The following is a 69081-nucleotide window of genomic DNA, read 5'->3' as shown; positions in this document are numbered from 1 at the left end:
AGGGATAGTAAAGTTAATTAGCTGTGTTTAATATGCTCTATATTTCTTTTTTTTTTAATATTTATTTATTTGGCTGCCCCAGGTCTTAGTTGCAGCACGCGGGATCTTTGTTGCAGTATGTAGGATCTAGTCCCTTGGCCAGGGATCAAACCCAGGCCCCCTGCATTGGGAGCGTGTAGTCTTAACAACTGGACCACCAGGGAAGTCTCGGTATGCTCCATATTTCTTAATTGGCTTAATCCTGTTGTAGGATATGCATTAAATATTAAGCCCACAAACTGGGACAAGCTGTCCCATCAAAAAAATAATTTCTATCTTCCCTATGTTCATCTTTTAAAGTAGATTTGTCAGTATCCCCACGTCCACGGTATATTCTTGCCTTTGAGGAAACACTGACAAAGTCCACAACCTAATAGGATTTTACTCTCCTCTATTCTGATGTAGTTGTTTTCTCTAATAAATTGATAAAGACTTCAGTCTAATCAAGATCAAGTGACTTTTGCTTTCCTTGCATGTTTACCTCAAGTCTTCTGCTGCATGTAAGGTCTTCAACATAGGACAGTCCAAATGACTTGGTGGGAAAGATTGCACCAGGTACTCTTAACTGGAATAGACTTATAGTGCTAGGCTTCTCCACATAAGCTGACATTGCAACCACAAGTAGATATCTATATCTATATCAGGATTTCTAGGACTCTTGTTAGTCCAGAAGTGAAAACTTCATGGAAGTACACTTCTGGTCCAAGATTTGTGAGTCAAGAATAAATCACATAAGCCTAATAAGTTGATGAGGGGAACATAATTGTAGATTGTGGTTATGCATTGTAGAATATTGTTGCTGGACTATTTTTAATGTTTTGTATTTGATATACCTATGAGGATGTCCTTTTTTTCTCTGTTGCTTCTTTGCTTTCTTCCTGATCTATCTCTAACCCTCAGTTTAGCAAGGTAGGCTTATACAAACTAAAAGGAAATATTTTTAAATGATATTTTGTTCCCACTGATCCCTCGAAGTTCAAAAGTGAATACTTTCTCTGAGCCCCTAGTAATGTAATTATTTGCAAAGAATAACCACCAAGATTCAAAGAAGCTGCCCTTAATCTTTATCAGGCTGCAATTGGACAAATCTATTATAAAAACAAAGCCATCCAAAGAGTTTTATATTTGAGAAAATATGATTGTGTAACCATTAAGGAACAAGAGTTGTACCTCCTTGTGGAAGCAAGACTATGAAGTCCTCCCAGGAGACTGGCCTGATAAACCTATTTTATGGCTTACAGAGCCCAGCATTATGCTAGAAAGATAGTAAGAATTTCACTTTCTGTCAGGTCAGGAACTTTAGCAAATATTGAGGACCTCGAGAAAAGATGAATTCACTTATTTTTAGGGACTTCAAGTAAAGCCTGATAGAGGTTAATTTCTTAGCTTTGGTTTTCTCATACTGGAATAGATGAGCAAAGAAGAGCAATTTTTAAACATCAATCATTAAATGATTGAAATATTAACACTAGAAAATATTACTTGATACAAAAGAAAACAGTAAAGGAGGAATAAAAGAACAAAAATACATATGAGATATTTAAAAAATGAAATGGTAGTTGTAAATCCAATTATATTAAAAGAGCCACATTTTATAATGGGTCAATCCGTCAGGAAATTTTAAACATATATGCGCCTAGCAACAAGGCCACACACACACAAAAACACCATGACCAAGCGGGACTTATTCCAGGAATGCAAGGTTGTTTAACGTCCAAAAATCAATGTAATATGCCACATCAAGAGACTAAAGGACAAAAATAGCATGATCATCTCAATAGACACAGATCTGATGCAATTTTATGAACACCCCAAGTGTATTTTTTGTAGAAATGGACAAGCTTATAAATTAAATTCATATGAAAATGCAAGGTACCCCAAGTAGCCAAAACAGTGTTAAAAAAAGAATAAAGTTGGAGGATTCCCACTTTCCAGTTTCAAAACTTACAAGGCTACAGTAATTAAAACAGTGTAGTACTGGAATAATGATAAGCATATAGATCAATGGAATAAAAGTGAGAGTCCAGAAATAAACCCTCACATTTACAGTCAATTGATTACAAGGGTGCCAAAACAATTAAGTGGGAAAAGAAGAGTCTCTTCAAAAAAAGTGCTGGGACAACTGGATATCCAAGTGCCAAAGAATAAAATTGGATTCCTACGGATCACAGGCATAAATGAAAGAGTTAAAACTGTAAAACTCTAAGAAGAAAACATAGAATAAATCTTCATGACGATACAACGGAATATTACTCAGCAACAACAAAAAAAAGAAGTACCGGTGCAGACTTCAACATGAACCTTGAAAATGTTATGCTAAATGGAAGATGCCAGCCACAAGGACCACATATTATATGATTCTATTTACATAAAATATCAAAAACAGGTAAGTCAATAGAGATGAAAAGATTAATGGTTTCCTAGGGCTGGGGGTAGTGAGGAGGTGGGGAGCAGCATATAAAGAATGTGGGATTTCTTTCTGGGATAATGAAAATCTTCTGAATTGATTGTTATGATAATTGCACAGCTCTGTGAACATACTAAAAGCTGATGGATTGTATACTTTAAATGAATGAATTGTATGATATGTGAATTATATCTCAATCAAGTTAAAAATATGTGTGGAATGATAGTGGGTAATGAACATTCAATCCTAGTTCTTTACGAAATCTCCAAACAGTAGTCAATCCTCTGGCTGTAGTAGTTGTTCAGTACCCATGCTCTAGATTTGCTGACCATACAACAATGAGGCGTCTATGCAAATGAGTCAGGTCAAATATCCCCAACATATAATGAAATCAGCCATTTTTGTGATCATAAATAACTTTTGAAGTTTGTAGTCATAGAGGTGGACTGATAAGAAAACTTATCCAGAACTCATATATAAACCAAAAGGATAACCAGATGTCTTGTCAACATCATACAAGAACATGGCCTAACAAGCCTGCTTAAAGAGCATCTGACTCTCTAGAAATATGTACGTTTGTTTGATTTACTATTTACTGTTCTTTATGGGGGGTTTTTGTTTGTTTTTTTGAAGATGTTTTTGATGTGGACCATTTTTAAAGTCTTTATTGAATTTGTTACAGTATTGCTTCTGTTTTATGTTTTGGGTTTTTTGGTCGCAAGGCATGTGGGATCTTAGCTCCCTCACCAGGGATCGAAACTGTACCCCCTGCATTGGAAGGCGAGGTCTTAAACACTGGACCCCCAGAGTCCCCACTGGTCCCTTACTGTTAATTAGGGTCCAGACATTTTACAGCTCTGTAAAGTTAGATGCTAACTTGTAGAAAATTTGATAAGGTACAGTTCGTTTGTTTGGTTGATTGGTTGTTTGGTCGTTTGGTTGGTTGGTTTGTCTAGTAGAGATGCAAATTATTTCTATCTGATAGAAAAGATAACCCCAAAAGTTGTGTTTTTATTGCCCTATATGGTATTAACCAATTTTGTACCTAACATCAATATTTTGTCAGCATTCTTTGTCATCCTACTATTTCCTCCGTTAAACATCTAAATAAAACTTTGATACACACTCACTATATGTATGAATATTTTTAACATTTTCAAAATTATACTTGGACAAACTATTTGGAGAGAACACAGCATTAGAAACAGATCCTGGTTCTGGCACTTACTAACTGTGTGACTTGGGCAAAGTATTTAATGTCTATGAGTCTCAGTTTTCTCTTCTACAAACTGTGAATGCAGTGCCTACCTCCAGGGGTTTTAGTGAACATGAAATAGGATCAACTCATGAACGTGAAAGAGCTTATGACTGATAACACTGCTTATTTGTATACATAGTAAATATGAATTTTATATTCATGTATAGGTTTTTCTCCTGGGCCCTAAAGTAGATGTTTTTCTTGCCTTATAGAGCATCAACCCATTTTGCATCTAATTTATCAATCTTATTTCAGCATCCTTTGTCATCCTATTGGTTGACTGATACTATTTACAGTTCTTCAATTCCTGAATTTTTGATAAATTAGGACACTGCTTGTACAAAATTAAAGGGAAAACTAAAGATCATCTAATCTAATCCCCTCATAAAGATGGGGAGAATAAACTGAGGCTCAGGGAGGGTGAGTGACTTCCCAAGGTCACTGGCAATTGTCAAAGCCAGACATGAACCCAAGACTGTCTGACTACAGAGCCTAAATTCTCTGTCACTCTGTGCTATGATTTTGGCCAGGGTCTGATTTTATCAAGGCCCTAAGTTCATAACTCTTATTGCAATATTTTCTTTTCTATCACCAGCACTTGGTACAGAATAATGTTCCCTCTGTTGAATGAATGAATGATGGATGCTGAGAGATCAACCAAGGCTTCTCTTTCCAGGTCTGATGTTCTGCCTAAAGGCAAAGTTCAATGCTTGAAAACATCGTATTAGTCAGGATTCTCCAAAGAAACAGAACCAATTGTGTGTGCGTGTGTGTATTGTAAAGAGATATGGGGGGAAAGAGATTGATTTATTTTAAGGAATTGGCTCACATGAATGTGGAGGCTGACAACTTCAAAATCTGTAGGGTAGGACAGCAGGCTGGAGGCCCAGGGAAGTGTTGATGCTTCAGCTCAAGTCCAAAGGCCATCTGCTGGCAGAATTCCCTCTTCCTCAGAGGTGGACAGTCTTTTTCTTAAGGCCTTCAACTGATTGGATGGGGCCCACCCACATTATGGAGAGTAATCTGCTTTACTCAAAGTCTACTTATTAAAATGTCAATCTCATCTAAAAAGATACCTTCATAGCAGGACATGCCTGGGGGTCCAGTGGGTAAGACTCTGCACTCCCAATGCAGGGGGCCCGGGTTCGATCCCTGGTTGGGGAACTAGACCCTGCATGCATGCCACAACTAAAAGATCCCACATGCCGCAACGAAGATCTCACGTGCCACAACTAAGATCCAGCGCAGCCTAAATAAATAAATAAAGCTTCCTCCCTGGAGGCTGTAAGTACCTTGAGAACCTGATTTCATTTGTCTCTGCCTCTCTTGTGCCTGGCATGGTTCTTGCCACAAAGTAGATGCTTAATAAATGTTTGCTGACTTGAGATGAAAAAAAAAAAACCTTCATAGCAATACCAAGAAGTGTTTGACCAAGTATCAAGGTACCATTTCCCAGTTAGGCTGATACATAAAATTAGTCATCACATTCCCACAGTCCGAAGGAAACCTTAACTAGGTAATTGCGTGTGTGTAGAATATAAGATTCCTCTCAGCTTCTAAAGCAGACCAGAAAAATACAGAATTGCAAGAAACCAGGATCTAGAGATGGGGGGTTCATGGAGGCCATGCAGACTCTGAGCAAAGCTCCACGACACACTGGGACAGGGCAAGCCATCTTGAGGGCCAACCTAGAACCAAAGGGTGTCAGCCAAGGAGAGGTAACTCTGAGTTCACTCTAAGAAACAATCTTTTTAGAGCTGTCTGAAAATGGAACAGAATAAGCTTTCTTGGGGTGTTCATGAGCTCCCTACACTGGAGGCACACAAGCAGAGGATTCCACTGGAATGGTGGAGGGCCAGGGAGACAGAGGGAAGTGAGTGCAGCATGGGCACAAGGTAATGGGCACGAAACTGGCACTAAATCATACTACATCATGGCTTCTTCTACTGGCTCTATCACTAGTTTGCTATGTGATCTTCAATGAGTCCCTACCCCTCTCTAGGTCTTTTGACCCCAAAAGTGAAAAAAAAGGAGTTAAATTAGATATTCTTTGAAGTCACTTACACTTCCAAAATCCCTTTAAAGCTAAGACTCACAGATCATAAAATGACTACCATTTTGAGTTAAAAGCATGTGAATGTGAGGTGATCCATCTTGTTCCACATATGGTTATGTCCTGGCTCAGACATAAGCTCCCTCTTCCCAGGCCCCTGAACAGCTCAGTTCTTTCCAGGAAATCCGGAACTGGGCACCAGGACTCCTGAGATCACTGTGCTCCCTCCCTTCCCCTTCTTCCCTGAAAAAATTCCCAAGGTCTTTTTGCTCTACACATCCTTGGGCAAAATGCCTTCTTACTTTTTGGGGAAGCCCCACTTGCTTGCTAATTCTCTAAAGAAATATGCTTTTAGCCTGAAAACTAGATGCAGGAATTTTTTAAATTACAACTTTTTTTTTTTTTTTTTTTTTTTTACTGTAGCTGAAAGAACTAATTGAACTAATGATTAGGCAAGAAGGTAAAATGATGGAACTCTCCAAACACGTGGAATTTGAGATTAAACAAGTTTCTGAGCAGACAGGAAGAAAGAAAAGGAAATGAAAGTTTCTGTTTTATAGTTTTCAAGCAGAGTGATGGTCACATGGTCTCGTTAATGTGGTTATAATTATTTGAATCAATTCTCATGGCTTAATTCAAAAGTGTTCAATTATCACACAGTCATGTAGCTGAGAGAAAAGAGAATGCCTATTACTGGAAGATATCTCAGTCCAGTTGGACTAATTTTTGATGTAAACTGTGAGCTCAAGAAAAATATATGTAATAAAAGCCTTTGCCTTTTTTTTCCCCAAAAAAGATTACTTACTTAAAAGACATTGCTTTAAGAGCACGTACCGTGTAGCTAGGATTTTACATGCATCATACCACTTATTCCTTGTAACAATTCTATGGTGAAAATGTTATTAACTTAACCTCCCAAAGAGGATAAGTTAACTTGTCTGAGATAACCCAGCCATTAAGTGGCAGAACTGACTCTAAATGTCCTGCACCTAACTGACTCTTACTGAGTTAAGTCCTCTCTATGCCTCTGTTTTCTAATCCATGAACTGGAGTAATTCCTGTTGTAGTTAGTGCACAGTCAGACCATTAGAGGCATGACAGTGATAGAGGGTAGAGGACAGTAATTGTGAGAATCAAAATGAAAAATTGTTTTGAAATCCAAATGGTGCTTCTAAATTTTACAGAGTATTGGTAAATATTACTTAGCTACTTTAGATATGCATGTAAGTTTTATTTGTCCCTCCAGATTCACCCTCCACACACTTCTCCATTCTGCATTGTACACAGGGAGGTGCATCTGTATCACATCTATCCCACATCAATGGGCCCTGTAGGAGACACTGTCAATACCTTACTCAAATCCTTTGGACCTCACCCACTTCTGTTCTCCACAGACTTCCAACTGCTACTATCTGCACCTTTGTGTCTGAGGGCTTTTCCCAGAACCACAAAAGGCCAGTCTGCCAGCCTGGCATTCCATACATACCCAGGAATTAACACCCATCCCCAGGAGCAGCTCCCGACCAAAGACTGTAGAGGTATAAATACCCCAACTCCCTCACCCTTTGATGGAATTATTTTTTTAGCAGCAAAATTGTTGGAACCATTTTGAGGCATGTGTTTACATTGTTTTCCTGAGTTTCTCTATGGGACTCAGCTCCAGTCACCCACTCTGATAACTGGTTTAATAACACAATCTTATTGGCTACCTTCTCTTCCCTGTATCACTTCCTCACTCCTCTAATAGTTTACCCTGAACCTCTCAAATAAATGACTTTTACTTAAACCCTTATTGCATAGTCTGCTTCTAAGGGAACCCAAACTAACATAGGTTTCCTTGATGTCTGACTTTCTGCTGGGTTTAGCTAAGAGGGAAGAACCAGCAGGAACTGAGGTGTTTTGCATTCTACGCTCTACCCCCAGGATGTCAATGCCTGGCTCTGTCCTGTACCCAAAGGTCCAACTCCTGTCAGGGGCCTTCTTCACACAGTTCTCTCTGTCTCCAGATCCCAGCAAGTGCTCCCTCCCCTTACCCTGTCAGGCTTCAGGCTACAAACAGAAGCCCACCTCCACTAGCCCTGGGGTACGGCAGTATTCCTTGTGATTACCCTCCACCCCACTCACACTTTTTGCAAATAGTCCCTTCATTAAATGTTCCTCAAATTCCAAGTTTAGTCCATGATCTGTTCCTGTTTGTACCACAAGCGGTTCAGCAAGTTTGATGTTCTGGGTTTGGCTACAGATATTTGGGTGAGGTGAAGTACACAAGGTGATGCAAGGATGGTAGAGGGGGCAGAGATGAAAGGACAAGTGTACAGTGCAACAAAGGTTAACTGTTGTGGTGGGAAGGGAAACTGGTTATATTAGTTATCTTATTGCTGTGTAACAAAGTATTTCAAAATTTAGCAGCTTATCAGAAGAAAAAGAAAACACTAACTTGAAAAGATATCTGCACCTCTGTGTTCATTGCAACATTACTTACAATAACCAAGACATGGAAAAAGTTGTTTCCATGGGTGAATGGATGAAGAAAATGTGAAAGATATGTATGTATGTGTGTGTGTGTGTGTGTCTGTGTGTGTGTGTATATATATATATATATATAATATATATAATATATATAATGGATTTCATGTAATCTTGGCCAAGTTACATAACATTTTTTTTAAAACTGAAGTATAGTTTATTTATAATATTGTGTTAGTTTCAGGTTTATAGCAAAGTGATTCAGTTATATTTTTTCAGATTGTTTTCCATCATAGGTTATTACAAGATATTGAATATTGTTCCCTATATTATACAGTTAATCCTTGTTGCTTATCTATTTTATATATAGTAGTTTGTACCTGCTAATACCATACTCCTAATTTATCCCTCCCTCCCTCCCTTTCCCCTTTGGTAATCATAAGTGTTTTCTTTTCTTTTTTTTTTTTTTAACATCTTTATTGGAGTATAATTGCTTTACAATGGTGTGTTAGTTTCTGCTTTATAACAAAGTGAATCAATTATACATATACATATGTCTCCATATCTCTTCCCTCTTGCATCTCCCTCCCTCCCACCCTCCCTATCCCATCCCTCTAGGTGGTCACAAAGCACCGAGCTGATCTCCCTGTGCTATGTGGCTGCTTCCCACTAGCTATCTATTTTACATTTGGTAGTGTATATATGTTCATGCCACTGTCTCACTTTGTCCCAGCTTACCCTTCCCCCTCCCCATATCCTCAAGTCCATTCTCTAGTAGGTCTGCATCTTTATTCCCATCTTGCCCCTAGGTTCTTCTGATCATTTTTTTTCTTTCTTTTTTAGATTCCATACATATGTGTTAGCATACGGTATTTGTTTCTCTCTTTCTGACTTACTTCACCCTGTATGACAGACTCTAGGTGTATCCACCTCACTATAAATAACTCAGTTTCGTTCCTTTTTATGGCTGAGTAATATTCCATTGTATATATGTGCCACATCTTCTTTATCCATTCATCTGTTGATGGACACTTAGGTTGCTCCATGTCCTGGCTATTGTAATTAGAGCTGCAATGAACATTTTGGTACATGACTCTTTTGGAATTATGGTTTTCTCAGGGTATATGCCCAGTAGTGGGATTGCTAAGTCGTATGGTTGTCCTATTTTTAGTTTTTTGAGGAACCTCCATACTGTTCTCCATAGTGGCTGTATCAATTTACATTCCCACCAACAGTGCAAGAGGGTTCCCTTTTCTCCACACCCACTCCAGCATGTATTGTTTGTAGACTTTTTGATGATGGCCATTCCGACCGGTGTGAGATGATATCTCATTGTAGTTTTGATTTGCATTTCTCTAATGATTAATGATGTTGAACACTCTTTCATGTGTTTGTTGGCAATCTGTATATCTTCTACAGAGAAATGTCTAATTAGGTCTTCTGCCCATTTTTGGATTGGGTTGTTTGTTTTTTGATATTGAGCTGCATGTGTTGCTTGTATGTTTTGGAGATTAATCCTTGTCAGTTGCTTCATTTGCAAATATTTTCTCCCATTCTGAGGGTTGTCTTTTCGTCTTGTTTATGGTTTCCTTTGCTGTGCACAAGCTTTTAAGTTTCATTAGGTCCCATTTGTTTATTTTTGTTTTTATTTCCATTTCTCTAGGAGGTGGGTCAAAAAGGATCTTGCTGTGATTTATGTCATAGAGTGTTCTGCCTGTGTTTTCCTCTAAGAGTTTGATGGTGTCTGGCCTTACATTTAGGTCTTTAATCCATTTTGAGTTTATTTTTGTGTATGGTGTTAAGGAGTGTTCTAATTTCATTCTTTTACAGGTAACTGTCCAGTTTGCCCAGCACCACTTATTGAAGAGGCTGTCTTTTCTCCACTGTATATTCTTGCCTCCTTTATCAAAGATAAGGTGACCATATGTGCGTGGGTTTATCTCTGGGCTTTCTATCCTGTTCCATTGATCTATATTTCTATTTTTGTGCCAGTACCATACTGTCTTGATTACTGTAGGTTTGTAGTATAGTCTGAAGTCAGGGAGCCTGATTCCTCCAGCTCCGTTTTTCTTTCTCAAGATTGCTTTGGCTGTTCGGGGTCTTTTGTGTTTCTATACAAATTGTGAAATTATTTGTTCTAGTTCTGTGAAAAATGCCAGTGGTAGTTTGATAGGGATTGCATTGAATCTGTAGATTGCTTTGGGTAGTAGAGTCATTTTCACAATGTTGAATCTTCCAATCCAAGAACATGGTATATCTCTCCATCTATTTGTATCATCTTTAATTTCTTTCATCAGTGTCTTATAATTTTCTGCATACAGGTCTTTTGTCTCATAGGTAGGTTTATTCCTAGATATTTTATTCTTTTGGTTGCAGTGGTAAATGGGAGTGTTTTCTTAATTTCACTTCCAGATTTTTCATCATTAGTGTATAGGAATGCAAGAGATTTCTGTGCATTAATTTTGTATCCTGCTACTTTACCAAATTCATTGATTAGCTCTAGGAGTTTTCTGGTAGCATCTTTAGGATTCTCTATGTATAGTATCATGTCATCTGCAAACAGTGACAGATTACTTCTTCTTTTCTGATTTGGATTCCTTTTATTTCTTTTTCTTCTCTGATTGCTGTGGCTAAAACTTCCAAAACTATGTTGAATAATAGTGGTGAGAGTGGGCAACCTTGTCTTGTTCCTGATCTTAGTGGAAATCATTTCAGTTTTTCACCATTGAGGACGATGTTGGCTGTGGGTTTGTCATATATGGCCTTTATTATGTTGAGGAAAGTTCCCTCTGTGCCTACTTTCTGCAGGGTTTTTATCATAAATGGGTGTTGAATTTTGTCAAAAGCTTTCTCTGCATCTATTGAGATGATCATATGGTTTTTCTCCTTCAATTTGTTAATATGGTGTATCACATTGATTGATTTGCATATATAGAAGAATCCTTGCATTCCTGGGATAAACCCCACTTGATCATAGTGTATGATCCTTTTAATGTGCTGTTGGATTCTGTTTGCTAATATTTTGTTGAGGATTTTTGCATCTATGTTCATCAGTGATATTGGCCTGTAGTTTTCTTTCTTTGTGACATCTTTGTCTGGTTTTGGTATCAGCGTGATGGTGGCCTCGTAGAATGAGTTTGGGAGTGTTTCTCCCTCTGCTATATTTTGGAAGAGTTTGAGAAGGATAGGTGTTAGCTCTTCTCTAAATGTTTGATAGAATTTGCCTGTGAAGCCATCTGGTCCTGGGCTTTTGTTTGTTGGAAGATTTTTAATCACAGTTTCAATTTCAGTGCTTGTGATTGGTCTGTTCATATTTTCTATTTCTTCCTGGTTCAGTCTCGGAAGGTTGTGCATTTCTAAGACTTTGTCCATTTCTTCAGGTTGTCCATTTTATTGGCATATAGCTGCTTGTAGTAATCTCGCATGATCCTTTTTATTTCTGCAGTGTCAGTTGTTACTTCTCCTTTTTCATTTCTAATCATAAGTGTGTTTTCTATGTCTGTTTTGTATATAGATCCATTTGTATTTTTTTAGATTCCACATGTAAGTGATATCAGCTGATATTTGTCCTTCTCTGTCTGACTTACTTCACTTAGTATTATCCATGTCGCTGCAAATGGCAATATTTCATTTTTTATGGCTAACATTCTATTGTATATTTTATAAAATATGTATACATACCACATCATCTTAAACCAATCATCTGTTGATGGACATTTGTGTTGTTTCCACATCTTGTCTACTGTAAATAGTTCTGCAATGAACATTGGGATACATGTATCTTTTCAAATTAGAGTTTTCCTCTTTTCCAGATATATGCCTAGGAGTGGGATTGCTGGATCATATGGTCGCTCTATTTTTAGTTTTTGAAGGAACCTCCATAATGGCTGCACCAATTTACATTCCCACCAACAATGTAGGTGTGTTCCCTTTTCTCCACACCCTCTCCAACATTTATTATTTGTAGACCTCTTGATGATGGCCATTCTGACCAGTATGAGGTGATACCTCATTGTGGTTCTGATTTGCATTTCTCTAATAATTAGCAATGTTGAGCATCTTTTCATGTGCCCATTGGCCATCTATATGTCTTCTTTGGAGAAATGTCTGTTTAGGTCTTCTGCCCAATTTTTGATTGAGTAGTTTGTTTTTTTTATATTGACTTCTATGAATTGTTTGTATATTTTGGAAATTAAGCCCTTGTTGGTCATATCATTTGCAAATATTTTCTCCCATTCTGTAGCTAGTCTTTTTGTTTTGTTAATGGTTTCCTTTGCTGTGCAAAAGCTTTTAAGTTTGATTAGGTCCCAGCCTAACCTTATTTATTTATTTATTTATTTGGCCACGCTGTGCAGCTTGTGGGATTTTAGTTCCCCTACCAGCAATTGAACCCGGGCCCTCAGCAGTGAGAGTGTGGAGTCCTAACCACTGGACCACCAGGGAATTCCCCCAACATAACCTTTTCAAAACATGCTGTTTAGACTGTTAAATGAAAAATATATTATTAATTGTACTTGTATAAAACTGGGCATGTAAAAAAAAATGGGCATGTCAAGTTGGAAAGGTGGAGAAGGAATCCATTATTTGCTGAATACCTACTGTATGTCTGACATTGTGCTCGGTGCTTTACACGTGGTATGCAATTTAACTCCATCCTCAAATTAATCCTGTGATTTAGATAATGCCAGTCCCAAACTGCAGATGTGGAAACTGGGATGAGGTAAATTAGGTCACACTAGGTTAGGAATATCACTGGGGACACACGAAGAATTGCCAGGAGTCCATGGGCACATTCAGTTGTAAAGAAACCAATTTCTAGACTCTTGACTTCCTAAAATGATCTGCCTGAGAACACTGTCTCCTTTCTAACCTCCTCTTTCTCAACAACCCTTCTCTCACTTTACTGAAAAAAACACATTCCTCTTTCCCTGCTACCCCCCATGTGGCTAATCTGACCTCGGTGCATTGCCCCAAGGGACAGAAGCCTCTGAGTACCAAACAACAGGACCAGCCAAAATAAGGGTGTTGATGTGGAAAAATGAATGACCCTAATCTCTGCTTAACAAGACCTTTTGCAACACAGGAGGTTTATAATTCTTTGCTTTCAACAGAATTGCTGAAGTAACTAATGGAATTGTCAGCTAATAAATCATGAAAATTAATTTTTGAGGCTCATGATGGAATTTTTGGTACATAACTCAGAGGAAATACAAAGAATTGTGTGACAATGCTGTGAGAAAAACTTTTCATTTCCTTCTACCTATTCATGTGAACAAAACTTCTTAGCATTTACATTTTTTCAAAGTGAAAGAATCAAAATAAAACTGATACTGAACCCTGTCTCAAAAAATAAAGTAGCAGCTTAAAACAAACATTTAATATTTCACAGTTTCTGAGGGTCAGGAGTCCAGGAGCTGCTTAGGTAGGTGGTTCTAACTCAGGGTCTCTCAAGAGATTCCAGTCAGGCTGTCAGCTGCGTCTGTAGTCATCTGAATACTTGACTGGAACAGGAGAATCCACTTCCAAGCTCATTCACTAGTTGTTGGCTGGCCTTGGTCCTCATTGGCTGTTGGTGGAGGTTTCAGTTCCCTACCGCATAAGCCTCTCCATAGGGCTGCTCACAAAACGGCAGCTTGCTTTTCCCAAACAAGTGATGTAAGAGAGCACCCAACACAGCAAGAGGGCGCCCATCATAGAAACCACAGACTTTCATAATCTAACCTCAGAAGGGTCACCACCACTTCTACTGTATGCTATTGGTCTCACAGACCAACCCTGGTACAATGTGGAAGGGGAATACACAAGGGTATAAATACCATTGAAGGACAAGTTGCAGGCTGGCTTCTACAGGTGGTCAAGAGAAACAAAACATCCCATTGAACTTCCCTGGGAGGCCAGGAAGATCCTCTCATGTAAACTGACAGCTCAAAGTCTAAAAGAGCTTCCCAGAAATGAACTGTAAGAGGCACTCAAGAGGCACAGATGAGAGTGTGGGCAAGACTGGAGATCCCAATCATCCAAACATAATAAAAGAAATCAACTTAGTGCTCATTAAGTAAGCTGGAGATCCATGTAACTTCAGACAAACACTTCCTCTCTCTGAAACTGTTTTCTCACTTGTAAATGAAGGGACTGGACTAAACTCTGTGGCTGAATAACAAATACGTAGCAACTTATCATGTTCTGTGCTCTACCCACTTTAACTCATTTTTCCTGCATGGCCAAAGGCAAAGCTCATTTGGAAGAGCCCTCGGCACCATTGCAAATGTGTTGGGTGCTCCCACACCAGTTTCCTATTCTCAGCCTGAGCTGGAGCTCCGAAGATGTGATTCATGTGTTTAGTAATGGGCTGGCTCTTTCTCTGGGCTTCTTGTGAAATATGCTTCCCTGTGTGGCAATCACCGTGCTTTGTGACTTGGAACAAAGTAAACTAGAGGCTAAACAAGTTAGCTTCATCTGCTTCCTTTAAATATGAATGTGTCTGATCCTTTCTGTGATGTTTTTATTTTGACCTCCGGGAGAAGAGAGAGTCTTGATAATTTCTGAGGAAATAAACTCCCAGCGGCTGAATTTGGCTAAACCATGAAATGGATTTTCCCCCAGCCTAACAAGGCCATCTCTGCTGAGACTCCAAACTACCCTTCATATGACAGTCTATGTACATGTCTTCCCAGGGTTGGGCATTGGGAAATCCTGTGAGCTCTACTTCAAAATATAGTCAGAATCCCTAGTCCATGGCACTGTTGCCTGTTGCCTGGTCACTGCAGTAATCTCCAAACTCACCCCCTGCTTCTATCCTTGTCCCTCTACAGTCCATTCCCAAAACAGCATCCAGAGTGACCCTTGTTAAATGTAGGTTAGATCGTATCACTGTTCTGTGTGAAATCCTATAATGGCTCCCCACTTCCTTCAGAGCAAAACACAAAGTCCTTAAAATGCCTTCAAGATCCTGCATGAGCTGCACCCCCATTACCTCTGGGACTTCATCCCCTGTACCTCTCTCCCTTGCTCACTCCTTACCAGCCCCACTACCTCCTTGCTGTTCCTCAGTTAGGCCTTAGAGACTTTGCTGAGACTCCGCTTGGAAGGCACTTCCCCCAGATGGCCACCCGGCCCTCTCCCCACCTCCTTCAAATCTTTGTTCCTATCTTACCTTCTTATGAGGCCAACCCTGACCACCCTACTTAAAATTGTGACCAGTTTCCTTCCCCTATTTCTTCCTTTACCTTCTGAAAGAAGGAGTTACTTAAAGACCAAAAAGAAAAAAAAATTGTTACTGGATTCCAGCTGCAGCAAGTTCCAGATAGTTGAAGATAGTATATTGAGTTAGGCTGGAATTCAATTTTCAATTCTCTTTTATTCAATTCAACAAACAATACACTGGTAGTCTCCCAGAAGCAAGCTTTAGGGTTGGATGGTGAATTGTGGAGAGATGGAGGTCCAGCAAAGTGTAGTGAAGGCAATAAACTTGGAACAAAGACCTGCATTCAAACCCTAGCTTCACCTCTAACTTCCTTTGGGAACCTGGGCAAGTCTCTTCCCTACTCTGGGCTTCAGTTCTCCATCTTGAAAATAAGGGGAGGGAACTAGTTAGTCTCTAAGGTCACGTTTGGCTCTATAGCTCCATGACTTTACCCGTATTTCACAGAGAGCTATGGTCTCTTGTGTCAGTTGCGAGTTCTCAGGGGTGAGTGGGCACAGAGAGTGCATGGCCACCAGCTATCTCTTATAAGCCAGCACCTCAGGGGCCTGAGGTCTGCCTTAAGCACTAGCAGCAATTGGGTAATAGCTGCAGTGGTTAACCTGAAGTCACCCTGTGCATCCTCCAGCCGAAAGAGGATGCCCGTCTCACCTCCCTGCATCCTCAGCAGAACACAGAGGAAGTGTTCCATGGTGCCACAGAATTAGCATTAGCTTCCGGTTAGTCTACTAAGCAGAGAAGGGGGGGGGGCGGGAACAAGCCTTGGTTAGGTTTGAGGTATGCTTGGGAAATTACTGTTGAAGCCAAGCAGAGAGCATTCTAGAGGTGTGAAACTCATGTGCCCATAATGGGAATGATGCAATTCCAGCAAAGTTCCAGGGCAAAAATGAGTAGGCTATCAATTAATGTTCCACTTTCCTTTGCATTTGCTTTCTTCTCTTTCTAAGTGTTGTTAGAAGAGCAACTGGTTTCTTACTCTGCTGTGAATATAAGTGAACTGCTGTAGTGTGCAGGGAACTGCATTTATGGAATTAGAAAACAGAATACTGTACCAGGAGTGAGAAAACCTGGGGCATGTTCCTGGGGCGTGTTGACGCTCAGGACCTCATTTTCAACATTTGAAAAATACAAGTATTGAACTAGGATCTTTCTAGTATATGATAATTCTAAGGTATCCAGTCCACTACCCCAGGAGGCTATAGCAGGCATCAGCAAACTCCAACCCGTGGCTGTTGTCTGTTTTGGTAAAACCTGCCAGCACCACTGAAGCCGGCTGGCCCTGTGAGCTGCAGAAACCAAGCCAGGTATCCTCCTATGACTCAATTTCTCCCTCTGCTCCCAGTGCCGGTCTGCAGTGCCAGTGCGTGTGCCTTGCTGCTGCCCAGGGCCCAGGCTGGTCCCTACCTACACACTGGGGATTCTGCTACTGGTGACTACCAGTCACAGAGCAGAGGAATCTCAGTCTGCCCCAGTTGAGATGGCCAGGCTTTCTTGGGAGAAGAGAAGGGCACCCGGATCTCAGTTTCCTGCACTGTAAAATAGAGATAATGATACTACCTACCTTTTGAAGTTGTGGTGAAAATTAAATGAGGCAATGTATGTATAGTTTTGACACAGTGTTCTGCATTCAATAAGTGCTCAATAAACATCAACTAATATTACTATTCAGTTCTATTTCTTCTCAATCACCAACTCTAATATCAGATAGGCAATAATACAACACTAGTACAAAGAGAAAAGCACTGAACTGATGGCAGGTAACATGGGCTCCAGTCTCTGCCAGCCCAGCTCTAAGTGGTTATTTTACATGTCTAAGCTTTAGTTTATGCACTAGAAAAGTGTAAACGACACCTAGCAACATTGTTCATTCATTGATTCCACTCCTTCATTAGGCAATACTTATTGAACACCCAGAGTATAGACTTAGTCCTAATGCTAAATATGCGAAACCTGAAAATGAATGAGATATGGCTTCTGCGTGGAGGAGCTCAATCTAAGAAACTTCAAACGAGATAACGTCCGTGAAAGTTTCCTATTAGGTCAGCAGCAAGACTGTCAGAAGCAAGTGCTGGTGTGGACTCTTAGTTTTCCAGTTCCAATGAAACTCTGTCTCAGAGACCCTCCCTAACTTCCGGATGTTTGTCTGTAAGGTGAGGGCGGTAGAGGCAGTGTTAAATAAAACGGAAGAGCAGCCTTCCTTTCTGTTAGATACAAAGGAAAGGAGCGCACTGAGTCTGTCTGGATTTCTTCTGCGACTCCGTACTTGTCAAAAAAAGGTCTAAGCTCAGCCCGGACGGCTGACGCTCACAAAAATGGTGGAGGGGGAAGATGGAGGCGGGGGGGGGGGGGGGGGGGGGGGGGGGGGGGGGGGAAAGAACCTGGAACCCCAGCTGAGCATGCGCACTTTGACTTTCGTCCGGCGCAAAGCCCCTGTAGCTCGGAAACCTTACGTCAAAGTCTACGTTGAAAGACACAGGGAGGGAAGCCAGGGAAACGCTGACTCTCGAGTCACGTGATGCGACGAGAGCGTCGTTGACTCCTCCCCCTCAAGATGGCGTCGTTGCTGCAATCGGAGCGGGTTCTCTACGTAGTTCAGGGAGAAAAGAAGGTTCGGGCCCCGCTCTCGCAGCTTTACTTCTGCCGCTATTGTAGCGAGCTGCGGTCGCTGGAATGTGTGTCTCACGAGGTAATGCAGTCGTCCCATGAAGAGTGTGTGTGTGGGGGGAGGGGGGAAGGCGGTTCCTGCTAGTCACCGCGCCCAGCGGGTGGTAATTTTCCTAGCATGTTGATTGGCTCTGCCTTCCGTCACTCAGATTTGCCTGTGATTTAATTTGCTTATACGTACGTAATTTGTCACTTGGAAAGGAGGAGCGGCCTTGGGTGGGGCTGAGCGGCCCTTCTGTTCTAGAGCGCCCTCTGGGACAAACTTGACTTTGGGGACCCTGGCCATCTCCTGGGGCGGGGGTTGGTAATTGGGTGGGGCGGGGGTTGGTAATTGGGTGGGTCAGGGGGAAAAAAGGTATGGGGGTGCTTAGTTCAGGCCACTTGAGGGGCGAGGTATCGTCTTTCCAGCATTGACTGAGGGAGTGGGGAGGTCCGCGGGCATTCTCATCCAAGCCCCTCCCATCCTGGAAGTTCTGCCCCTGCTTGGGCAGAAACTGGGCCTTCTAACAACTGCCTTGTTCTGTTTCCTGACCTAGCCCAAGGCCTGCAGCAGATAAGAGGTTGGGATGGGGTGAGCTGAGTGAAAAGCGCTTACAATCGGGTCTGTTGTTTAAGAAGCTCAAAGTGTTACATTCATGGCGCTTCTCCTGAGGGTACATTTCTGACCTTCACTGGCGCAAGTGGGCGTTGGAGGTGGGATTGCTCAAAATGTAAAAGACCCCCGGAAAAAAAATCACCAAATAACAAAACCCCAGAACTTCTGCAGCACTTGGAGCATGCTGTTCATTCAGTAGGCTCTGCGGATTAAAAGACGCGTTAAGACGTAAATCTTGCTGTTGAGTAACTTGCAGTCTCGTGAAGGAAAAGCTGATTAGTAATAATACATAGTTAATGCTTATTCAGTACTTTCTATATGCCATGTGCTTTACATAATCTTTAATCATCCTACAAATTAGAATGGATACCTTTTTTAAAAAACCACTTTACAGTTAAAGAAAGAGGCACATAATGTTTGCGCTGGGTCACACAGCCAAAAATTTGTGGTTGGGAGGGGGGCACCAAGATTTGAAACCAAGCAGCCTGATTCAGAGGACTTCAGTGAGGATCCCTGGACGGTTAAAAATGCATATGAGAATATGTCCTATACTATAAGCCATTTTACACATTATGAATAATTATTATTTTATTGGGAATATTTTTCATACTGTTAAGAATAGTCAGAGAAAGCAGTTAAATAACACAAGAGAAAAATCAATGCTGTATTATATACATGATTTTTTTTTCTCCATCTCCATTAGCACTTTGTATGCTTATTCTTTGGCAGGTCCTTTCTCTTTAGGATGCTGTCCTAGCTCCACCTCCAGAATTTATTGGATTAGATTCTCATTTGGTGATCATTAGGGAGCTGAGTCTCCATGATCTGTAAGGATCTCTTCAGCTAGGACATTCAGTCTGTGACTGCATCTTTTACAGACTGGTGTGCACCTGTGAAATGGAGGCCATTAGGGTGTGGGGAAGGATGATGCTAGTGAGGGCTGAAGCAGTCCAGAAATTTCTAATGACAAGCCTGGGATTGGAGCTTCACATTAAGGGATGAGCATAATTTGGAAAGGGGATGGGGAGGAATGAATTATATTTTGCCTTTTATGATAGTAAGTGCAAATATAAGTTAACAGGATTATATTTTGTGTTCCTGGAGACTTATTTGAGCAGTAACTTTATCTTTTCAAAGGTGGTTCTGTTTATAAGCAGATGATGAAAAACGAAAACAGTTTCTGTCATAGTATTTATGTTCAAGTGAATCTGTCCATCTGCAGGTGACTAGAGTTCTAGAATTATCAAATAGGATCTACTACATTAAAGAAAATATTTAGTCCTTAAAAAAATACAATGAATTTAATTTTTGTACTATGTTTTTGCATTAAATGCAGTAAGACTATGTTGTTAACTTAGTAGTTTTAATTTGCCATTTAAAAATCTCTAATTGGTTGGCTACAGCTGACTTTGTAAATGTTAATGTATGCTTTTCTTCAGTGAACATGTAATACCTCAGTAATGGGAAAACTTTTAAAATCTCTTAACAGTTTGTGTGGTCAAGTTATTGCAGTCACACAAAGCTAGACTAGATAGAAGGATATTTGATCACAGCCTCATAAATTGGGTTATTTTATTTGTTAATCTATTTAGATTATCATAGAGATCTTCTTTTACATAAACATGTTTTAACACATCTAATACATAAAACCCTGATGAAAGGGAATAGGAAAGACCAGAAAGGAAAAATAGAAGGATTTCAGGAAATCCAGAGGTTAAGAAAACAACAGGTGATTGAAGAATAAACCCAATGCTGAAAACAGTCCAGGTTCTTTGCCAGATCAATGATCTCTCACCTCTGCTGCAGAATAATGTATTTTAAATTTCACTAATTGGCATAGACATATATACAAGCCAAGCTAAATGTCTTTTCCTCCGATTTTTTGATTTCTTGTTTCTTTCTAGGTGGACTCTCATTATTGTCCCAGTTGTTTAGAAAATATGCCATCGGCTGAAGCCAAACTAAAAAAGAATAGGTAAGACTGGGATCAATTTTTTCTATTTTCCCCAACTATTTTTTTAATAGCTGGTAAAAAAACATATGGAATTAACTCTCATTTTTAACAAGCTGTTTTTCTTTTTTTAGCATCACTTATGCCAAAGATGAAACTTTCATTTTAAAAAAATAAATTGTATTTTAGAACAGTTTTAGACTTAAGAATTACTGTGAAGATGATACAGAAAATTCCCGTTACTCCTTACCCAGTCTCCCCTATTGTAAATGTCATATATTAGTATGGTATATTTGTCTCAACTAATGAACATTATTGGTAACATTATTATTAAATAAACTCTATATTTTATTTAGATTTCCTCAGTTTTCCCCTAATCTCCTTTTTCTGTTCTAGGATCCTATTCAGGATACCCACATTATATTTAATAGTCATGTCTCTTTAGGCTCCTCTTGCTGTGATATTTTCTTAGACTTTCCTTAGTTTTGAGGAGTACTGGTAAGATATTTTGTAGAATGTCCCTCAATTGGAAGTTGTCTTATGTTTTTCTCATCAGCTGGGGGAATGTGTTGTGGGGAGGAGAACCACACAGGTAAAGTGCATCTCTCATCACATCATATCAAAGGTATATACCACCAACATGACATCACTATTGATGTTAACTTTGATTACCTGGCTTGAGCTAGTGTTTGTCAGGTTTCTCTGATGTAAAGTTTCTCTTTTTTTTTCTTCTCCTTTTCCATATTGTACTCTTTGGAAAGAAAGGCACTGTTATAGCCCACACTTAAATAGTGGGGAGTTATGATCCCCTTCCATGAAGGCTATCTCCATGTATTACTTGGAATTCTTTTGTGTGGAAGATTTTTCTCTTCTCCCCTTTTTATTTATTTAGTCATTTACTTCAAGCAGTATGGGCTTGTGAATATTTATTTTATACTTTAGGTTATAATCCAGTACTACTTTTTTTTTTTTAACTTAGATTGTTCCAGCTTTGGCCATTGGGACCTCTTTTAGTAGACTTCCGTCTCCCTTTGGCATACCCTCGTCATTATATGGCAGTGAGGAGGAGGGAAGTGTTATTCAATTGTTTGAGAACTTTCTTACTTACTCCAGGCTCATCCTCTATATTTTCTGCTCCAGTCCTAGAATTAGCCATTTCTCCAAGGAGCCCTGGTACCTTTTATTCGAGATTGGTATTGCAAACCAAGATCTGGGTAGTATTAAAAACCAAGATTGGTATTAAAAACCAAGATTTGGTATTAAAAACCAAGATCTGGTACTCACTGCTACTGGTGCCATTTTGGTTTTTAGCATGGTGTGGAAGTCCCTTGTAACCAGTCACACCTCTGTACCTCCATGGATATGAACCACTGTTTTGTCTTTCCTGTCCTGGAGAAACAGCTCCTTGTAAACCAGTTTTGTATGCTTTCCATACGTTAATTTTGTCATTTAATCCTCAAAATATCCCTATGAGGTGGGTACTGTTATTGTCCTTATTTGAGGATATTATCTAGTAGCAAAATATCACAGAAAATTGGAGTTATGGAATGGAACGTCAGAACAAGTCCAGGACTGGAGGTGAAATCTTGATAATCTCAGATGGTGGGAAAGTTAAAAGCAACAAGGCATGGGGGAGCCTGTAGGGGAATGTTGAGTGTTTCACTAGGAAGAGTAATGCCTAAAGAGAGCAGAAAGCCCTGAAAATGCCCCGCTTCTGAAACATTTCATCTTGGTAGCATTGTTTGGTATCTGTTTCAGCTCTCTGGCACAGCAAACAAGCAGTTATTTTCCAAACCCAGTTTCACAGCTTATTGTATTGTTGCCTCTCAATTTTCCATTGTGCAATTGGTCTGTCCTCTCTAAAGTCATAAGCGGTGACATTTCTCTGTCCCACAGAAATCTTTGTGGTCTGTAAAAGAGTCTAAAAGTTAACTCCAGACTGTTAACAGTGATTCCCTCTCTGGAGTAGGATTGGGTCATGCTGTGACTCTTCAGGAACTTTGATGATGATTGCATTTTTAAAAATAATTATCGCAATACTTTTGAAATTTTAAAATGAAGTTTGTAGGAGCCTCTTCAGAGTACTTTTTAATTTCTTTTTGCTTGAGAGCCGCCCTTCCCTTATAGTTCTCTCTTGAATTCCTAACATGTAGAACAATGTCTGGCACATAGTAGGTGCTCAGTAAATATTTGTTGAATGAATCAATGGTTGTTTGTCGTGTCCTAGATGCGCCAACTGCTTTGACTGTCCCGGCTGTATGCACACCCTCTCCACTCGGGCAACAAGCATTTCCACACAGCTTCCAGATGACCCAGCCAAGACCACGGTGAAGAAAGCCTATTATCTGGCCTGTGGATTTTGTCGCTGGACATCTAGAGATGTGGGCATGGCAGACAAATCTGTGGGTGAGTGAGGCGGACTTCAACATGAGATTTTGTGAAATCGGCAGTGCTCTAATTGCACACAAATCATTATTTCTGTTACCTGTTGGGAGGTAGGCGATAAATTCAGAGTATTTTGTCATTAAATCTTCTATGTTCCCACATTCTCACATGGACCATGATGTTTCATCTGAGACTTGGTAAACTATTTCATTTTCTTAAAGTTGGTAAAATAGCATTTATAAATCTGATAATTTTTTAGAATCAAAAGATTAATGTTCTTCATAAAAAATAAATGCTCCTGATGGTAGAACACACCATGAACAAACCTAAAAGATAAAAGTCACAAAGCTTGGATCATATATAACAGTCTAAAGATAAATAACCAAAAATAAGGAACCCTTAGAAATCAGAAAGCTACCCAATAGAAAGAAAGAAATTGTCAGAGGATATGAACAGCAGCTCTCAGAAATGGAAATAAAGATGGTCAATGACCAAAGTGTGCACAAATCATTGGATCTTTTTTCTTGCACACAACTTGGTGAGGTGATTTTTTTTAAGTCAATAAATATGCAAAAAGATACGTTCAGTTTTGCTAGTAATCATGAAAATGCAAATTAAAACTTCGTCCATTGATTTGGCAAAATTTTAAAAATCTGGTAGTATGACAAGAATATGGGAAAATAGTTGTTTTGTCTGCTGCCATTTTAGAGAGCAGTTTGACAACGTTTATTAAAATTTCAAATTGCTTTTATTCTTTTACCCAGAAATTACATGTCCAAGTACCTATCCTGGAGCATTCAAACACATGCTCAAAGATACATCTATATGTATCATAAGTGAAACAGAAAAGTTATGTATGTTTGGACCTAAAGAAAACCTAAGGTATTAAATTACCTCTCCATCATTTGAGCATTTCAAAGCAGAGGTTGCATTTACCTTTATTAGGAAACTTCCTTTATTTTTTCATATCCTGTACTCCATGGTTAATATCAGAGAGTAGAAACACTCTTTATTACAATCAGTTCAAAATCTTGAGTTGCTGTTTATTTTTTATATAAACAGCAGCACTGCTAACTCCCCATTGTCTTTTTTCTTTCTGAAATTTCATTTGTTTAATTTTGTGAAAACTTTTTAGACTTGTTAAAAATTCCCATTTTTACATTTCCATTCAAAATATCTACTTACTATTTACATGAGGAAGCCAATTAAAAACTCATTATGTTATTTGACATAACTAAAATGAAGATGGACTTCAGCTGAAAGTTTTCTACAGATTCTTACATAGTTTGGAAGTAAATATGGGTTGAAGTTCCTTTAGATTCAACTCTATTCTTAAAACTTAATCCTTGGTTCTCTTGAGTTCGCCCTTTGGTTTAGAATGCTTGAGCTCTTGGTTGTTTTTCTAACTTCATACATTATGTTGATAAAATACTATTCAAAGACAAAAAGTTAACTAAACAAGTCCCTTAAAAATGCTCATTGGTGGGTAGGCGTTTCCTGAACTATGATTTATATTGGAAAGTTTCTGTAGCATCTTCTTAGATTGTCAGTAAATATTTGTGTGTGTGTGTGTTTTAATGTCAGTGTAGCAAGTAAATTGTTTGAATTTGTTTATGAATTTATGTTAAATGTAAAAAACAACCTCAAAGTGGCACTTAGTTCAGTGAGTTAAAGTGTATTTTTTCCATGTTTGTATTTTGTTTCTTTTTATCAAGTTAAAGAACTGAAGCCTAGAAATCCAAATGGATTTCTCAGTTTGTTACTCTGTAAGTGCTTTTTTAATACTTTTTGGGCTGTAAGCTATTAGGATTGGAGAATTTATTTTTCAGAATTTAAAGGTTGTGCTTGTTTCTAGAAATCTAGCTCCTCTAGGGTATCTTGACAGTGATAATTGAATACTAGGAGTTCTTAAGGAGTACAGATAATTTCATTTCTTCCATGATGTCACTGGTGTCTGGGAAGCCCTGAAACCACTTTAGTTACAACTATCTGTTTATTTGTAAGTAAGCTATTGTGTCAGTAACATGCAGAAACTTTTTAATGTCTCTCAAATTTATATTTAGAACAAATCACCAGTTCTAAAAACACAATTAGGTAAAACATTCAGATTTTCTAAAATATTACTAAAACATTTCTTTCACATAATTATTTTTCATAATTGCCTTAAGGCAACTTTTAAAATATAAATATTGTACTTAAGGATGTTATTGCTACATTTTCTTGCAGGGGGCTATAGTGTCACCTTCAACAGGAGTCCTTTTTATTTGGAAAAAAAGTTATTTTTAATTATACAAATAATACACTTTCATGAACTTATCACCCAGCTTAAGAAATTAAACATAACCAAAACAGTGTAAGCCCATTGTATAGCCTTCCCCCCACTGCATCTGCCTTCTTCTGCCTTCAAGACAGAGATAGTCATCACAATCCTGAATTCAGATGGTCATCAGTGTCCATGCATGTTTTTGCACTTCTTCATGTATGTATGTAGCCACTAGCAAAGAATGCTTCTCAACTTGAAACAAATGGAACCATGCTTTGTGCATCCTGCTACAATTTATCTCTATCAGGTTTGTGGTATGTAGTTGTGATGGTGGGTGATTCATGCATCACTTACCACAGATTACTTCTTCACTCTTCTTCACATTTAGGTTGTTTTCAGTTTTTTGGTTCTGACAACAGTGCTGTTAGAAACATTCTTGTGTGTGTTTCCTGTCAGAAGAGCAAGGGTTTCTCTGTATAACAAAGTAAAATTGGTGATTTTAAGATGTGTACATGTTTAGCTCTCCAAAATGGTTTACCAATTTTTGCTCCCACTAATAATATATGAGTAGACTACCCATTGCTCCAGATCTCCGGCAGCTCTTAGCATTGTTGGACTTCTTTCAAGTTTTTCCAAACTGATGGTTGTGAAATGTCATCTCATTACAGTTTCTGCCCCCCCCCTTTTTTTTTGATTAGCTTTATTGAGATATAATTTACATACAATGAAGCTCACCAATTTTAAGTGTAAAATGCTTTGATTTTTGTCAGATGTGTATAGCCATGTAGCCACCTCCGCAATCATAGAACATTTCTGTTACCCCAGAAAGTTCTCTCATGCCCCTTTGCAGTCACTTCCTTCCCCCCACCTCCTGGCCCCTGACTACCACTGATTTCTTTCTTTCACTGTAATTGTGCCTCTTCTAGAAGTTTATATAATTGGAGTAGTTTAGTCTGTTGTGTCTGTCTTCTTTCACTTAGCATAATGCTTCTGAGGTTCGTTCGTGTTTTTGCTTTTTATTTTTGAGTTGTATTCTATTGTATGGATATACCATAATTTGTTTATTCATTCTCCAGTTACTGGACATTGAATTTTTTGCAGTTTAGGGCTCATATGTATAAAGCTGGCTATGAACATTTGCCTAGAAATCTTAGTGTGAATATGTATTTTCATTTTTCTTGAGTATATACCTAGGAATGGAATTGCTGAGTCCTAGGGTTAAGTGTATGTTTTCCTTGACTGAAAACTGCCAAACTGTTTTCCACAGCTGTACTATTTTGGGTCCTCACCAGCAGTGTAGGAGAGTTCCAGTTCCTCATCAACTATTAGTATTGGTTTTTTTTTTTTCATCTTGGCCATTCTAGTGAGTGGGCAGTGATACCTCATTGTGGTTTTAATTTGCATTTTCTTAATGTGCTTGTTTGCCATCTATGTATTTTCTTTGGTGAAGTGTTTGTACAAATCTTTTGCCTATTTTTAAACTGAGTTTTAATCTTTTTATTGAGTTGTGAGAGTTCTGTATTGTGGATACAGGTCCTTTGTTGAATATATATTTTGCAAATATTTTCTCCCAGTCTGTGGCTTGCCTTTTTATTTTCTCAGCTGTGTCTTTTGAAGAACACAAGTTTCTAATTTTTTTTAATTTTTATTTTAATTTTATTTTTGGCTGCATTGGGTCTTTGTTGCTGCACTTGGGCGAGCTGCGGCGAGCGGGGGCTACTCTTCGTTGTGGTGCGTGGGCTTCTCATTGCGGTGGCTTCTCGTTGCAGAGCACGGGCTCTAGGCATGTGGGCTCAGTAGTTGTGGCTCGTGGGCTCTAGAGCGCAGGCTCAGTAGTTGTGGCGCACAGGCTTAGTTGCTCCTTGGCATGTGGGATCTTCCCGGACCAGTGCTCGAAACTGTGTCCCCTGTTTTGGCAGGCGGATTCTTAACCACTGCGCCACCACGGACGCCCTACAAGTTTCTAATTTTCATGAGGTTCAGTTTATCAATTTTTTATTTTATAGTTGTGCCCTTTGTGTTCTAGTAAAGAAACTTTAGCCTAACCCAAGGTTGCTAAGATTTTCACTTCTGTTTTCTTCTAGAAATATTATAGTTTCAGCTCTTACATATAAGTTTATTACCATTTCAGGGTAAATTTTGTAAATGTTGTGAGGTAAGGGTCGAGGTTAATTTTTTGTAAATTGTTACAGCACCATTTGTTGAAAGTGTTCATTATGGTTTTACTTTCAGCTTTCTGGAATAATCTTTTCCCATATGATTTGTGCTTTTGTCTCTTATGTAAGAAACTCTTCTCTAAACTGAGGTCGTAGAACACAGAAATTGCCCAGTGTTGCAGATACGGGCAAGTTCTCTGGAGTCAGACTGCCTGAGTTTGAATCCTGGCTTTACCGCTTACTATCTCTATGACTTTGGGCAAGTTATTTAATTCTCTGAGCCTCCATTTCCTCATTTGTAAAATAAGACTAATAATGAGAGTCCCTACCACAGAGCGTTATTTTTTTTTAATGAATTTATTCATTTATTTATTTATGGCTGTGTTGGGTCTTTGTTGCTGCACGTGGGGGGCTTTCTCTAGTCGCGGCAAGCAGGGGCTACTCTTTGTTGCGTTGTGCGGACTTCTCATTGCGGAGCACGGGCTCTAGGCTCTGTGGCTTCAGTAGTTGCAGCACGCAGGCTCAGTAGTTGTGGCTCGCGGGCTCTCTAGCACAGGCTCAGTAGTTGTGGCACGTGGGCTTAGTTGCTCTGCAGCATGTGGGATCTTCCCGGATCAGGGCTTGAACCCGTGTCCCCTGCATTGGCAGGTGGATTCTTAACCACTGAGCCACCAGGGAAATCCTCAGAGGGTTATTATGAGGATAAAATAGAGTGTGATACATTTCAAATACCTGGCACAGAAGTTATACATGTGTTAGTTGTAGTTGTGGTCCTAATGGTGGTTATTATTATCACCATCATTATATTTAAAGAAAAAATTTCATTCTGAGCCCTTCGGTCTGTATAATTTCTAGGACTCTTTCTTGGAAATTCTGTGATTTTATGTTTTTAAGCTTTATTTTGTGGCCTGCAGATGACCTGTTTTTGTGAAAATAAAATCAAATTATGTAAGTCTTGTTTAATATTCCTTTATTTTGCAGCTAGTGGTGGTTGGCAGGAACCTGAAAATCCTCACACGCAACGGGTAAGTAAAGGGTCATCAGAGAGAGGATGAAATGAGAAAAGATGAAGAAAAAGACCATTTTATCAGTGTATATGGCATATGCTTATAAATCCATGATGTGTATTTTGGTGTTTTTTACACTTAGAAAGTGCTTCTCGTTGTAAGACATTAAATCACAGTGGCAGTTTTTTCCAGTCTGACTTAAGTTAATAGAGAAACCTAGGTGTAGTTTTAGTTCTGTACTCAGGTTGTGAATTGGAAAAGGGAAATGATACGTTTCTGTTTTCCACGTACCCACCAACTATGTTAAGGGTCCATTTGTTCTCAGAAATATCATCAACATATAAACATTTTAACTCTTGGAAACACCACTAATTTGGAAGATGCCATTGGACTCAGTAGTGGTTGCTTATAGAATCATGATTTAGACATCCTTTAATAGTTCACAGTGAATTGATCTCTGCAGTATACATTAGAACTGATTTTGTTGCCCCTGGAAGTAGAATATTAGAAAGATGATAAAATGCTATCGAAATGAAGTTGTACAGACTGCAAATTAAATAGTAATTTATAATTATTCACTTATGACATCAGCAAAAATTAGAAATACTGAAAATATCTTGGATGGGAATGTATGGAATTTGACCTTTTCACATATACTATTGTTAGTGTAAATTAGTACAGATTTCTTGGTCTCTCAGCAGTATCTACTTCCTGGACTCTGACCTACAGAAATACTTGTACTTATGCACAAAAATATGTATATTCATTTATCAAACACTTATCAAGCATGTGCTGCATACTGTGTGTCAGGGATTGTGCTGAACAATAGGAATACATGGTCCTTACCCTCATAGAGCTTAAGTCTAATGGGAAAACAAAAATCAATTAAATAATCCCCAGATAAAGTAAAAACTCAAGGTAATATGAAGGAGAGAGAAACTGTGCATGTGGGCATTTATTAGGGGGAGTTTCAACTAGGTAGGTCCACATCTGAGGATTGTGCTAGGATCTGAGGATGACAGAGAAGGGAAAGAATTCAGGGCGGAGGAACAGCATAGGCAAAGAGCTTGTAAGTGGAAGGAGCAAAGCAAGTTATAGACAAGAAGGCGAGTGTGCCAGAGTGGAGCATAGCAGTAGGTGAATGGAGAAAAGATCTGGGGTCAGACTGTGCAGAACCATGTGGACCAAGTTAAGGAGTCTGAGAAGCCTTTAAAGCAAAAGAGCTGAAAGGATCAGGTTAGTGTTTCTAAAAAATAATTACTGCTGAATTGAGAGGACAAGAGTGGGTACCAGGGGACCATTTAAGTGCTCTCAGAGGAAATGGTTAAATACCTTTAGGACATCTGTACCATTTAATAAGATGCAGCCTTTAAAAAGAATGAGGTAGATCTATTTGTACTGAATGGAAAGTTCATGGCACTTACAGTGAAAAAGTTTTAAAATAGTATGTTTTTTCCCCTTATATGAAAAATAAAAAGAGCTGTATTTATTTTACACATATAAAAGCGATATGTCTGTACATGCATTTTTTTTAATGTATGCAGGATATAATATCATACCCGTGTCTGTAAGTGTGTAAGAAAGATATCTGAACTCTAATGGTGGATACCTGTGGTGAGGGGAAGGGTGGACTTGGGCGTGAGAGATAAAAGAGAAGTTTCACTTTTTATTCTTTATGTTTCTATATTGTTTGAACTTTTCACAGTTATCATATATTGCTTTTATGATTAAAATATATTTTTTAAATGAAAATATGTGATGGAGAGTGGGAGAAAATAAAGTATGAAATGTCACATCCTTGGAAGTAGGTGGTCCTCTGGTCATGCAGAGAAAATAGGAGCAGTTGTGAGGGGAAGTAAGCAATGAAGTTAGAGAGCAGTGAAAAGAGAGCATGAAATTTTCAAGCCTTTTCATTGCTCATTTCTTCCTGTTGTTGAACTTGAAGGTTCCATTTCAATTCTGAAAATAGAGCATGTAATGAAGACAAATTCTCTTTGAAGAAGAGGGCAAACTTGCCCACCTTAATAAATCTGTCTTGTCTATTCATTATATGTCTAGTCAGTGGAGTTGATTAATTTTGTAAGTTTCTTGTTAGCTTTTTCGTGAAACGAATACTGAGTCTTTGATTTCTTACAGATGAACAAACTGATTGAATATTACCAGCAGCTTGCTCAGAAGGAGAAGGTTGAGCGAGATCGCAAGAAACTGGCACGGCGTAGAAACTATATGCCTTTGGCTTTTTCGGTGAGAAATTGGTACAAAAAGGAGTTTGCAATTCATGGATCAAGACCAGTGTGGCATAAGAACAGGGAACGTTTCAGAAAGTGGCCATTGTCCCTAGATTCCTGAACGATGGCTAACAGAAAAAGGTTCCTCAGGTGATAGGTGTCTAAGTCCAGCGGTTACGCTTTTGCCATATCATTAGTTCTGTTTGAGTTCTTTGAGTTTTAAGTACATTTGTGTTTCTTTCTCCATCACACCCCTTTCTCTTCTGATCATTCCTAAAGAGGCTACTGTTTAGTTTTGTAGGCACCCACATTTACAGCTTTCGGATATTACAGAAAGTCAGGAGAATATGGGCGAGTGGTAGGTTTTATCCATATTACCCTGTAGCCCACCCACCTTTGGCATCCTGGTAGTAGTGGTTTCCCAGCTTTAGTTACCATAATTTTTTGGCCCCTTCCAATATTTCTCCAGTATAAAAAACCCTGACTTTTACACAGAGCATTTTTGTGGTTAAATAAGTAGTGATATATGCAGGTGTAATTTTTGATAGGAATTATTTACAAAAGTCATTCTCTACTCGTTTGTAAACTACCAATTAGAAGCAAGAAATTAGGATTTGGAGCTTTTGCTATTGTCCCCCAAGTTTTATTTGCTCTCACAGAACAGTTTATTTTCTGTGTGTTTACTTGGAGCCAAGCAGGTTGGCATTTAATAAATAATGTTTATTGAATAGCAATGATATGTCAAGCTCTGTGCTAAGCACTTTATACATATTATTTTGTTTAATCCTCACAACAATCCTGTGTAGTAGGTGGTATATCCCCATTTTACGCTGAAGGGAATGAGACCTGTAAAGGTTAATTAACTTCTTGTACTGCCTCTGCATGAGAATTAAGGCATTAAAACCCTAAGAATTGGTAAGGTTCATATAAAAATATCTAGTTTAGAATTTAATAAAACATTAAAACTTGCAAAGCATCCATATTTGCCAGAGATTTTTATGAAGTCTCAGTGAATTTTTTGAACAATCCAGTGGTATAATCAGCATATGCACTAGTGTATTTAGGAGAGGAATTTGAATTAAATGTGTTATTCTTCCAACTTTCCCATATAAGCTGCCTGCTGTATGAGTTTGCTTCTATCTTATGCTGCATTTTTTGTCTCTGTTGCAACCTGCTGCTATTTTGGGGCCTACAGCAACATACTATTCATGTAGTGGTAAGTTCTCTTTTATGATTCTTGCTAACCCTGAAGAAGTTAGCAGATGATCACTGGTGTTCCAAGAAGACGTTCATCGTGTATCTTAGATACTCGACATAGTTCTGGTCTAAGCCATAGCTTAGATATTCTTAGATTATCACATTTTGCTCATTTTCACTGTATTAATGTAGTTTCAATCTCCATGTTCGGTGCTTTTGTTATTATTTTAAGAGTAAGATGATGTGGGGCTACAATTACTCTCTTTAAAAGAAGCTTTAAAATTAGCTTTTTTTTTTTTTGGCTTATTTCCCTAAGCTTCTCATGCTGTCCCTCCCAAAATTCTTTATTTTGATACACAGGATATATAAAAGTAGAATTTCTAATAGGAATTTCTGAACTCTGTTTAGGACAAATATGGTCTTGGAACCAGGCTTCAGCGACCACGAGCTGGTACAACCATCAGTACCCTTGCTGGACTTTCGTAAGTTTGGACATTAAATGGCTTTGAGGGAAAAAACTGATATCAAAATGAATATTGAAGGAATGTGGTTTTAAAGTTAATAACAGTTGCCAATGGGGAAGAAGATACTCATACTTAGGAAAAACCTAAACAGAAAGAATATTCTACAATGGAGTAATACTTCAATTATTGATATCATGGACTTTGAAGATATTGAGGTGGACCCTTGAGAAATGATGGCTTTTATCTTTTAGCCTTAAAGAAGGAGAGGACCAGAAAGAGATCAAGGTTGAGCCAGCTCAGGCTGTAGATGAAGTGGAACCTCTACCTGAAGACTATTATACGAGACCAGTAAATTTAACAGAGGGTAATTTTATACATGATTCTGCTTTGTTTCTATTTTACATCTAATTCTGTTTTTACTTATATGTCTTGTGATTTGAGGGTTTTTCTTTGAGATTTTTAATAGCATAGTTGTTAGTACTAAAATGAATCATGTAGAAAATAAAATAGATGTAATCATTTGAAGAACTTTAAAACGTCTGTCAAATTTCTGTATTGTAGTTTTTTGAAGAGCACTATTCACAAAGGCAGTGTTATTTTGTGTAATTATCTCATATACGTCTGATTTTGAGCAAGTCAGTGTAAACCAAGCTTGGTTTCTGCCTTTCATGCTAGTGACCACCCTTCAGCAGCGCCTCTTACAGCCTGACTTCCAGCCAATCTGTGCTTCACAGCTGTATCCTCGTCACAAGCATCTTCTGATCAAACGGTCCCTGCGCTGCCGAGTAAGTATTCCTTTCTGTAGAGTTGTCATTTGTGTAAGAGAAAAGCAAAAATAAACACAATTGGCATCTGGTCAGTATCAAAACCTCTGGAATGTAGTAAATGTAGAAAATGCTTGTAGATAATGTTCCTGTGTCCAGGCACTACTTTAAAACTTTCAAGATAAACTTAATCCCCCTAACTCAGTGAGGTAGGTACTATTGTTACCCTTGTTTTACAGATGTGGAAGCTGGGGTATTTGAAGGTTAAGTTCATACTGCTAACCCCTAAAAGAATACTGAAAGAATATAAAGCTTTTAGGCCAGTAGAGAGGGGAAAAAAAGGACTAATAAAAAAAAATCAATTTAAAAGAAAGCAAGAAAGAAGAAAAATCAGCAAAAGCCTCTGGGAATCTATGAAACTAACAACAGGGTTTCTTCAATAAATAAAAGAAACATTGTAAAAGAAAACAAAGTATGAAAGAGAAAATAGAAAGGAAACCTTTGCGATCAGTACCATCCAACAGAACTTTTCTGTGGTGATAGAAATGTTCTTTATCTGCATAGTCCAGCATGTTAGCCACTAGTCACCTGTGGCTACTGAGCACTTGAAATGTGGTAGTGCAGCTGAGGGCCTGAATCTTTCTAAGATGAAATTCATTTAAATAATCACATGTGACTAGTAGCTCCTGTTATCAAATAACACAGCATTAGATTAGAAGAGACTTACGAGGCCTATCAACCAAACACAGTGTATAGACTTTAACTCCTGATTCAAACACAGCATAGAAAGATAGAAAGGGACCAGGGGAGGAGGGAGGGAGGAAAGAAAAATGTGTGGAACCTTTGGGGAAATTTAAATACTGGATTTTTTAATGCTATTAAAAGAATTATTCATTTTTTCAGGGATAATAATGGTATTGTTTTTTTTTTTAAGTATCTTTATCTTTTAGAGCTGCATACCAATGTTTAAGGATGAAATGACATGATGTCTGATATTTGTTTCAAAATAGTCAGGCATAGGGAGTGGGTAAGAGTCTAGGTGAAACAAGATTGGCCATTGTTGCTAACATGTTGCTAATTGTTGAAGCTGGGTGGCTGGTACCAAGGGATTTATAATACTACTCTGTATTTTTGCATATGTTAAAAAATTTCTATATTGAAAAACCTTTTTAGAAAGAAAGGGGCTTCCCTGGTGGCGCAGTGGTTGAGAATCCGCCTGCCAGTGCAGGGGACATGGGTTCGAGCCCTGGTCCGGGAAGATCCCACATGCCGCGGAGCAACTAAGCCCGTGCGCCACAACTATTGAGCCTGCGCTCTAGAGCCCACGAGCCACAACTACTGAAGCCCGCGGGCCTAGAGCCTGTGCTCCGCCACAAGAGAAGCCACCACAATGAGAAGCCCACTCACCACAACTAGAGAAAAGCCTGCGCGCAGCAACGAATACCCAAGGCAGCCAAAAATAAATAAATAAATTTATAAAAAAAAAAAAGAAAGGAAAAGCCCACTTTAAATATAAAGACACATATAGATTAAAAGTAAATGGAGAAATCCAAAAATGGGCAGAAGACCTAAATAGACATTTCTCCAAAGAAGACATACAGATGGTCAGGAAGCACATGAAAAGCTGCTCAACATCACTGATAATTAGAGAAATGCAAATCAAAACTACAATGAGGTATCAGCACACCAGTTAGAATGGGCCTCACCAGAAAAAATCTACAAACAAAAAATGCTGGAGAGGGTGTGGAGAAAAGGGAACCCTCTTACACTGTTGGTGGGAATGTAAATTGATACAGCCACTATGGAGAGCAGTATGGAGGTTCCTTAAAAAACTAAAAATAGAATTACCATATGATCCAGCAATCCCACTACTGGGCATATACCCAGAGAAAACCATAATTCAAAAAGACACATTCACCCCAATGTTCATTGCAGCACTATTTACAATAGCCAGGTCATGGAAGCAACCTAAATGCCCATCGACAAATGAATGGATAAAGAAGTTGTGGTACATATATACAGTGGAATATTACTCAGCCATAAAAAGGAACGAAATTGGGTCATTTGTTGAGACGTGGATGGATCTAGAGACTGTGATACAGAGTGAAGTAAGTCAGAAAGAGAAAAATATCATATATTAACGCATGTATGTGGAACCTAGAAAAATGGTACAGATGAACCGGTTTGCAGGGCAGAAGTTGAGACACAGATGTAGAGAACAAACGTATGGACACCAAGGGGGAAAGGCACGGTGGGGGGGGGATGGTGGTGTGATGAATTGGGCGATTGGGATTGACATGTATACACTGATGTGTATAAAATTGATGCCTAATAAGAACCTGCTGTATAAAAAAATAAATAAAATTCAAAAATTAAAAAAAAAGTAAATGGAGAAAAATATACCATGTCAATACTAATTGAAAGGAAGCAAGAGTAGCCATATTAATTTCAGACAGAACAGACTTCAAAGTAAGGACAGTTACGAGGGATAAAGAAGGGTATTACATAACGGTAAAGGGGTCAGTTCTCCAAGAAGATGTAACAATTTTTAACGTGTATGTGCTGAACAATAGAGTGTCAAACTGTGTGAGGCAAAACCTGATAGAACTGCAGGAGAAATAGATGAGTCCACCATCGTAGTTGGAGTCTTCAACACCTGTCTCTCAGAAATGGACAGATCCAGCAGGCAAAAAATCAGTTTCGTATTGACCCATCGATCTCACTTCTAGGAGTCTACCCTGAAGGTACACCTCTACCAACCAAAATATATAGAGGTTAAGGTACATCCACACAATGAGTACCAAAATATAAAACAGAATGTACTAATGTGGGATGTATTTTTAAATGCAAAAAGCAGGGTGCGCAGCAGTTACATAACTTTTTGTATAAGAAAAGAGGGAAAATAAATATATATTTAAACATAAACAATATTTGTGTATGTTCGATTAATAGACTGTTGGAACAGAATAGAGAAAGCAGAAACAGACTCATGCATGTGTGGAAACTTGATTTTACTAAATATGGCCTTGCAGGTCACTGGGGAGAGAATACTATTGAAATTTTGCTAGGTCAAATGAATCTATGAAAAAAAAAATAAAATTGGGTCCCTAACTCACACCATACACAAAAGTCAATTTCAGGAGCATTGGAAACTTTAAAGAGTAAATATGATGACCAGTATGTCTAGAAGGAAATATGGGAGAATATTTTTTGTGGCTTCTAGTTAAGGGAGTAGTCAGAAAATAAGACAAACCATAAAGGAAAAGTTATATATTTGACACATTAAAAGTAAAGTTTATACCCCCATTCCAAAGAAAACCCATAAAGAAATGAAAAGGTAGGCCATAGACTGAAAAAAGTAATTTGTAAGGTATATAATTGACAATTAGTATCCAGAATATGTAAAGAAGTATAGCAAATCAGTAAGGAAAAGATACCCTGTATAAAAATAACAAGTAGGTACTAACTTGCAATTTATGGCAGAGGAAATCCCAATACCCAATAAATAGGAAAGATACGCAAACATGTACAGTAATCAGGGAAATGTACATTAAAACTACAGTGAGAAACCATTTCATAGTCATCAGATCGGCAAAAGTTAGCAGTTTGGCAATATCCATCAAAATAATAAATGCATGCACCCACTTTTAGGAAATTATCCTACAGATACATTTATACGTGTGGGAAGTGATTTGCATACAACATTACTCACTGCTGCATTATTTGTAGTAGCAAAATCAAGGAAACATCAATTTGGGTCTGGTTACATAAGTTATGGAAATCATTACAGTAGGACACAGAGGTACATCTGTGTGTGCTGGTATGTCATTCCAAGATCAATTCAGTGAAAAAGGCAGAAGAATATAAAATGTTCTCTTTTGTGTTATTGTGAAAAAGAAAGGTGATGTATGTGTATACTTCTATGCGCATCAGCTATCTGTGAGAAAACACATGAGAAGCTTGTTGGCTCTGGGGAGAGGAACAGTGGGACAGGTAACTGGTATCTTTACACTGTTTCTTTTTTATACCATTAAAAAAAAATGTTTTAACCGGATGCATGTGGAACCCATTGAAGAAAGTAAGCAAGTAATTGTTACTGTATTTTAAAGCATGAGATCTGGAATCACACCACTTGGATTTAAATCCCAGCTCCAAGTCTTACTGGCTCTGAAGTTTGCACAGATTATATACCTTTCCTGTGTCCCATTTTTATCATCTGTGACATAGGGACAATAATAATTATAGTACCTACACCTACCTCATAAAGTTGATGTGATGTTTAAATTCATTTAAACCAAGAATATATATCTTTTAGGCTAGTAGAAAGGAAATTAAAAAGGACTAATAATAATATAAAAGAAAACAAGGAAGGGACTTCCCTGGCGGTCAGGTGGTTAAGACTCCACATTTCCACTGCAGGGGACATGGGTTCAAATCCTGGTCAGGGAACTAAGATCCCGCATGCCGCAAGGCACAGGCAAAAAAACAAACAAAACAAAACAAGGAAGAGGAAAACTCAGAAAAATCCACATCGTTCACACTTAATAAGTCTGTGTTATTGTTTCAGTAGTTTTGAAGCACTACAAGGTTATTAATATTTGATAGTGTGGTTGCATATTTCCAGAAGTCCAAAACATCTTTTGTATATTTTGGTTATGGGTAGTATACATTCTATTTCAAAACATCTGTGATCTTGCAGCAAAATAAATCCAAACTGTAGTAAATGCTATGCTTCTGGATTTGGCAGGTGTCTGGATCAGCAGAGTGTGTTCCTGTTTTCCTCTGATACATATTTTTTTCGTTTTAGAAATGTGAACATAATCTGAGCAAGCCAGAATTTAATCCAACATCTATCAAATTCAAAATCCAGCTGGTTGCTGTGTGAGTATTTGGGATTGGTGTTTTGGGTTACTGTTTTTTTTTTTGTTTTTTCACTGTGACATGTGCTTACTCTTTGCTTAGAAAAAGAAAGAGAAACTACCTCAGAATAATCTTGCTGTTTTGTTCCTGTTTTGGTTTTGAAATACATACCAGGAAGTTTAAGGCAAATATACAGACACAGAATCCAGGGTGTTATATCAGGGCACGTGATAGTATGGTTTGTGGCAATGTGGTATGTTGCTGGTTGGAGAGTCACTAGTCATTCATCACAAATGATAAAGTACCTCCGTTTGGGAATGATCTCTTAAAAAATTAATAAATATATCAGATGGAAGAATATCCCTGTAACAATGTTCATGCTATTTAACTGTGTTCTGATAATGCTTTGTTGAGTGGGATAAAAGTGATTAAATTAACGTTAACTCACTGAGACTTGTCAGTAGAAGGGAATTTTGTGTATGAAAATCATCTATGAAACAAGAAAAATTAGGAAACTATTGTCTTGACTTTAGGGTGAGAGAGCCCTTCCCAAGTAAGGCAGGAAGCCCAGAAGCCACTAAGGAAAGTAGCCAGCTTTGACGTTAGCAGAAAGATATGAGTTGTAAAAACCAAAATTGACAACAAAGTCCTGAGACGGTAGAGCAAGAAAGAATATTTGCTACTCCATGATAAATAAAAGTTGAATATCTCTGGAATGGGCTTGTTGTGGGGGGATGAGGTAGGGCAAAGGATTTGAACATGTAGCTCACAGAAGAGAAATTCCAAATGGCCGGTAAATATATGGAAAGATGCTGAGACTTGATAGGAAAAATTTTAAGTAATAAGTAGTAGTGAGTGCTCGTGAGCGTGTGGGTAAACATACTTGCATACATTGTTGGTAGACTGAATTGCTAGAGTCTTTTTTTGGAGAGAGACCTGGAATATCAAGACAAAATGACATAGATCTTTTAACCTGGTAGTACTATCTCAGGAATCTATTCTGTAGAAACAAAGCAATATATAAAGACCAATACATAAAGATACATTTATAAAGATGTATGTTATAACATTTTAAAGGCAAAAAGCTGGAAACAATTTTAATGTCAAACTGATTAACCATTAAAGAAATAACTGATTAAATTGAGATACACTCAGGTAGAATATTATGCAACAATTAAAAAGAAATCATTGGCAGTCAAAATGGCAGAGAAGTGCTGGTCTCATGACTTAGGAGGAAGAAACTAGGAGGGCCAGATATGGGTTCTGGCACTTACAGAATTTGTCTAAACTGATTTCCCTCATCTCTGAAATGGGCGTAACACCAGTCCTGCCTCTCTCTTGTGGTTGTTGAGAAGGATCAAATGAGCTTTGTGTTCACAAATGCTTTGTAACTGTAAATCGCCGTACAGTATGTTCTGTTTTCCCAACTGTTACTTAATGCCTGACTGGTTAGGACTACAAAAATGGCATGTGAAGTGTGGTACGAACTCCTTTCTTAATTAAGAATTACACTTATTACAGAATCCTGAATGGCAGGATGTGCTTTGCATCAATTTCTTAAGATTGCTTTGAAAAAAAGTGCTTTTCTTCTGGAATCATGGCAGAGTCACCGGGGAATCTTAATACATATGTTCTGGTCACACATCAGACCAGCTAAATCCAAATCCTTGATAGTGGGGCTCTTGAATTTGTATCAAGTTACTCAGGTAGTCCTGATGACCGTCATGAAAAATACCTAGTAAGAAGTTAAAATACCTTAATGCTAAGATGCACTCCTACCCCTGCCCACTTGTAGTGTTTCTGCAATAGATTTTGTCTTACGTTAATATATGCATGATAACATTTATGCATGCTTTGTTCCAAGCACTTTTTGCACTATTATTTAATTTATTCTTCACAATAACCTCAAGATAAAGGTACTTTCAATGTTCTCATTTTATAACCGAGGCACAAAGAGGTAAATATCTTGCCCTGCTCTTTACAAAGAAGTATCTTGGTATATAAACACTAAGCTGGAATTTGAACCTGGGTTTTGAGGTTTTGAGTCCAGAACAAGCACATATAAGTACAAAATTCTATTGTCTTATTTAGAGAGGTAGTGTAACATAGTGGTTAAGAGCAAGGACCCTGCAGCCAGACTGCCTAGATTTGAATGCTGGCCGCTTACCAGCAAGCTACTTCTCCCAAGCCTAGTTTCTTACTCTTTATAATGGGGATAATAGTAATATCTATTTTACGCAGTTGCAGTGAAGATTACATGAGTTAATATTTGTAACATACTTCAAATGTTACACATAGTAAGTGCTATATAAAAGTGGTAAGTATGTGGTAGTGTTTTTATACCCCTACAATGTATTATTAAATCAGTCTTGGATCTTGTAACCAGTTGCCTATAGATTTACAGAAATGAGTTAATAAAAATCTCAAAAAATATATCTAATCAGTATATAAGGTAGAGATATCTGCCATGATGCACCCACATATGTAGGCTGTAAACTAGAGGTATACGTAAGATTTCAGAAAGAATCCATTACCAGTTTGGTTTCATATCTTAAGTTCTTATCATAGTGGTATGATTCTTTAAAATTTTCTCTGACATGTTCTAATTAACGTGAAGAAATCGTTTCTTTGCTGCACTAGCTTTAAAAAAAAAAGTAACAATTTTAAGAGACTCCAATGACCATTAATGCATTTTTTTATTCACGCATAGCAATTATATCCCAGAAGTGAGAATCATGTCAATTCCCAACCTTCGCTACATGAAGGTTAGTACCATGCTTATTTACGGGAAGAGAAAGAATTAATTGATCAAAGATGTGTGCATATGTGTATATGGTGGCTGTGTGTATTTGACATGGGATGCAATGAACAAGGGATAAAGAAGAAAGTTTGAAATAATAAAGGGATTGAGATTTTAAGTGTCCTTAAGCTGGGATTCTTGATAACAGCACCTTTGAAATATATGCAGAAGGAGCAGTGTGCACATTACATTGAGGTAGAATCATGGCAGGGAAAGAAAGGAGATGTTAGACCCCACAGGCATCTTCAGCTCTCCTCCAGCCAGGAGATTCTCCACCACCTCATGTGTGTGTATGTGTGAGATATCAGGAATCAACTAGATTTCTTCTTTACCACAGCCCCTCTCTTCTTTGAGGTCCTTATCTCCCACACACAGACACCCCAGTGAATTGCACAGTGTTCTGCAGCAGCGTCTTAGTTCTTTCATGCTGCTCATAAAGACACGTTTATAGTCCCTGTTCATTTTAATTATTTTTTTTTTTTTGCTAATGTAAAGAGCATACCAAACAAGGGCAAATTATGGTTCAAGAAATCTTAAAAGTCTTTTACAGTCTTGATGTGCCATTTTTTTTCTATGCTAATATATCTGGCTAGCCTGTGGCTCCCATATTTTATTTATGAGGGCTTACTTCTTTTTAGTCCTTAAGTGGCGACATGGGTAGGGCAAGAGTTGTAAACTTTAAACAATCACTTAGATAATGTGTATTTCTCAGAATTTCTGCATCTAGTAACTGGCCCTTTCTGTGGGATCTATTTGATTTCCTCGGTGAAATAGCAGCTCCAGAGAGTATGTAGACTAGCATGTAAGTAACAGAATAGGAGTTAGTGAGCGCTTTGAGAATGCAGTGATGTAGAGGCACAGGTGGGTGTTACTGTTCAAGAGTAATGGTGGGGGCGTGGAGGGCGGAGGGGGTGATGATTTTGTGATCTAAGCATCTAAGGAAGTGGACCTAGGTGGCAGCAGTGGAACATGTCTGAAAGATGCCTTTCCTTTTCCCCAGGAGAGCCAGGTCCTCCTGACTCTTACGAATCCAGTGGAAAACCTCACCCACGTGACTCTGTTGGAGTACCAGGAGGGGGACCCTGATAATATCAACAGCACTGCTAAGGTAGGAACGCTTTGCCTCATCCTGAGTAACCCTGACTTCTCCTGGAGTGGCCTCATTTGCCCTGGCTTAAAGGACTCCCCACTGTCTCATTTTCACATCCAAACAGTCATCAGGTTCTTCTGATTTCACCTCTTGAGTTTTTTTACTTCATCCGCAGGCACACTGCCACTGCCCTTTTTGAAGGTCTCATCATTTCTTACGTGGACTGTGACAGTAGCCTCCTAAGCCCCTGTTTTTTCTTCAGCCCCACTTCCGTGCCAGCCCATCTTCCATCTTGCCACGAGGGTGCTCTTTCTAAGATCTCACTTTGATCATGGCATGCAGCTTGTTTGGTGTCCCTCTGACGTTGGGATGAAGTCCACATTCCTTGGCATAGCTTAAGAGCTCCCTACTGTCCTCACCTCTCTCTTTTCTTCCAGGATGATCTTCCCTGAAACCCCCAAATCTAGCATTCTCGAAATTGTGCCTATTAATGGTTGAGATCCAAGCATATCCAATGGGTCATAAACTTTCATGCTTCTGGAGGACTGCATATGCTATTCATTTTATCTAGAATTCCTCCTTCCCATCCCCACTCCCCATACATGGGCCACACCTCTCTTTCTGCCTGATGCATACTCATTTTTCAAGACACAAAGGAAATAACATTTCCTTTTAAAAGCTGGTGTGCCTCCACTAGATGCCCTCTGCTTACACAGAGTATACATAGCACTAAATATTTTTTTTTAATAGTCAATTTATTTATTTATTTATTTATTTATTTATTGGCTGTGTTGGGTCTTCATTGCTGCAAGTGGGCTTTCTCTGGTTGCGGTGAGCGGGGGCTACTCTCCGTTGCGGTGCGCGGGCTTCTCATTGTGGTGGCTTCTCTTGTTGCGGAGCATGGGTTCTAGGTGCGTGGCTTCAGTAGTTGCAGCTCATGGGCTCAGTAGTTGTGGCGTGCAGGCTCAGTAGTTGTGGCGCCTGGGCTTAGTTGCTCTGTGGCATGTGGGATCTTCCTGGACCAGGGATCGAACCATTATCCTCCTCATTGGCAGGCAGATTCTTAACCACTGCGCCACCAGGGAAGTCCAAGTACTAACTATTAAAATAGGTGATTTTGACTCTCATTGTTGGTTGAGTGAATGAAATGAGGCCTTTCTACATTTTGCTACTTCATGATTCATCTAGTACTTGAAATTTTAGAGCAAGAACTTTTCTCTATAGACCATCTATTACTGACTCATAATTCAGCATGATACTCATAACAAAAGTTGGTAGAGAGGATGCCTGTATCTTTAATTAGCTGTTATTCAAGTTATACTTATTAGAGAATTTATCTTTTTTTTTTACTTCTTCTTTTTAATGATTTCATTTACTAGCATCACTTCCAAAGAGAGATGACACTCATCTGTCCTTGCTCCTTTTTAAAATAACACTAATAAGCTGTGCCAGTGAGGATAGACACAGAAATAAGTGCCTGATGAGTATACCCAGCTTATGGATTTGCCGTTTTTCTCTCTCTTTACAGCTCCCCAGCCACATTTATATCCATAATTAGGAATGTTGTTTACATTGTTATCTGTTAACTTCTAACATAGCAAAGTTGAAGCCTAGTTACAACATAAGGCTAAGTGTAAAGAATGCTTAACTGTTTTTCATGGCCATAAACATACCCAATATCTGCATTTCAGAAAATATGTTGGAACCACTGTTTCACATTATGTTTTTTCTTTTTTTAAAAAAATGAAGAACTGTTTCAGATATACCACAAAGCATAAAGAATAATATAGCAAACACCCATATTCCCCCAGCCCCTTAAGAAATAAAACATTAAAGACACAATTGAAGCCCCCGCATCCTGCCCACTTAAATTCCCCTTAGCAGCCCCAGTGAAGTAAGCACTCACCTGACTTTACCATTCCCTTAAATTTCTTTGTTCTTATATTTTTATCAGAAATGACCGAACAATATATTTGTTAAACTTTTTATAAGTGAAATAATGTATGTTTCTTGAAACTTGCTGCTTACTTCTGCATGTCTAGGTCAGGGCAATACTTTTCTGTATCCCATTGAATGAATGTTCTACAACGCACTGATTCCTTCTCAGGCAGCCCTCTTTGTGTTGCTCTCCAGGTGGTGGTGCCTCCCAAAGAGCTTGTTTTAGCCGGCAAGGATGCAGCAGCAGAGTATGATGAGTTGGCAGAACCCCAGGACTTTCAGGATGATCCTGAGTGAGTGATCCTTTTGTCACACACACACACACGCCACAACTGGCTGGTACACGAGGCCCACTCATAGATCTCAATTTTCTTATCTGAATTTTTAAAGTAATTTTTTCTTCCTATTTATAAAAATAATTACTATAGAAATTTGGTGAATATATATTTATATTTATGTATAAAACCATGAAGAAGAAAATAAAATCTCACCACCAGAGATAAGCACCATTAACATTTCCATCATTGGGATCATTCTATAAGCACAGTTTTCTTAACCTATGTTTCCTGTGTTAAAAAATTTTCAAGTGTATGATTGTTAATGGTTGTGGACAGGATATAGTATTCTATCCCCAAAGATTTACCATTGGATTTGTCCACCTGCCCCCCAACCTTTCCCTCTTAGAGCAACAGATTTTACTGTCTCATACCTAATAACTGAGAAGTAAAAAACCAAACCTTTCCCAGAAGAGGAATACATCAGTCAGGTTCCAGTCTAAAAACAGAAGTCACATCAGTTATTTGAACAGAGAGAATTTAATATAAAGACTTGTTAACTGGGTAACTTCAAAAGTTAAGAAGAAATCTGAAATATCCCAGAGATGGTAATTTTATGAAGCATTTACCACTCCGAGGGCTGAGGGAACAAAGGGAAATGGTTTAAATGATTCAAATTTAGAAGCTTGAAGGAGGAGCCCCATGGAGCTGAAACGCAGACCCCTGGGAAGTGGGAGCGGGGACACTGCCTGACTGGTGCTGGCATCACAGGGTGCCAGAGGAGGGGTGGCGTGCTGAAGCTGGTTATGCAGTTGGAAGACCTGGATACTGCCGCTTCCCGAGTGAAGAGGCATTGCTGGACTGCTGCCCACAGGCGCTGCCTGCGGACGGGAAGCTCCCCGGGAGGCCTCTGGTCTCCGCTAGAGCCCCTAAAGGGAGCCTGGGAAGGAGCCAGCCTACCAAGCAGAAATGCGGTTAGCAGAACCCTGTGTCACAAAGCCGGCTGCAGAAAGTGGGCTTGGAGCTGAAAAGCAATAACATGTAATACACTGGTGTAGGGAATATTTAAGGTTTTTTAACAGAATGATCAAAAAGCTCCCTCTGCAAGATCCCGGAAAGAAGAAATAACATGGGACAAATTAGAAAAACAAAGTGAGGGCAAAGAGGAGGTTAGTACGGTGATTACCAGACTTGGGTGAACTTCCGAAAGCACCAGCGTGGGTGTTTTGTTTTAATTTTTTTTTTTTTAATTCCGTATAGAGTACCGGACCCCACAGCTTCTCTTTAACAGGTCTAGGTAGGCACCAGGAATCTGAATTTTTTTAAAAAAAGCTTCCCAGGCATCAGTGGTGGCCTGGGAAATTAAGGCTAGAAAAACTTTTTCTTTTTTGCTATTTTTGAACTGAATTTTTAAAGTGAATCTGATGTAAATCAAAGGTTTGATTAGTTACTACAAAATGATTGTGTTAGTATAATACAAAATGCATTCTCTATAATCCTTGCTTTATATAAATTATATTAATTTAAGTACAGAAATTTGTTAAGCCAAGGTGAACTTCTGGAAAGATCATCTGAGATAAATTCCAGTCAGATTACATGACAGATTAATGAAAGATTGAACTAATTATATTCCACATTATTGTACTTTATAGGACTTCCAGATATCTGGAAATTAATAGTACTAATACTGGATAATATGTAAATATTTGATTTCAGTAACTTTTCTTAAAGTAATTGAGTATCATCTGGATAGTAGATCAAGTTCTGTTTATTTCATTGCCTTTTGACTTTTTGAAGCTAAGTTATTTAAACACAAACTTCAAGTGCATATCAGAAAACTGAAATGGAAACTTCAACTAAAGAGATTCTTTCCTATTCTAAAAATTCCTAATTTACAGACTCTATTTACAAAACACACTGATTTATGGTATCCCAGAAATTCCTTTAAAGCTCCAAGTTAGCATCCGTCTATATCCTACAGAAATAATACCATATGTATATAAAGGTTAATGTGAAGGGATGTTTATAACAGTGGAAATCGGTGTATACTAATTATGGTCACTATGCACCCATTAAGTAGAATGGAGAAGACCTATATATACCAGTATGGACAGGTGTTTGTGATAAACAGTGAAAAAAAGCATGTTACAGAATAGTGTGTGTCCCTTTTGTGTTGGTTAAAAAAGCAGAAAAGTGTAAGTGCACAGAAAAATATTTGGTAGGTTAAGAGCCAAACCGTTTACAGTTGTTCTCTGTGTACTGAAGAGGAAAATAAGAGGAAAGACTTACTTTTCCCCATTTAAAATTTTTATGACTATATTTTACTGTTGTAATATTAAAAAAATAAGGAGGTCAGCATTTTGCTGAAGAAACTCTTCATTGTTGACAAACGGGATGGTGGTCATATCTTGTCAACAGAGATTTCCAGTGGGACATAAAATGACTGTGAGTCTAACAGGCTTGGCTGACTCGTGACCTGCCTAATACTATGCTTATTTCCTTCCATAGCATTATAGCCTTCAGAAAGGCCAACAAAGTGGGTATTTTCATCAAAGTGACGCCACAGCGTGAGGAGGGCGAAGTGACCGTGTGCTTTAAGATGAAGCACGATTTTAAAAACCTGGCCACCCCCATCCGCCCCATCGAAGAAGCTGACCAGGGTACAGAGGTCATCTGGCTCACCCAGCATGTGGAACTCAGCTTGGGCCCGCTTCTTCCTTAAAGTGTTCCACTGGCGGGCCGATCCCACAGGACAGTATCATCACGAACCCGCGTTAAAATGTGGAAGCCGCTGCTTCGTTAGGCCTTGTTTATAATGATGTACCCGTGCACTACTGAATCCTCTTCCTAGGAGGTTGGGGGCATAGGCAAGGCATTAGGAACACAGGGTGACTGCTGTTCCTCTGGCCCTCTCTTCTGTTAGCACCCGTAAGTCTGTGTCTCCCTCACTGAACCCTGCACGTTGACTAACAACAGCATAGTTCCATCCCAAGAAAGGGGGTGGCTGTTCCTTGGAGTGGGCATTCGATTGACCACCTGAGAAACTGACCATACTCTCTCCCGATCTGATCTCATAAAGGATCACAGTCTCACAGATGAAACTTAAAATAACCGAAAGGTAGGCCCGCTATTGATGACCCAGCATTGGTCTCAGTATACCAGCTGCTTTTTGCATTCCACTAGATATAATCTAGAACTCTAAACATAAGCCTTCACTTGCCGTCTTGGCTCCCATCCATTTGACAGGATAATAGAATCGTCATGTTGTCTTTAGTTTTGTGATGATTGGAAAAACCTGTGAAATAGTTAAGGCACCTTAATTTGCCTTCTTTTAAGTGAATATAGGATACTTATTTATTAATTGCTCTTAAAAAATTTCTTCCCAGTAGAATACAGAACTTTTTCTTCTAGGAAGATTTTGAGAAGCAAGCAATTACATGTCATGTCAAGGGGGTGGCAAATTCTGTTCGTTTTAACTGTTGCCACAATATCCAGGGACTGATGCTGCCGCAGCGAGCCAGGCTTTACGTCTTACTCCCTGCGCTTCTCTTCGGCTCGGCCTCTTTAACTCAGTAAGTTGTTCTGAGTACTGGGGACCTGGAAGGAGCCCAAAGAAAACTTGGTGGACAAGTTCACTTCTGGAATGCAGAAAACATTGTAAATGTTAGATGTTTATCATGATCTGAACTAATGTTCTTTCCATTGATTCGAAGGGGAAGTTAACATTTTGTAATCTCTTGAATCCAAAACTGGATATTCGGAAAAAGAACCTTCTCCCTTCCTGCACTTAAGACTTTTATCATACGGTTTGTCAAATAAGAGCATTTTGACCATAAATCATAAAGAATACTTGCCTAACAGCACACATGCTGTTTTCACTTGGTACCCTGGAGTTGGGTTGCTAACCTTAATTTCTGTGATGTTTTCTCAACTGAGACTAGACAAAGTAGACCACCACCTGCACCACATTTTCTGTAAATGTATTGTTAGCAAGCAGCCAACAGACATTTGGGGAAAGAGAAATTTCCTGTTTATTCTGGTTTTGTTTTTAAGTTCAAGCCTTTAGTTTAAAAAAAAAAAATTAAAGGTATATATAGTAATCTAGAGTACAGACAGGACATAGTTACTTTTCAGCTCCCCTTGGAAGATAAAAATATTTAGGAAGCCTCTGAAAGACACTAAATACTACTCTTTAAGATCAAGCCAATATTATGAAACAGTATTCCACAGAGTAATATATATGCTGCGGTATAAGAAAAAAACACTCATGTCTCCAATATTTTGACAGTAATAAGGCTTAGCCTGTTAGGAGTTGGGGCAGGGTGTTGTATAATGACACCTCTGCAGACTATAGAAATTGCTTAACTTTTTGTGACCCCACAAAGTGTCAAATTAATTTTTATTTCACTCCCCACTACAGCCTCCTGTGACGTGAGTGCTCCGTATTTGCCAGTGGAGGAGATGAGCCTCAAGGTAGAGGATAGCTTCCTATGTTTACACATTTGCATAGACTACACACAGTTACGTGTTTATGGCATATAGCTGGTGTTTGTTCCCAGAAATAATAATGTTGAAGTAATGGGTCTCATCACCCCCATGTGACACAGAAACACAAGAACACTTTTGATCATAGAATTTTTTCCTCAGAAGCCAAATTAACTTGCAGAATAACAGAGCCGTTGATTTAATGGTTCCTCAAGATAGTTTTCAGTGCAAGCTGGTACTTCCGTGTGTTAGTAGAAATGGTTCAGTATCCGTGTGTTAGTAGAAATGGTTCAATACCTGCAGCTGGTGAATTTGGAATTTTATTTGTTCCTTTTTTATGTTCGATTAGGTGCAAGATTTTTAAAGTATAGTCAGTGTGCACCGCTGCAGGCAAATCAGATGTCATTAGCACTAGAAACTACAATTTTGGAAACTTAAAGCTAAGTTAATTTGAATTTGTGATTTGATTAGCCCACCAGAGTTTTCTTTTGTTCAGACTGTTTAATGAGCTAAATGTCATGCATATTTGTAAAGAAACAGCCTTTTTGGTCCCTTTTGGGAATGAGAGGCACTCCTTGGTCTTTATGAATGACAGGTTACTGTTTTGCCTGATTGCTTAACTTCGTGTGGTGAAATAAAGCAGAAAAAGCTTGAAAAGTGTCTTTTGTTTGGTTTCATGAAGACTGATTGGAGTAGCATGCCAGGGGTGGAGTTAGGGTTAGCATGAGGGTCAGTGGGGCATGCTCCCTTCTTCCATTTGTCTAAATGAACTAAGGTAAAACCTCAAGGTAGTTCACTATAACATTATATAGATAGATGTTGCTTGAGCTCCTTCTGAACGTATTATCAGAACCAATATGTAAATGTTATGTTGTTAGGACTCCACCAGCTTTTATCCTGGGTCATTGCTCCCAAAGATATCCTTTTAAGTGTACAAAGTGGCCCAGCCCTCTCAGGTAGCCACTCGTCCACTTTCATCTGTACTCAACTTTTCCCTCCTCTTACTGTAGATGAATTGTTCATGTTCCTCCTGTCTAAAGCCAGCCCCACCACTTACTGCACTCAGTCTCACCCTCTTACCTATTCAAAGACCTCGCTTCACCAGTTTCTCCCCCTCCCTCTCCTGCATCATTTCCATTGGCATGCTACGATTTATCTAAAAGAAATTGACCTTATGCCCCTCTTCAGCCACGACCCCATTTTTCTATTCCCTTTACAGCAAAACTCCTAACTTTATTTTTTATGTGGAACATTTTTTTAAGTCTTTATTGAATTTGTTACAATATTGCTTCTGTTCTATGCTTTGGTTCCTTGGCCACAAGGCATGTGGGATCTCAGCTCCCAGACCAGGGATCGAACCCGTGCCCCCCACGTTGGAAGGCGAAGTCCCAACCACTGAACCACCAGGGAAGTCCCCAAACGCCTAACTTTACCTTCCAGTTCCTCTTCCCATTTTCACCTGAACCCATTCCACTTAGGCTGCCACCCCTTCCACATCACCAGACTGTTCTTGTCTAGGTCCCCAAGAATCCACACCATTAAATATAATGGTCAGGGACTTCCCTGGTGGTCCAGTGGTTAAGACTCTGTGCTCCCAACGCAAGGGACACGGGTTCAATCCCTGGTTGGGGAAGATCCCACATGCACAGTGGACGTCTCCCTGCTTGAAAGACTTACTTCACTTGGTTTCCAGAACACAGCTCTCTTGGTTTTCCTTCTACCTTACTGGCAACTTTTCTTCTGTATCCTTTGCTAGTTCTTTCCCATCTTCCCAACCTTGGAGTGTTCCAGCTCTCATTTCTTACAGTGCTTTTCTCTCTGCACTCACTCTTAGCGATCTCACCCAGTTTTCAGGCCGTCTGTCAAATTCATATACCAACTCTAGAATAGTCCGTGAAAGTGCAAAACCCCAGTCTGGATTGTCTCTCACCACATCTGTCTCTCCAGCATTCGTCCCTAACTAGGTGGCAATTGTTTCCCTTCAGTTGCTCACAACAAAGACCTTGGCATCACCATTGACTCCTCTTACATGCCACATCCAGTAAGTCAGCAAACCCTTTCAGGTCTGTCTTCAAACTGTGACCACTTCACAGCCTCTCCAACGTTACTATCCTGGGCCAAATCAGCATCATCTATGTAGACCCCTAGATGATATTTACAGTAGCATCTAAACTGGTCTTGAAGCCACCCTGGTCCCTGCCCCACTCTAGTCAGTTTTCAACATACCAGCCAGAGTGATTAAGTCATTTCTCTGCTTAAAACCCTTAGTCTTCTTAGCTTGCTCAAGAGCAAAACAAATATAAAGTCCTTACAATAGCTTAGGGGGTCCTACAGGACCCAAAGCCCACTGCCCACCCCTGCCTCCCCGAATTCATCAACTACTTCCCTTGCTCCCTACACCCGAGCCACACAAGTCTCTGCTATTCCTGAGTCACCCCAGGTTGCGCCCTCTCAGGGTCTTTGCACTGGCGGTTCCCTCTGCCTGGAAAACTCGTCTCCCAGATATCTGTACAACTCAAACCCCCGCCAGTCAGGTCTGTGCTTAAATGCTTCCTTCTTAGGCTTTCCCTGACCTCCCTATGTGATAATGAAAACTGCCCTTCCCTAAACACGTATCCCCCTTCTTTGCTGCTTTTTTTCCCCATAGCACTGATAACCATCCAGCACTATATACTTTATTTTTTGTTTCATCATACAAGAACATAAGCTCCCATAGTACAGGGATTTTTGTCTTTTTTAAAAATTGATGTATCTGCAGAGCCGAGAGCAATGCCTGGCAATAGCAGACAACCAATATTGTTAATAAATTAATACCATCTTCCTTTTCCTTGTTTACGTAGCTGTTGTCTTTTATCTTTTTAAAAAATATATATACATATGCCTCTCTTTGTCATAAGCCAAATATCTTAACTTCCCTTGAGCTCTCTTGTTCCGGTGTTAGCTCAACCTAGGATACTCTTTCCTCTCTCTGCACCTTCTCCAGAATTACTTTGCTGCTCCCATCTCTCCCTTACTCCCATCTAGATGTGGTCTTAATCTGTAGTACTTAACCTCTCCAGGGCATTTACCTCTGCCTAGTATTGGGTTTTGTATGTGTATAGTTCCTTTGCTGTAATGCACACCCTTGCAGAGCCAAATCCAGGCCCCTTTGTCATCTCTTTCTCCTATATTCCAGTCAAAGGGTAACCTGGAATAAATTCAAAAACTCAGAGCCAAGTCACTTGCTCAATTGCAATATAGTTGATCCTTGAACAATGCAGGGGTTAGGGACACTGACGTTGGGGCAGTCAAAAACCTGTGTATAATTTTACAGTTGGCCCTCTGTATCCAAGGTTCTGCATCCATGCATTCAACCAAGTGCAGATCATGTAGTATTGTAGTATGTATTTAGTGGGGGATAAAAGTGTGCAAGTGGACCCATGCAGTTCAAACCTGTGTTGTTCAAGGGTCAATCGTCGTTAGCTTTATTTATCCCCATTTTCTGGTGGTCAGGGACATCAGTAGTGAAATATATTTCACAATACAAACCACCTACACAAGACAATGACTTTAAGTGTTAAGTGAAAGTAACATTAAATGATATGGAATCAAATAGAAAGTTGTATCATTCTCATGCCCTGCTCCCCTCTCCCCATCCTTCTGTCACATAAGGATAAAGTATCAGTTCTCTTATGTAGCACTTTTTTTTTCTTTTAAACATAGGCTTCTGTCTCAGAGCCTTTGGCAGACAACAGAGGCTTACTTACTAAAAAATATTGTTTCATTTTCATTGTACTTGTTCTTAAGGCTACATCTACACAAGTGATACTAATTTTCCATTTACAGAAGTGATAAAAAATGTTCCTCTTAAAATATATTTAAGTAAAATGAGGAGACTTAGGAGTTCCACTTGTGCCTATGATGTGGATGTGTGGAAAGAGTGTCACCCTGACTCAAACAAAAAAAGTGGATAGATGACAAAATCATCCATTTTATTGGATCTATCAGATAGCTGATGTGGCAGGGCAGTCAACTAGCCTGAATTTCAAGGAAGGACAGACCTCTCCAAGGAGAGATGGAATGTAGACTGGCTCACCTGTAGCACAGCATGGGAGGAAGAAGTGTTGACCACCATATAAGCAGGTAAGAGGAAATCAACTAAAATAAAGAATTGCTAAAGGCCAAACTGGGGCTAACATGACAGTATAAAACCCCTGGGAGCCTGAGATACTAGGGGACCTTGCATGCACTGACAAGCTCTTTCCAAAACCTCCACCGGCTGTTCATGAGAAAGAGCTGGGGGGAGTGGGGTGCTGGAGCTCTACAGAGCCTCCCTTGGTTTGGAGGCATGCAAAGGAAGGAGGAGTAGGAAAGGCATGAAACCTTGCCTCCCCCTGGCTAGGCCCTTCCCTCATTAGGAGCAAAAAGGCCTAAGCCACTGGGGGAGGAGCAGAAAACCCTGTCTCCCTAGAACACAGGTAAAGACCCGTTGCTGCTGGGACAAGGTAAGAAAAAACCTCTACCCTTGGGAGGGACAGGATTCAGTCCTGAGCCCCCTCAAGATTTTATACCAATACCATTAAAGGCCTCTTGCCAATGCAAGAAGGGCAAGAAACTCTCCCCCCTCAAGACCAACCACAGATACAAATCAGGGTTTGGCTGCCACAGAGAGGAGGGGCAAGAATGCTGAGAAAAGACCCATTCCCAAGGCCTGGGCATGAAGGACCTACTAAAGACTGAGGCTTTGGGACTTCCCTGGTGACGCAGTGGTTAAGAATCTGCCTGCTGGGGGGCTTCCCTGGTGGCGCAGCGGTTGAGAATCTGCCTGCTAATGCAGGGGACACGGGTTCGAGCCCTGGTCTGGGAAGATCCCACATGCCGCGGAGCAACTAGGCTGGTGAGCCACAACTACTGAGCCTGCGCGTCTGGAGCCTGTAGTCCGCAACAAGAGAGACCACGATAGTGAGAGGCCCGTGCACCACGATGAAGAGTGGCCCCCGCTTGCCGCAACTAGAGAAAGCCCTCGCACAGAAACGAAGACCCAATACAGCCAAAAATAAATAAATAAAAATAAATTTTAAAAAAAAGTAGCTAGATAAAAAATATTATTTAAAAAAAAAAAAAAAGAATCTGCCTGCTGGACTTCCCTGGTGGCACGGTGGTTGAGAGTTCGCCTGCCAATGCTGGAGACACGGGTTCGAGCCCTGGTTCGGGAAGATCCTGCGTGATGCGGAGCAACTAAGCCCATGTGCCACAACTACTGAGCCCGTGAGCCACAACTACTGAGCCTGCGTGCCACAACTGAAGCCCGTGCGCCTAGAGCCCATGCTCTGCAACAAAGAGAAGCCACCGCAATGAGAAGCCCGTGCACCACAACGATGCTCGCCGCAACTAGAGAAAGCCCACGTGCAGCAATGAAGACCCAACGCAGCCAAAAATAATTAATTTTTTAATTTTTTAAAAATTAAAAAAAAAAAGACTGAGGCTTAATTAGAATAAAGAATCCCTGAGTCCTCCCTGACTACCAACGTAGCAAGCAGCTGCTGGGGGCATGGGCAAAGGCATAGAGACTTAACCATATGGTGCAGGTATGCAGGACAGCTGAAAGCTAAGGATGAAGTATGAACACCTGAGAAAAATTCTTCAGCCCCAACCTAAAGCACAAAATTAGTGGATATGAAACCTGTGGTACACTGAAGGCAACCATCGCAACAACAAAACCCAAACCTAGCTCAATTTCTGACCAGAATGACCAAACCCCACATGAATGGCCTGACAGAAGAGGCTTGCCTATTTCCAAGCATTAATACTATTGACTTCAGTCTCTACTGTTACGTAAGTAATGACTGGCATTCAATAAAAATTTTGATATACACAAAGAAGCAAGAAAAATCAACCCATTTGTGATAGACAATCAACGAGACCATATACAGGTATGACCCAGATGTTGGAATTATTGGTCAGGGGCTTAAACTCTGATTAACATGTTGAAGATCTAGTTGAAAATAGGGATAATATGCATGAACAGATTTCAGCAGAGAGGTAGAAACTATAAGAAAGGGACAAATTGAAATGAAAACCACAGGATCAGAGATGAGGAATATTTTCTCTGGGCTCATCAGAACACCTTGTCATACCTGAGGAAATAATCAGGAAACTTGGAAATGGGTCAATAGAAATTATCCAAACTGAAACTCCCAAAAAGAAAACAACAGAGTATTCAAGGTCTATGGGATGATATCAAATAGTCTAACGTGTAATTGGAGTCCCAGATGGAGAAGAAACTGGGCAGAATATTTAAAGAGATGACAAGAATTTTCAAAATACAATGAAGGACAACAAATCACAGATGCACAAAGCTCAGATAAACGCAAGCACTTTCTTTTACAGGAAAAAAACATACCACATGATCAAGTAATCCCACTCCTAGGTATTTACACATGCAAAATGAAAACCTATGTCTGTACAACAACCTGTATGTGAACGTTTATAATGCCTTTATTTATTTATTTTTGGTTTTTGTTTTTTTTTAATATCTTTATTGGAGCATACTTACTTTTCAATGGTGTGTTAATTTCTGCTTTATAACAAAGTGAATCAGCTATACATATACATATATCCCCATATCTCCTCCCTCTGTGTTTCCCTCCCACCCTCCCTATCCCACCCATCTAGGTGGTCAGAAAGCACCGAGCTGATCTCCCTGTGCTATGTGGCTGCTTCCCACTAGCTAGCTATTTTACATTTGGTAGTGTATATATGTCCATGCCCTCTCTCACTTCATCCCAGCTTACCCTTCCCCCTCCCCGTGTCCTCAAGTCCATTCTCTATGTCTGCGTCTTTATTCCTGTCCTGCCCTTAGGTTCTTCAGAACCTTTTTTTTTAGGTTCTATATATATGTGTTAGCATACGGTATTTGTTTTTCTCTTTCTGACTTACTTCACTCTGTATGACAGACTCTAGGTCCATCCACCTCACTACAAATAACTCAATTTCCTTTCTTTTTATGGCTGAGTAATATTCCATTGTATATATGTGCCACATCTTCTTTATCCATTCATCTGTCAATGGACACTTAGGTTGCTTCCATGTCCTGGCTATTGCAAATAGAGTTGCAATGAACATTGCGGTACATGACTATTTGAATTATGGTTTTCTCAGGGTATATGCCCAGTAGTAGGATTGCTGGGTTATATGGTAGTTCTATTTTTAGTTTTTTAAGGAACCCCCATACTGTTCTCCATAGTGGCTGTACCAATTTACATTCCCACCAGCAGTGCAAGAGGGTTCCTTTTTCTCCACACTCTCTCCAGCATTTATTGTTTGTAGATTTTTTGATGATGTCCATTCTGACTGGTGTGAGATGATACCTCATTGTAGTTTTGATTTGCATTTCTCTAATGATTAGTGATGTTGAGCATCCTTTCATGTGTTTGTTGGCAATCTGTATGTCTTCTTTGGAGAAATGTCTATTTAGGTCTTCTGCCCAATTTTGGATTGGGTTGTTTGTTTTTTTGATACTGAGCTGCATGAGCTTATGCCTTTATTTATATTCATTAAAATCTGGAACAACTCAAATGTCCATCAACTGGCAAGTGTGTGTGTGTGTCGGGGGGGGGGGGGGCGGGGTGTGTTTAACCCCAGGTGCATCCATACAATGAAATTCTCAGCAATAAAAAGGAACAAATTACTGATACGTGTAACAATATGGATGAATTTCAAATACAATAGGCGAAGAGAAAGAAATCAGACCCAAAAGGCAATACAGGATTCCATTTATGATATTCTGGAAATGGCAAAACTATAGGGGCAGAACACAGATCAATGGTTGCCATGGACCAAGCATGGGGAGAAGTGGATTCACTCAGCACAAGGGAACTTTTGGGGATGATAGAACTATTCTATAGTTGTATGACTATATGTAAAAATTCATAATTGTTCAAGTAAAAAGGGTAAAATTTTACTCTACACAAATTATGCTTTAAACCTAATTGTTAAGATATAAGGTGGCATAAATAAAAGTATTAGTTTGATGATAGGATATGTCAAAAATTACAAAAGTGATACCAGGACGCTTGGAATTCATAAAGTATCGGCAGTGTGGTTATGAGTTGTTCCAAAAACGATGTAACAATACATGTGTTGATCCATAGGACCCTTTTCATTTCAGAAGTTGGAAACACAGTACTATTGTCTTTGGATTTGTGGCTTCACCATTTTTTAGCTACACGACCAGAAGCAAGTTACTTAATCTCTCTAAACCTCAGTTTCCTTCTATAAAAGAGGTACAATAATACTTGCCTAGAGGGTAGTGGTTGCCAGATGAAGTACAAGACATCCTGCTAAATTTCACTTTCAGAAAAACGAGTCATTATTTCGTGTAAGCATGTTTGGAACATATTTGGAACTAATATAGGGTTCGCTGTTTATCTGAAATTCAAATTTAACTAGACGTTCTGGGTTTTCCTTGCTAAATGTGGCAACCCTACAGAGAGAAGGCTTATTGTGGGAATTAAGTAATACACGGTCAGGGCAAGACGTTACCCCACCGTTTCGCATAATAAGCGCTCAGTGGGGACCAACGCTGTTTTAATCCCAACCCCTCATTCATTACTTGTTCCTTTATTCTTTCACTCAAATGTTTAAATAAACCAGTTGTACTCGTGATTCTTCATCCCTTGCTGTCACCGCTCTGAAGAAGCACCAGGAAGCCAACTATCAGGCGGAGAAATTCTGAGCGGGCGACGTCATGACGCACAAGGCCCGCCCAAGGGCGCACAAGACGCGTAAATAAGACGTCGACGGCCGGCAGGCAGCCTCGGGGCCTGACGGGATTGTGGCGGTCCTCTCTCCCAACTCGGAAGCTGCGGCTACCTCCGGACGCTTTCAAGATGGCGACCTCTCTGGGTTCCAACACCTACAACAGGCAGAACTGGGAGGATGCGGTGAGTATACCTGCCGGAGGAGGACGGAAAGAGGCAGCGAACCCAGGCCTCCACCGGGCGGGCAGGGACATGGCTGCGGCGCAGCCGAGGGAATTCCGGGGAGAAGCCAGCACCGCGGCCTAACTCGGCCACGGCTGAAAGCTGAAGGGCGGCCCGCCTGCGGGCTTGGAGGGAGAGGGCTTAGCCAGGGTCCGGCACCAGCCCCCTTTCCATCCCTACTCCCTCCACTCTTTTCGAGGGGGTCTTTTCTCCCGCCATCTGCCGGAAGTGCAGACAGCACCCCGTCCGCGACCCGGCCCGTGCTGGACCTCGGGTTCCTGCCCTGTTACCCAGCCTCGCTCCTCTTCCCCTCCCCCCCCACCACTGTGGCCGAGATGGCAGGGTCTTCGGAGCCTGGCGTTCGACCAGATTTCCCATTTTCACCAGGACTTCCCTATTCTGTGCCAGACGTGTCTTGGAGAAAACCCATATATCCGAATGGTGAGTGATCGTGTGTGAAACGGGACTTAACTGTCTGTGTTCTGTCAGTGTTGTGGTACTTGCACACTGTCGGTGATGTGTTGTCTAGCCAAGAAGTAATAATGCCCCTTTACTAACCCGAAGAGTACGACGAATTTGCAAAGGACTGTCATGCTTGTTCTCTCACTTTGGAACTCAGCAACAGTCCTGTGATATAAGAGTCATGATAATAGCTAATATTCGTTGAGCATTTACCTAGGAGATAGGTCTGTTAACCAGAGGCAAAGGGAGTTTATGTCTTTTCAATATAGCAAGTAAGGTGTGGAGCTGGGATCTAAGTTCAGATATTCTGACTCCTGGGACCTCAGCAAATAGGAGGAGAACCAGGACTAAAAATCTAGGTTTCCTGACTCCTAATCAAGTGCCTTTTGGCCTCTGCACCTTGTAATCTGTTTAGTATAGGTACCCTCTATCCTTACAAATAAGGGTAAAATTAGCAGCAGTTAACATTTAATACTTAGATTAGGGCTGTGTTGTGATCAGTCTTGGAGGTATTGGTTGACTATATGCAGGGGACCAGCACAGGATGAATCTGTAGTAGTTAACTCTGACTAAACTTTGTAAAATGGGCTGGCCATGGCTGCATCCTCCATTTAGGGACTGTGGAAACCATTAGGAAATGGTTCTTGGGAGAGAACTTCGGAGCCAGAAATGAATCTAAGAGTTGCGGTTGTGGAAAGGTACATACTTACCTGGTGTTAGATCTGTAAGATTCTTAAGAGGTTATAACTTGTAGGTGACTAGATTATATCCCCAGCCCTCCCTTACGCCCCCTCCCTCCCCAAAAGGGTGCATTTTTTCCTCCTCTCTTCAAGATGCCAGGGATTTCCAGATAAATTTCTTGGGTCCTGTCTAGAGAAGGAGCAGGCATCAGGTTTTCTTCTTTCCCTAACTCATTCTTTTCTATTTTTTCTATTTCAGACCAAAGAAAAGTATGGGAAGGAATGCAAAGTAAGTATGTTTAAAGAGTAATGATTTAATTTTATTTTCCTTTTCTCTTCCACTTGCTGAGGTATGAAGTCCTTTATAAAAGTGAGTGCTACACAGACATTCATGTATCATTTTTATACTCATTGGCTGTTAACTATTTAGTGTAGGGATAAGAAAATGAGCCCTTTAATGTAAGGATTCTTAACTTGGTGTCTGTGGTTGGGCTTTGAACCCCCTGAGATTGTATATACCAAGTGTTGTATGATTATGCACATGAGCATTTTAGCTGAGGAGGAAGGTCATAGCCATTATAAGATTCTCAAAGGAGTATATGACACTCCCTACTCACCCCGTAAAAGATTAAGGGTTATATCATTAATGGTGGTGACCTCTAGGGTGGGGAGGACTTTGATTTTTGAGTATTTTATTTCTGTACTATGTGAATTTTTTAACTACTGAGGAAGGGTGTTGCAAAGGATTGAAACATCATATGGTGTTTAGACTAGATGATTGCTAAGATCCCTTCTACACCCTAGATTCAGGGATCCTTTTATTAAATCTCCTGGATTGATTGTCCAGATCAGGACCATTAACACTCTGTGGCTTTATTTTGTGTTCCAGATCTGTGCCAGGCCATTCACAGTGTTTCGCTGGTGCCCCGGGGTCCGCATGCGTTTCAAGAAGACTGAAGTTTGCCAGACCTGCAGTAAATTGAAGAATGTCTGTCAGACCTGCCTCTTGGACCTAGAGTATGGTATGTTTGCCCTGTCCCATAGGTCTGAAAGTGTGCAACTACTCTACACAACAAACCAGTTTTCTTGTCTCCCACTTCTCACCCCTTCTCTGGTTCTCACCCACTTTGGAGTGTCTGCTGTGCTCTGCTTTTCCCAAGAAGAAAAGAACCATACTAGTTTATTCTAGCGTTCTGAACAACAGTAGGGACTTAAAGAAAAGTTGGTAATTGATCAGCACTGGCCGAAACCTCCCTTCTGTATACCTTTGTAGCCAAGGTAAGTTAAAGGCATTGTTGCTATGATAGGTAATTTCTTTGCCTTTGGCTTCTTTCTAAATCCAGAGCTTTTTTTCCCACAATCCCTGACAAAGTTCTGGCTAATTGTGCTCTACATTTTTGTATCAAATATATTGTTAGGACTGATACACTATATTGCTACTGTTTCAGCGTAACTGCTTTTGGGAGTGATTTTTTTTTTTTTTTTAACTGCAGGTGATTTTTTATTTATGAGAAAAATATTCTTTCAACAAAAGTGTCTACTATACAGTAAAATAAAAGGGAAAAGGAAAATACAAGTTTATCTATGTTAAGTTCAGAAAGTTGACTCTGCTAATCAGAGTCCTGGTCACATATTGTTTAATATTATTTGTATGTTTGTTGAGGGGGTGTTCTGATTCTGGAATACAATGACGCTTACATGACTGTGACTATCCAGAGGATGTGTAGGACAAGCCTAAAAATAATCCATTTTTTGTTTTTGTTTTAAATAAATTATGGCATAGTAAAAGCTAGATGCATTATTAATTGTAGGTCAAATCTAACTATAGTAAAAGTTTGTTCATCTAAAAGATTTCCTAAAACATTCATTTCATGAAATTTCATGAAGACTCAGGAATTTGGATAATTTCTTAGAATGCTCTGTAGTAGTATTGGCCTGATGGTGCTAAAGATTTTGAATTAAAATAAAGCCTCTGGTACCAACTAAGAAAGTAGAGAAAGGAAGAATGATGTATTCTGTCTACATATTCAGTTTGGATATGGTTTAAAATTATTTTGAGTTTTTTCCTCCTTTCCTTTGTTCTAGGCTTGCCCATCCAGGTTCGTGACGCAGGATTGTCTTTTAAGGATGACATGCCAAAGTCCGATGTCAACAAAGAATACTACACACAGAATATGGAGCGAGAAGTATGTTGCCACTTGCTTGATGTAGTTTTATATTTGAAAGAATGAGTGAATCCTGGGGGATTGATACAACCTGTGTAATTTATCTTTTGAATGTGTCATTCCTTTATAGATTTCTAACTCTGATGGAACACGGCCAGTTGGCATGTTGGGGAAGGCCACATCCACCAGTGACATGCTGCTCAAACTGGCCCGGACCACACCCTACTACAAAAGAAATCGACCCCACATTTGCTCCTTCTGGGTGAAAGGAGAATGTAAGAGAGGAGAGGAGTGTCCATACAGGCAAGAGCTGAACTGCTTTTTCAGTTTTTGCTTTCAGATGATTAATCATCTAAGAAGGGGGAGGTGCTAGCTTAAACTATTTCTGCTTTAAAATGTAAAAGTTTATACAACTAGTGTCATATGTCTTATATCTTAGGACTAGAGCTTGATTAAATTGTGTTTACTTATAATGGAACTTTTACTTACAACCAAGCCTTGGGAAACTAAATTGCTCTGCCATAAAATATCAATGTTGACCTCAAAAGTTTCTGCCTAAGATGTAAGTCTTTGCCATCATGGTATGATTGGCTTGAATCTCAGTATATAGTTGAAATCAGATTAAGACCAGACTTCTAAAGAATGTGTAAGTGTGTTTGAGTCAAGACTGCCAGGCATCTGGATTAGGAGTTCTTACTTTGGGGTTGGTGAAGCCTACACCCAACAAAAAGTTAGCTCTGTTTTTTTTCTGGGATTGGGTCCATAGATTTAATAAGACTCTGAGTGGAATGCAAGACCTCAGACACATTAAGAACCCTTGACCTAGAGGAGGGTAATCATGTTGTGGTTACCTTTTGTTTTGGAGTGGATTGTGCCAAAAACATCTTTATAAGGATACTCTGCCACGCTGTGGCCGTTTAAGTGGCTTTTCGGAGGCTAGCAAGTCCTTGTGTGATACAGTAAATCCCTTGATATTAGCTCTGTTTTAATAGTTATGTTTTGGTACGGCCATGGTTTCTAGATCAAAAGGGGACTTTTGTAGCTCCTGTTGGGTGGTATCTATAAAATTTTTCCCTTGTTTCACCTTTATGCATTGTTCTTTCCTGAACCATAGACATGAGAAGCCAACAGATCCGGATGACCCCCTTGCTGATCAGAATATTAAAGACCGATATTATGGAATCAATGACCCTGTGGCAGATAAACTTTTAAAGCGGGCATCAACAATGCCTCGTCTGGACCCACCAGAGGACAAGACTATCACCACACTGTATGTTGGTGGTCTGGGCGATACCATTACTGAGACAGATCTAAGGTTTGTGAATATAATTTTATGAGTTATTTTTGCTTTCACCAGCCCTAGAATTTTTTTTTTTTTTTTTTTTTTGGCAAAAACATGGGAAAACATGATAATTCTGTATATGGTACATTTTTCTTTAGTTGCTCTAGAGTTAGTAAGTGTCATGCTGACTGGAATTTTTATAAAGTTGTCCTTTATGATGCCACATAATGTTCCTCAACAGTGCTTATTCCATGCTTGTGTAGGGTATTAATTACATGAGCTTCTGTTTGGCCTAATAGCCATTAGAATTTCTAAAGATGGCACATATCCAAATATGATTAATTTTGTAGGGGAGGGAGAGCTTTGCAGTTATAAAACCTTGTGGTTTAACTTGTTGGCTTTTTAAAGAGATTGGTATTTGGTAAATTTGTGTTATTCTTGGCTTGTATTTTGCATGGCTAGATGAAACATCTGGGCAGATACTGATGGAAATTGCCTCTTGCAAAGAGAGAGAGGGGAGAAGAAACTCTTATAGGTGTACAACCTGCCCTTGGTAGCTTGTCTGCATTAAACCCTAAGTGAGCTAGAGTGTCCCCAGGGGGTGGCAGACTTTTTCCCACCTGCTCTTTCTCTTCTTTTTTACAACCTTAAAAAAAAATTTTTTTTAAAACGTTCTTGGCTCATCAGCCATGGGGCCTGTAGTTTGCCAACCCCTTATCTAGGGTTTAAGGTCTTTAGGGAACCTTCTGGAGCCCCTTTTCCTCCATGGGAAAAACACTGAGATGTTTGATAGCCTTTATTTACTCATTATTTTTCTTTCCCTTCCTCAATACACAGCACCCACAATAGGGTGTAAGGTATGGGGGGAACCACCTGCAGGTAATTAGGCAGATCACCATGGGGCCACCTGCCTTGTGGTGAATCAGTTAAAGAGTTAATAATCCATATTCAACTTCCTGGGAATGTCTATGTTATTAACTCCGTTTTTCTCTACCTGTATCCCTTCAGAAATCACTTCTACCAGTTTGGAGAGATCCGAACAATCACTGTTGTGCAGAGACAGCAGTGTGCTTTCATCCAGTTTGCCACAAGGCAGGCTGCAGAAGTGGCTGCTGAGAAGTCCTTTAACAAGTTGATCGTCAATGGCCGCAGGCTCAACGTGAAATGGGGAAGGTGAGCATTAGACTGTACTAAAATACCATTATTGAGATTTTCAAGAACCTTTTCATTATCTGGGGACTAGTTAGCTTAAATCAATAGGACCTTTAAAAAGAATTTTTCATTCTGTCTGGCACTCCATTCCTGTGGATATTAGGAAGATGCTACTTTGGAAATTTATTCAGGGTTTTGGTGTAGTGATCTGATCCTTTGAAGGTTCATGTGTTTTGTGACCAGCCGTTATAGGCCAAGGGTAATGCCAGGGCATGAAAGGTGGCATGCGAGTTTACACAAGAATTAGACCTAGATTCTGTCCTCTATAGGCCAACTGTCTAGTGAAGAAGAATAGCTAACATAAGTTTGAAAGTGGTGATTGCATGAGAGAGACACAGGTAAAATGCCCTGGACGTTCAGAGGTGGAAGGTGTTTCTGGCTTGGAGCCAGGGAGACCTTTCACAGCAGCAGCAGTCCTCACGGAGTGCTTCCTGAGCACTGGGCTCAGCACATGGGTGTTGCCTCCTCCAGCCCCTACAGCAGTTCTGGTGAATTTTGAACCCAAGTCTTTCTGGCTTCAAAACCTTTGCTCTTATCCTCTGTGCACTGTGGCATTTATGGGAAAAGAGTGTGTGCTGAAGAGGAGGCAAGGAGTGAAGGAACTCCGTTTGACTAGGAAGCATGAGAAGCAGAGGTGTGAGAGAAGGTGGGACCGTGTGCTGATGGCGTAAGGGTCTGTGTCTCCCAGGTCCCAAGCAGCCAGAGGAAAAGAAAAGGAGAAGGACGGAACCACAGACTCTGGAATCAAGCTAGAGCCCGTTCCAGGGCTACCAGGAGGTGAGTGCAGACTTTCTGCCTACCTGGTAGCTTGCTAACTTCAGTTGCTCACACTGCCCTTGTGTCCCACGGATGTTAGAAGAGACCTAGGTCTCTGGCTCCCAGCAGCTGTGTTCTCCCAGCAGGACCTCCCAGGATTTCAAGGCAGTGGAAACGCTGTTGCACGGTTGTCCTCTGCTCTAACTAGCTGTTTCTCTTCTTTAGCTCTTCCTCCTCCTCCTGCCGCAGAAGAAGAGGCCTCAGCCAACTACTTCAACCTACCCCCCAGCGGTCCTCCAGCCGTGGTTAACATCGCCCTGCCACCCCCACCTGGTATTGCCCCGCCCCCACCCCCAGGTAACTTCAGCTTCCTTCTGAGGAAATCGGGAAACCCTGGCGAAGTCCTGTAGGCTGTGGGTGTGTGTTAGCTTGTAAAGCCTTTACTACCTGCCTGCAACGAGGTAAGGAGTTTGCACCAAAATGTAAATTCGTCAAGAAAGTCGTGTTACCAAAAAATTGTCAGATGAGCTAAACAATGCACTTGGTCATGTAATGAAGTTACATTTTGGCTCAAGCTCTTTATCTTATTCATGGCAAGTAATAAACAGTTCAGGGACTAGCACTTTGTATAGCACTGCTCTTTATAGCACTGTCAATGCCAGCATGAGCAGTGTAAGTAAATCACAAGCAGCCGGTTCTCCCGGGCAGAGTTCCCATACTCTCTGGAGAAAGTCCTGGTTTCTGAACACCCTTCACTCGAGTGTAAAGCATTGAGGTTAATGATGACAGGGTCTTGCCATCAGCCTGATTCCTCCCTCACCTCCCAAATTCTGATCAAATCCTGTCTGATAGGCTTGGCATGTTTGATAGATAGCGGAGGCTCAGATGACATACTAGCAATACCTGAGACGTGTGGAGTTTTTTTTTTTTTAAGCCATCTTGAGGGGGAAGGTTTCTAAAACCAAGGAAGTCAGCAGGTAGACATTCCTAAGCAAGTCTTGTGAACTGACATTTTCTGAAGCCCCATGTCAATTTGATTTATGTGTAGGTGGTATTGACCTTAGAAAATTCAGGGTTTGAAAGGTTGTCAAGAGAACTGCAAACCTAACAGATTTTTCTCTCCTATCTGTAGGTTTTGGGCCACACATGTTCCACCCAATGGGACCACCCCCTCCTTTCATGAGGGCTCCAGGACCAATCCACTATCCTTCTCAGGACCCTCAGAGGATGGGAGCTCATGCCGGGAAACACAGCAGCCCCTAGCACATTATCACCACTCTGGGGATCTACGGAAGAGAGGGCGCTTAAAAATCCCAGTAAATGAATCTTGGAATAAATATATTTTTCCTTCCTTTGTAGTTTCCATGATAACGGAATGTGTTCAGGTGTGGGCAGTTGGAGAACAACAGCCGTGCTTTCCTACATGTGCTCAAAGGATTGATGGACCTGAAATAAGCTGCCATTAACACATCTGGTTACTGCTATAACATTACTAATAAAGCTTAATGCGTCTTCCCCTTACCTGTATGGGGAACAAGCAACTGGGTAAATTGGAATGTCCAGTGGAGTTACCATCCCAATTAAATGTTCATTTTGTATCTTTTCTGGGGGGAAAAAGTTGACCTGCAGTAAAAAACCAAACAACTTTGACCATTTTTATGTCCATTGGATATCTTCCTTTTTATCATCTAAAAAAAGATTACTAGTACTAATCATTGTAGTGGCAAGAGTGTGATTTAACGCTTCTAAAGTCACACTCAGAAAGACAAGTAGAAAGCAGCAGCCAGCACAGCCCAGGTCTTCTCTCATCTCTCCTTTCCTCATTTATTACTAAAGGAGTCTGGCTGATAGTATTACTTCTTTATGCTCCCAAAAAAAGACAAAGATAAAAATTACTTCTTATTCCTGTCAATCAGATGGAAACACAAATGTCATGGGGCTGTGTATCATTGAAGAAACCTGGTGTCTAGGATGAAATTATTTTAAAGAACTTCCACTAAAACACTTGAACAAACTGTGAAAGGAAAAGAATTAGAGTGTGTTTGAATGGAAGACTTGTGACCTATAGCTGGAACTTTGATCTTCAGCATTCACCTTTGTGTGACTTCAGCGTCTCATTTTAATTCCCTGCTTCTGGGCAGGGGACTCTGGTCTTAGAATATTTGGATATAACTGAATTGTAGATGGCAAAAAAAAAAAAAAAAATTGATGTTGTGTTGTGGTTTTGTTTTTAAAAAATTAAAACGGGTCAATTTTCTAAATGTTGTCATAGGTTTATTTCTGTTTTCTTTATCCTTGGTAGCTGAACTTGAGGTCAGTGGGAGTTAGAAACAAGTTATAGATAAATATGTTTTTGTTTTAGACTGTTTTGATTCTGATCTCTATCCATTCTAAAAGAACCAGGCCTTTTTAGTACTTATGTCAAAGGTTAGTTGTGGGCTTGAAATAGGAATACACAGAAGGCACAGCACAGAGCCTGTCATGTGGTTGTTTGATACATGGTAGCTTTAAAAAGTTGTCCTAGTTATTATACAAGTCATTTTAAAAGGAAACAGGAAAAATTTATCTGCAAGTGCATTTTACCAGAAGCCAATTCCCATGTCATTTTTATCTAAAATACATACTTACAGAATGGGTATACCCCTTATTACCCTATCTTAGCTTCTCTGGAGAATTTTTGTTGTTTTCTTCGAGAGGACTTTATCTTGCCTTGTTTTTTTTAAGATCTAAAATTAATCTAGAAGCACTTAGAAATTTTGATTTTAATTCTAGTAATATCAGATGTGAAGCAATGTAGGGGTACTTCCAAGTATTTTGACACCCTTTTGGGTAGGGTTTTTTATTTTTGAGCAGGTGAGAGGTTTTTAGCCAATTTGTGAATAATGTGAAACAGTGTTTTAATAATTGCCAAATTCAATTATATCTGTACATATTTATATACACGCGTAAATATGACTATCCAATTTGCGTATTCTTGCCTTTTTGAGAAAGAGATTCTAAATTCTGCACTACCTGGCTGTGGATGTGTATTTTTTTTTAAAGCATAAACCAACATAAATTGAAGTATAGAATAGATGCTTGATTAGTCTTTCTTATGGAAATCAGAATTATGAGGAATTAGCTTTTGGCAAAAACTCTTAGGTGCTTACCAAACTCCATTTCCTTCTCTAGGGCGTACAGCCAGGGGTACACTTGGCGAAAAGTAAACTTTGCCATTCCCAGACCTCTGTAAAAAACATCTCACCCATCCAGTCCTATGAGCTTTTTCCCCATCTACTGGCTGTATGCACAGGAGGATGATCCCTGGAAGACAGCAGAGTCACACAATGGAAGGAGCCTGGGTTACTTTATCACTGCTTCAAGGAGAGCATTGTGACAAGAGGAATTTTTGTTACAGTAAGCCATTGAGACTTGGGGATCTGTCTGTAACAGCAGCTAGTGTTACTCTCATAAAAGGTGTAATCAGATCTGATCACACAAAAAAAGCAGAAACCCATTTTTGTACTGAGTAATGGTGATTTTTAAAATTTATTTTTATTCAAGTATAGTTGATTTATAATGTGTTAATTTCTGATGTACAGCAAAGTGACTCAGTTATATACATATATACATTCTTTTTTATATTCTTTTCCATTACGGTTTATCCCAGGATATTGAATATAGTTCCCTGTGCTGTACAGTAGGACCTTGTTATTTATCCATTCTATATGTAATAGTTTACATCCACTAACCCCAAACTCCCAGTCCATCCCCCCACCAACCTTGGTAACTACAAGTATGTTCTCTACGTCTGTGAGTCTGTTTCTGTTTCGTAGATAAGTTCATTTGTGTCATATTTTAGATTCCACATACAAGTGATATCAGAGTATTTGTCTTTCTCTTTCTGACTTACTTCATTTAGTATGATAATCTCTAGTTGCATCCATATTGCTGCACATGGCATTATTTCACTCTTTTATGGCTGAGTAGTATTCTACATCTTCTTTATCCATTCGTCTGTCAATGGACATTTAGGTTGTTCCCATGTCTTGGCTTCTGTGAATAGAGCTGCTATGAACATTGGGGTGTATGTATCTTTTTGAATTACAGTTCTGTCCAGATATATGCTCAGGAGTGGGATTGCTGGATCATTTGGTAACTCTAGTTTTAGTTTTCTGAGGAACCTCCATACTGTCCTCCACAGTGACTGCACCAACTTATATTCCCACCAATAGTGTAGGAGGGTTCCCTTTTCTCCACACCCTCTCCAGCATTTGTTATTTGTATACTTTTTTTAAAATAAATTTATTTATTTTTTATTTATTTTTGGCTGCATTGGGTCTGTTGCTGTGTGTGGGGCTAGTTGCGGCGAGCGGGGGCTGCTCTTCGTTGCAGTGCGCGGGCTTCTCATTGCGGTGGCTTCTCTTGTTGTGGAGCACAGGCTGTAGGCGCACAGGCTTCAGTAGTCGTGGCTCGCGGGCTCTAGAGTGCAGGCTCAGTAGTTGTGGCGCACGGGCTTAGCTGCTCTGCGGTATGTGGGATCTTCCTGCACCAGGGATCGAACTCGTGTCCCCTGCATTGGCAGGCAGATTCCCAACCACTGTGCCACTAGGGAAGTCCCTGTTATTTGTATACTTAAAAAAAAAAATGTATTCATTTGTTTATTTTTGGCTGTGTTGGGTCTTCGTTGCTGCACGCGGGCCTTCTCCAGTTGCGGAGAGGGGGGCTACTCTTCGTTATGGTGAGTGGGCTTCTCATTGCGGTGGCTACTCTAGTTGCGGAGCACAGGCTCCAAGCACGTGGGCCTCAGCAGTTGTGGCACATGGGCTCAGCAGTTGTGGCTCTCAAGGTCTAGAGTGCAGTCTCAGTAGTGGTGGCACACGGGCTTAGTTGCTCCATGGCATGTTCGGTCTTCCCAGACCAGGGATCGAACCTGTGTCCCCTGCATTGGCAGGCGGATTCTTAACCACTGTACCACCAGGGAAGTCCCCCATTAACTTTTTTAAAAGGAGGGATTATCTTGGTAAAATGTAACT

At 39.8% G+C, this 69081-nt stretch overlaps 2 protein-coding genes across 3 annotated transcripts; both read left to right on the top strand.

Annotated features, from left to right (window-relative positions):
* Positions 1–17953: 17953 nt before the first annotated feature.
* DCTN4 (dynactin subunit 4) lies at positions 17954–49206 on the top strand. Of its 2 annotated transcripts, XM_036846968.1 has the most exons (14): positions 17954–18110; positions 20588–20658; positions 22862–23040; positions 28420–28463; positions 30582–30689; positions 31869–31889; positions 32279–32352; positions 32586–32698; positions 33010–33119; positions 37906–37979; positions 40669–40723; positions 41759–41866; positions 43982–44079; positions 46570–49206. In XM_036846968.1, exons 1-14 carry the CDS (start codon positions 17976–17978, stop codon positions 46781–46783), a joined length of 1404 nt encoding a protein of 467 aa, XP_036702863.1. In that variant the 5' UTR covers positions 17954–17975; the 3' UTR covers positions 46784–49206. The 2 variants fall into 2 exon arrangements, with proteins under 2 accessions (XP_036702863.1, XP_036702864.1); XM_036846969.1 differs by lacking the exon at positions 31869–31889.
* A 3374-nt stretch (positions 49207–52580) lies between these two features.
* Positions 52581–66323, top strand: RBM22 (RNA binding motif protein 22). The gene is made up of 12 exons (XM_036848399.1): positions 52581–52668; positions 57181–57470; positions 57897–57950; positions 58911–58940; positions 59541–59673; positions 60737–60837; positions 60947–61119; positions 61931–62131; positions 63107–63271; positions 63999–64087; positions 64292–64423; positions 65199–66323. The coding sequence occupies exons 2-12, from the start codon at positions 57417–57419 to the stop codon at positions 65327–65329; spliced, it is 1263 nt and encodes a 420-aa protein (XP_036704294.1). The 5' UTR covers positions 52581–52668; positions 57181–57416; the 3' UTR covers positions 65330–66323.
* Positions 66324–69081: the final 2758 nt, after the last annotated feature.

The sequence above is a fragment of the Balaenoptera musculus genome, chromosome 3, assembly GCF_009873245.2.
Source record: "Balaenoptera musculus isolate JJ_BM4_2016_0621 chromosome 3, mBalMus1.pri.v3, whole genome shotgun sequence".
Classification (NCBI taxonomy): domain Eukaryota; kingdom Metazoa; phylum Chordata; class Mammalia; order Artiodactyla; family Balaenopteridae; genus Balaenoptera; species Balaenoptera musculus.
Note: the sequence above shows the minus strand (reverse complement) of the source record. Positions and strands in the feature narration are given on the sequence as shown.

What these genes read in the sequence shown, in the direction of transcription:
- RBM22 (XM_036848399.1), top strand. Translation starts at nt 57,417, where the DNA reads ATGGCGACCTCTCTGGGTTCCAACACCTACAACAGGCAGAACTGGGAG. An exon ending in AAAACCCATATATCCGAATG is followed by an intron (nt 57,951 to 58,910) that starts GTGAGTGATCGT and finishes TTTCTATTTCAG; the next exon opens with ACCAAAGAAAAGTATGGGAA. An exon ending in CTCAACGTGAAATGGGGAAG is followed by an intron (nt 63,272 to 63,998) that starts GTGAGCATTAGA and finishes TGTGTCTCCCAG; the next exon opens with GTCCCAAGCAGCCAGAGGAA.
- DCTN4 (XM_036846968.1), top strand. Translation starts at nt 17,976, where the DNA reads ATGGCGTCGTTGCTGCAATCGGAGCGGGTTCTCTACGTAGTTCAGGGA. An exon ending in CCAACCTTCGCTACATGAAG is followed by an intron (nt 40,724 to 41,758) that starts GTTAGTACCATG and finishes CCTTTTCCCCAG; the next exon opens with GAGAGCCAGGTCCTCCTGAC. An exon ending in ATATCAACAGCACTGCTAAG is followed by an intron (nt 41,867 to 43,981) that starts GTAGGAACGCTT and finishes GTTGCTCTCCAG; the next exon opens with GTGGTGGTGCCTCCCAAAGA.